General features: G+C 44.8%; 1 long non-coding RNA gene across 1 annotated transcript; it reads left to right on the top strand.

Moving 5' to 3' along the window:
- Window positions 1-24,103: 24,103 nt before the first annotated feature.
- LOC136619692 (uncharacterized) lies at window positions 24,104-53,950 on the top strand. The gene is made up of 3 exons (XR_010790995.1): window positions 24,104-24,354; window positions 32,730-32,812; window positions 53,675-53,950. It is a non-coding gene; the product is annotated as an uncharacterized lncRNA (long non-coding RNA).
- Window positions 53,951-72,089: the final 18,139 nt, after the last annotated feature.

Genomic DNA, 72,089 nt, shown 5'->3' with positions numbered 1-72,089 from the left:
ACATGATGACAGAATCCCTTTAAGAAGTTCCATTTTAGCAAAAACATTTTTAGGGAAGACAGTAGATTCAGACTTTCACTGATGTTTTAGGCATTAATATTGGACCATACAATGATCTTGTTCCATTGCTGGGGGTTGTAGACCCTAAGCGTGCATACAAATACCTCGAGAAAATGAGAAGTAGACACAGTATCTACTTAGCCTATGAGAAGTCAAAACTATTCCTATAATAAAGGTCTTAGGCAACAGAATTCTGCTGTGTATACCCCAAAATGTAATTGCTGCGAGTCGGTCCCTCATTGGCAGACAACAACCCGATGGGTTAGACTTTAAACTGCCCAATCTTATTGCCTCCTCCAGAAATAAGCTGTGCCAGAAAATTATAATGCCTATCTAAGTCAAGGGCTTTGCTAGAGGGGTACATACCTGGGCCCTAGTGTCTAAGGGGGGCCAGAAGCCTCTCTGCCACATATGGATGTACCAAGCACCACCTGAGTGTTTGGCATGCTACATATTCAAACACTTTCACTTCGGAGCGCTGCTGTTCCGTCTCCATCCGGAAACCTAAGACTGCCCCATATAGCACTTATACAGCGCTATATAGGGTCCTCTTCAGCTGCCGGAAAAAGCCGAAAATGGCCAATGGAGCAGGAATGCTTCGAAGTGAAAGTGCAGGTATTCTTTAACACCTGTTCAACAGGCTATGCTATTTCCATAGCCATCGCTTGAAAATAACTCATGCTATACAAACGGTGTCAGGCGTATACAATGTGATAAAGACGATAAGTGCTTCAAGCACCACATCAGTCTAGCCTGGCTTGTTACAACTGTAACGTACCAATGTTGTTAATGCTAGGTGAGGGCCCTATTACCAGATATCAACCTCTGACTTAAAGGGGCACTCCCTTTCACAATGCTGCACTCGGGATGATCCGTTGACCACCTTGAGCTCCACTCCCAGCACCCCAAAAAACAACTGATTTTGGGACGCCATGGCCAGCCAGGCATTTTCCCATCAGTGGCCATTGCAAGATGATGAACGCTCTAGTAATGCAAGGGTGACTCAAAATCTGCAAGAACGAGAGTGGCTCTTAAAGAACGGCTTTCTGTTACGGCTCCTGATCTGGGACCGCACTCTACAATGCCCCAATAGGACATATGAACACGTAGACATTGTATCATATTGATGTAACTTTTTTAGTTTCTTTTTGAAGCGTTGTATACCTTCCCCATATAGTGGAGATGAAGACATGTGGCCACAGTCCCGCTGACGATGAACAATTATGTCATACTCACTGGACAAAATCTACAAACACATCATAGATTTTTACGAGCCAGCTCCGAACCATCAAACTAAATGTATACATAACATTAAGGAGACGTTGGCCGGCGCGGTCTCAAGCTCTATTGGCAGATAGCTCGCAGGGCACATAAACGATTCCACTTATATATGCATATACATTCTCAGTAATGTCTCAAACCGTTAACTACTGAGCCAACCCTAAGTGCTCCATAAAAAGTCCTGTCTGTCAGGAGCCTAACAACTGTCAGGTTATTGGCAGATGAGATCATCTTACAGTTGTCTTTCCATCAACCCAACAATGGTCTCCAACATTCCTGAGGAGAGCCCTTCATCGGCATGCCTGGTCCACCAAGGAGTGTTCACATAGGACTGACCAAAGTCTGAAAATGATAAAGCCTTCACTACAAACAGTAAAAAGTCCAGTAGGACACACATTTTTGTATTTTTTTTTTTAATAGCAACTTACATCTAAAAGTAAGTAAAAAGCTGAAATTTACAGGAAATGATACCGGGTGTCTCAAAAGTGTGGAAATACCCATATAGAATAAATATGGTTCAGCAGTGATGCAATTTTCCAAAGATGCTTCAGGAAAAAAGGTGAACCCTGTTAGGCTATGTCACCATAATGACAGCCATTTGGAATGCCGCCATCTTGGATTCAACTCTAAGTTTTCCAATGGGAAGCTCGGTGTGTGATACATCCAACTGGCAGAGAATTTCACCAAAAAGACAATAGTGTGCTTCAGTTTAACATAACTGTATTCGTTTTCATGTTAACACAATGAATTTTGTACATTATAGGCAATGTAAATTGGAGTAAAGCATTGGGAATGTTAGATGTCCCGGAGCTCCAGTGCAGCCTCTCTAGTACTGGAACATCTTGGATTTAAACATATTGCCTTGGAAGATAGTCTGGTGGAAGTTTCTTCTCTTAGGCTGGCCTCACACGAACGGATTTGAACTGTGGATTCTGCGATTGCCGTCCGCGCAGACGATACACGGTAATATGAGGCATTGAAAGGCATGGACTTTCAAAGTTGCGCTCACACTTGCTTGTAGGGATTGCATATTCTGCAAGCGGGGGAAAAATAGCAACATGCTCTATTTTACCGGGTACTCCACGCGTATGGGATCCATTGATCTCTATGGATGAGTGCAATTCGAGCTACAGATACAATTAATATTGCATATGGGCTCAGATTCAATCACAAGTTGCTCGAAGACCAGATACAAAAGCAGGAATTTGGAAGAGAGAGATGGCCTGAGTGATGTGGGCTACTTTCTGATGTCATTCCCTGCTTGCAAATTTTTTTCCCGTGGACAATACACTGTCGACTTACATCCACGCAGAAAACCATACACATACGTGGCCATATGCAATCAGTGTCCGTGATCGTTCCCAGGCCTTCTGCTGCGGATATCAGCATGTGCAATCCGACCCGGTCATGTGAGCCTTATTCTTGTTGCTTAGTCCAAGTAGAGAATGTATACTTACAGGGGTGTTGGGATAGCTAGCTATTGGTGGACGACTGATCTAGTATATACGGTCATCTTGTATGGCCACCCACTCTAGATACCTGTAGCTGTTGGCCAAATGCTTCTTCAGCTGATAGCTATTCCTCTTGACATAAACATGCAGACTCAGCTTAGTCGATAGTGCCTGCTTGGTTCAATAGGGCAATAGGCATCTTACAGCCCGCAGAAATAAAGCATTGGGCATGAGTGATGAGTGGCAGGTAACCTCTGCAGGAGCTTCCAGGGCAGGAGCAGCGGTGACCAGAGCAGCTATGCAGGGACCTCTAATGGGTGAATACTGTACAGTTTATGATTGTATTTATAGAATCCTAGAATGGTAGAGTTGGAAGGGACCTCCAGGATCATCGGGTCCGACCACCTGCTCAGTGGAGCATTTACTAAATCATCCCAGACAGATATTTGTCCAGCCTTTGTTTGAACACTTCCATTGAAGGAGAACTCACCACCTCCAGTGGTAACCTGTTCCACTCATTGATCACCCTCACTGTCAGAAATATCTAATCTGTGTCTCCTCCCTTTCAGTCTCATCCCATTGCTTCTAGTCTTTCCTTGTGCAGATGAGAATATGGCTGATCCCTCTGCAGTGTGACAGCCCTTCAGATATTTGTAGACCGCTATTAAGTCTCCTCTCAGCCTTCTCTTCTGCTAAACATTCCCAGATCCTTTAACCGTTCCTCATAGGACATGATTTGCAGACCGCTCACCATCTTGGTAACTCTTCTCTGAACTTGCTCCAGTTTGGCTATGTCTTTTTTAAAGTGGGGTGCCCAGAACTGGACCCAGTAGTCCAGATGAGGTCTGACTAAGGAAGAGTAGAGGGGGATTAATGACCTCACGTGATCTAGACTCTATGCTTCTCTTAACCCTTTCCACTCCACTGTCTGATGTCTGAAGACATTATGATTTAAGGCTGTACAGCTCCGATGTTGGAAGACGTCCATCAGGGTTCTCTTACTGTATATTGCCAGCCTCTCTGCTGTTGGTGCCTATCTAATGTATCACCTCATGCAGTATTGGCTTTAGACAGCATATAGCGCCATAGGCGTAGCGTCAGGGGGTGCTGGGGTCGCCATGGCGACCCGGCCCCTGCGCTCAGGGGGCCCCGACGCCGCCCTCTGCATAACCAACATGCACATTTAGTGCATTAATCGCTGACCGTTCTGACTGCAGCAAAATTCTCATCATGCGGCAGCCGGAACGGCCAGCGTGAGAGGAAGGCTCGGCAGAGCAGAGGGCCGGCAGCATATTTGGGATTTCAGCCGCACTTAAGCAGCAGTGAGCGATTCCCGCGACCTGATTGGTTGTTGGGTACACACCCCCCTTTGGAGATATATTAAGCTGCTTAAGTGCGGCTGAAATACCTAATATGCGGGCCGGCAGGGGAGAAGGAGGAAGTCACATGGGACGGCAGGGGAGGAGGGAAGAAGTCACATGACAGGGATCATGTGCTCCCCTCCCCCTGCTTCCTGCTGAACGGGAAGCTTCTGAATTGCCGCCTTGCTGCTGCTGTTACATATAGGAGAAGTGGACCGGGCCCTGGGGTAAGTGCATATGTATGTGTCTGTCTGTCTCCCTCCTTTATCTATCTATCTATAGTATGTATGTATGTATGTATGTGTGTGTGTGTGTATATATATATACACACTATCTATCTATCCCATATCTATCTATATACTATCTATCTATTCATCCATCTATCTATATACTATCTTTCTGCTATCTATATACTATCTATTCATCTATCTATATACTATCTATCTGCTATCTATATACTATCTATCTATCTATCTATATACTATCTATCTATCCCATATCTATCTATATACTATCTATCTATATTCTATCTATCCCATATCTATCTATATACTATCTATCTATATTCTATCTATCCCATATCTATCTATATACTATCTATCTGCTATCTATATACTATCTATCTGCTATCTATATACTATCTATCTATCCCATATCTATATACTATCTATCTGCTATATATATACTATCTATCTATCTATCCCATATCTATCTATATACTATCTATCTATCTACTATCTATCTATCCCATATCTATCTATATATTATCTATCTATTCATCCATCTATCTATATACTATCTATCTGCTATCTATATGCTATCTATCTATCTCATATGAGATAGCTAGATAGTATATAGATAGATGAATAGATAGTATATAGATAGATAGTGTATAGATAGATGGATGAATAGATAGATGGTATATAGATAGCAGATAGATAGTATATAGATAAATATGAGATAGATAGATAGTGTATAGATAGATATGAGATAGATAATGTATATATAGATAGTGTAAAGATATAGTATATAGATAGATAGTGTATAGATAGTGTATAGATAGTGTATAGATAGTATATAGATAGTATATAGATAGTATATAGATAGTGTATAGATAGTATATAGATAGTATATAGATAGTAGATAGATATGAGATAGATAGATAGTATATAGATAGATGGATGATTAGATAGATAGTATATAGATAGCAGATAGTATATAGATAGATATGGGATACATAGATAGTATATAGATAGATATGGGATACATAGATAGTATATAGATAGATATGGGATACATAGATAGTATATAGATAGTATATAGATAGCAGATAGCTAGTATATATATAGATATGGGATAGATAGCTAGTATATAGATAGATATGGGATAGATAGATATTAGATAGATAGAGTATACATAGATAGTGTATAGATAGATAGTGTATACATAGTGTATAGATAGATAGTATACAGATAGATATGGGATAGATAGATAGTATATAGATAGATATGGGATAGATAGATAGATAGTATATAGATAGATATGGGATAGATAGATAGTATATAGATAGATATGGGATAGATAGATAGTATATAGATAGATATGGGATAGATAGTATATAGATAGATATGGGATAGATAGATAGTATATAGATAGATATGGGATAGATAGTATATAGATAGATATGGGATAGATAGTATATCGATAGATATGGGATAGATAGTATATCGATAGATATGGGATAGATAGTATATCGATAGATAGTATATCGATAGATATGGGATAGATAGTATATCGATAGATATGGGATAGATAGTATATAGATAGATATGGGATAGATAGTATATAGATAGATATGGGATAGATAGTATATAGATAGATATGGGATAGATAGTATATAGATAGATATGGGATAGATAGTATATAGATAGATATGGGATAGATAGATAGATAGATAGTATATAGATAGATATGGGATAGATATATAGTATATAGATAGATATGGGATAGATAGATAGTATATAGATAGATATGGGATAGATAGTATATAGATAGATATGGGATAGATAGATAGATAGTATATAGATAGATAGATAGTATATAGATAGATAGATAGGAGATAGATAGATATGGGATAGATAGAGAGATAGATAGATAGATATGAGATAGATAGATAGGAGATAGATAGATATGGGATAGATAGATAGTATATAGATAGATAGATAGACACGTGTTCAGAAAACGCAGCTTGAAATCGTGGCATTTTTACCAGGATTTTGAGCAGCATTTTTGAACACAGGTTACAGCGTCTGACGGCGCTTTTTAATGCACCCCATCGTTGTGAGGAGGTGTGTTAAAAACCACGACAACGCAAAAATAGAACAGACAGCTCTCTAAAATCACAGCGTTAGAAACACCGTGTTCGAGCGCAGGTTTAAGTAAGCTCATTAAAATCTCTGGGAGTGTTATACCGCGGTTAGTACGGCACTCGGGACACCGCGCTAATAGCGGTACAAAGCGGTGTGTGAGAGTGGCCTGCGGGGCTACAAACAAATGTTCATGTGCAGGAAATGCGTCATGTTTGGAAACATTACGCCAAGGGGGAGATCACGTATACAGCACGATCTAGGTATGGGTACGGGGGAGTGTGGGGTGGAGGCCCAGGGGGGGGGCCCCGAGCTGAACTTTTGCACCCGAGCCCCTGAGCCCTTAGGTACGCCCCTGTATAGCGCCATTGTATAACAGCAGAAAAAGAGTAAGCCCCCTAGGAAAACCAGGACACAAATTGGATTGGAAAAGGTTAATACTGCCCAGAATTGTGTTTGCCTTTTTTGTTGCTGCATCACACTGTTGACTCATGTTTCTTTATTTCCTGCTGTTTATATTGCCCCAATGTGTGATGGCCTGAAGCTGTAGTGCGTATGTATGTATGTATATGGATGGCTGCTGTGAGTTCTGTGTGTGTATCCCTTTAACTACGTGAGTGACGTGGTTGAGAGATGTGGAGATGGAGTTTTAGGAGGAAAGGTTGAGAAAATGTAGTCGGAGGAGGTGGACGCGCCTGCACTACGCTGAGCGTGGAGTAACGTCCTCCTGCCAGGAAAAGAGAAGGAAAGTCATTTAAGAAGTCTCAGAATAATGCTGCTAATAAGTCGGGAGCGCAGACCCCCCGGACGGGCTATCAGATAACTAGGACTTCGGAGTTCGGAGGGAAGAGTGTCTCCTAGTAAGAGGTAACGGTGAAGGTGTGGAAATGAAGAAAGAATCTGTACAGAAAATTGTTGTTTCTCCACCAGTAACTAGTTGATGAAGGTCTAAAGCTGCCAAGTTGTGAGTAAAAGGTACAACGGTGCAACTCTGGTCGTTTATCTGCAAAATTCATTATTGGACTGTGGACTCTTTATTTCGCACAGTGTGAATAGCGGCCATGAAGAGGCGCTGGCGTCACGTGACATTCACATTCTTCACTGCCACGTTTATGTACTGTGGGTGCCTGAGCTAGACCAAGCTGGTGCCGCTAGTGGGAGAGATTGCAGAGCCACCCGCGACATCCATCTTGGTTTCCCCATGGTCTTCCCCATCACGGCGGGCCTCCCGCTAAGGCTGATGCAAATGTTTTCTGCAGTGATTGCTATCACTCATCTCTGTGTCCCAAAGCTCACAATCTAATGTCGCTGTCTATGACAGACATTAGAGTCAATTTCCTAGAAAGCCAGTTGACCAAAAAGACACTGTGCTGTTATTCCATCTGTCAGTACCACCCATAGAGCATGTGTGTGCAACTGGTTTGCCTTTTAAAGGGTTACCGTGCGCACCCAAGTTTCCTGCTCTCGACCAGTCTGAGTGTCTCAAGGTACCTTTCCCCATTGAAAGGTGCCTGAGCAATAGGTTCCATTTGCTATTGCCAATGTGCTATTCACTCCTGTTTCTGACCTGTGCCTGTTCACCCAGCTTTCCTGTCTTCTCCTATCATGACCTTGGCTTTTTCTTTGACCACGTATTGTCTGATTGCTGCCTGCCCTGACCCTCTTCCTGTCTCTGCATTTTGAATGAACTCTGCCTATCCTGACCTTGGTCTGTTTTATGGACTACCCCTCTGCCTGTCCCTCCGGTACAGTGCTACAGTGCTTCCGACCTATCTGTGTTAGCTGCCACTACTTTTGGGGTAACGGCTTCGGGGCCTCTACAGCTAAGACCAGATCCCTCAAAAAGGGTTAAGTGCGTCCCACAGGAGTAGCCCAAAGCCCAACTGGTCAGTGACACAGAGGCTCCACACCCACGGCATGACGATTGTATACATAGTTTTCATGAGTATGAAGATACTACTACACATTAGTTGGACAACTGACTCTTTCATCATCAAACTAAGATTTATGAAATCTCCACCACGGCGCTGCCCATGAATAGAGCCACAATGTGGTTGGATCCGGGCGACTGTTTTTCCTGTTGTCATTGGTTTTTGTATAGCCACGTTACCCTCACAGATCGGAGCCCCCGTTTTCAGTAAATACAGAAAAGTATGTTGCATCTTCCAAGTCTCCAGGTTGTGGAACACAAACTTTACATTGATCTTGGAATTGAGCGTTGCTTGGCATAGCCTGGGATGCCCAAATTTCTGTGGGAGGTAATGGATCTCACGCACAAAGATCCTTAATCTCTTTAGTGAATTTGTTCCTGGATTTGGACTGAGAATAAAAGGCGATATTAGCATATCTCAGTCTGTAAAGACCCGTTTTGATCTATAGTACCCTTGAGTATGTGATAAATTTGTTTAAATATGACTTATTACATTGTGCCGGTTTTCCTCGCACATTTCTGCTTTCCCCACAAAGAACATTAGTTAAAAAATTTGATTTTTTTAAACAAAGATAACTGAATTGGGGGGGGGGGGGGATGCTTTAAAATATGTTACTATATACTGTATGTAAGGTGATGGGTAAGAAGCTCTACTGCTGCTGTAGGAGAGTCATCGGCAAATGGGGAACTTCATTGTTTGTGATGCTTTTGTGTATTCGGAATACTGGTGTTGTAACAGACGGTTGGGGTTGTGAAGGTCTCCACCCTTTTGTGATTCACTGCTTCTATGCCTGTTTTTCCTTTCGAGGATAGTGAAGACCACCCATGGTGTTGTGTGAACCCATCACCGATCTTCTTGAGACAGGCTGTGTTTTCCCTGATCCCATGCCCTGTGGGAGGCAGTTGAGTAGCTTCCCTAGATGGTGGTCAATACACCGGGTGTCCTAGGACTTCAGTGAGGGGGTTGTGTGATTTTTGGGTTAAAAAATGCTCAAAGATAGCTAAAGAAGGTGATGGATAGATCCGAGAGAGGAGATGCAAGAGCCAGTAGAATCTAATATATCGGTGTAGTTTAAGCGGTTTGGCAGAGAGGGCATTTTTTTCAACTAGTCCCAGATTAGTGGAATAAAACAAAGCCTACTGACCTCATCAATGCAAAGTCTTAAACTGGTCTTCACTTCCCGCTTCAGCAAGCGAAAGATGACATCAATGACTACAGGGCTTGGAGTCAGGTAGGAGCTTTTCAAATGTTGATCCAGGGATTATTCTGACTGCCATTATGGAGTTTGGAAGGAATGTTTCCCCCCAAAATGGAGTAAATTGGCTTCGGTTTTATTGTTTTTTTTTCCTTCTTCTGGATCAACATGGGGGGATGGAAACAGGCTGAACTGGATGGACATTTGTCTTTTTTCAGCCTAGCATACAATGTTACAGGGCCATGTGACCACCTGCAGACAATCACGAATCACTTTAGGTGGTGATTAGCTGTAACTCTCACATGGCTCATTGTTGGGATGTCATCACTCTACAGCCAAGTGTAGTGATCTACAGCCAGTAGGGATCGGGCATCATTGAGTTTAATATAGCTTTTTCCTATGCTGTTCCACCACTCTGTACCTATGTGAGAGAACGTTTCCTCTCTGGATAACCCCTTTAACCAGCTGATCCTGATTTGAGACCCTCACATGTTGAGGAGGTAAATATGGAGTATGTGTTATAAACGGAGGCTAATGATTGGTGAGGAATCATGGCAAACTTTAAGCTTGCTGGGCACACATTGACTTCGCCAGCGGACAAGGCAGAAATGTGGATGTACAGACGATCAGCCAGCATAAACAAGCAGAGCAGATGATGAAAGAGTGTTTGCTTGTTGGTTGATCTTTTTCACATTCAGATGGGTTGATTATCTTGCCAATGAACATTTGGGCAAACATTTGTGTCTGACAACTGGCCCGTGTAAATGAGCCTTTAGGCTACTGTAGATTTACACCTCAGTTTTCTTATGGAATATTTTTAGTTCAATCACCCATATGATAGAGAGGGGAACAGACAGAACTTGCCTTGAGTCAAACAGAGGACAACATTTCGGCCAGAATGCATGCACACACCAATAGCCATATGGATGGACAGGGGACTAAGGGTCCTTGCACATGGGATGACTATTGGACGCTTGCGTGCCGGACAGTTATCCCAACGGCCTTCACACAGGAGTGATCAGTGAATGGAGGCGGAGCGGGCCAGAGATCATTCCAGCCTGTCTGCCTTCAGGAATAGATGAGTGTCTGCCTGTTTACACGCCTGATCGTCATTCAGTTTAGGCGATTATACAGAGCGATTACCGTTCAGATTCCCGTGACCCAGTAAGAATCTGATCGATGATTAGCCCATATAAACAGGCCCTAAGACATCACTCATCTGATAGAGTACAACAAACAGAGGTACCGACAGCATCCATACACGCAGGAAAATGACCCACATCCAGCTTGGGGCGGGGCAGGAATTAATACACAACAGTAAAGGTTGATTGGCCAGCCAGCGGACACACCTTCCTGTCAACCAATCAATCCATTCATCATAGGAGATGTTACATTTCCCAATGAGGAATTCCCAACAAAAGACATCAAAGGGACCTTTTACAGCAAAAGGAGACTCAAAGGGATTTCCGACACCTAAAGGATCTCCTGCACTGACAGATGAGAGGCAAGCAAGGTGCGGCCAGATGGACCAGGCTGGGATAAAGATGTCACCTTGATTTCCACTACCTGAAACCGCAGCAAGACTGAAGTCACGACGCCAGGGTCTCAATTTATTTTCGATGATATAGTCCTCATTTTTTATTACATTTCCTGCATAAAACTCGAACACTTTGGTGTAAATAATAGAATCCGTTACTCGGGGTCTATTTAAAGGGATTGGACGCAACTAGGAGATTAGAGAGAGGATAAGAGACAACCGGTAAAGTAAGAAAACTGAATATTGAGGCTGAACGTATCCCATACGGGAGGTCAACGCGGCCACTAAAGATATTTATGTCATAGTTATGTTTTATCTCTTAATTTATGGTAAATGTTCTGCTTCTCCTGACTGGAAATTGGAACAAATAAAAATGCTGTTAAACCATGTAATCAAACGTCATGGCTGGAGGGGACGCGGGGAAGCGTTATTAATGTAGTATTTTTGTTTTGCAACATGCAGTAAATGTGACTCCGCTTTCACCTTCTACAAACTGGGATATTTTTATGTGCTGGTTAATATTACTAAAAGGGTGTAGGGAGTATGGCAATCAATATTTATGTATTGGGAAAATGAAAAGGGTTGTCTCACTCCTAATTATTGATGACCCATCCTTAGGATCGCTGCCCTGGATCCCTGGCGATCACTAGATCAGTGTCTTATTGTATGCAGCTGTTTTGCTGCTGGAAGCAAGCAGCTTCATACTTTGTGCAGTGGCCTGGGTTGATATTGTAGGCTAAGTCTCATCGACTTCAATGGGACTCAGCATGCAGTACTTACTCAGGCCACCGCACAATGTACAGAGCTGTTGCTTCAGCAACAAAAGAGTTCTGTACGCTTGGAGAGAGGCTCGTGGAAATAGTTGATGACTGGTGGCAAATGACCGCTGATCTGCTATTTAAGACTTATCCTGAGAATAGTTATATGGGGGAATACCCCTTTAAGCACCTTTGTGCACAGTATTGATGAAAGGGAAGCTGAGGTCTGTTGTTGGAGAATCCCCACACTCCGGAGGGGTTGGAGGGGCCTAAGGCTGAACTAGCAGAGCTAGACCCATCTCTCAGGGTCAACAGGCTACTCCTGGGAGTATAGCTCCTAGCTCGTGGACATGCAGCGTAGCTGCTTCAGACTGACCACTTCCCGTGCTCATGCAAAAACTGATTGATAGTGTTGCTCATCTTGATCGGACAGCCGATAAAATCATCCTGATTTTTGCAAACTTGAATTGAGTTAGTTCAAAATAATTTTTTTTTGGTGAAAATCTCGGTAAAACCAAATTTCCCATAACGACTGCTGCAGAGGTCAGTGTGCAGCCAATCAGCAGCCAGGGCACCTTGCTGATTTCACCAAATGTGTCCTACATCATGCACATGGGCAGCAGTTTCATTGGACGTCTGCATCACATGACCTAGAAATATCTCACATAGGCACAGTGTAACCAGTGGCCATTCTACAGTTGGGCACAGGACAGAGACGCTGCATCACGTTTATATGCCTATGTAACACGTGGTCTGTTGTTAGGGACAGATATTTTACAGAGGCTATATGGGTGCTGGTATGAAAGCTTGTAAACCAACAGAGAACTTAAAAGGGGTTTGATTGGAGAGAGAAGAGAAAGAATCTGCATTACGTTCACATGCCTATACGAAGCGTGGTCTGTACATTGGGAGAGGGGATATTTCTGCTGCTGTCACTGTATATAGCAGTAACGCCGTCAGACAAACTACGTCTTGCAGTTCTCTGTTTGTCGCCTCACTTGTCATTCAAAGTCGCCAGTCCGGCCACTACAAATTATTTGCAGACCTTACGCAGCTAGCAGTGCGGTTTGGGGAATTCAATTACTCTGCACCAACCAGGGACAACTCACAAATATGCCAGCTCCACTCTGTGGCCTCATGTTCTCACATATCGGGCCTCGCAGGGATTGTGGTTTATATGTTAATAGAAACAAAAAGAAAAACAAACAGTGAAACAGCAAATACACACAGTGCGTGCCAGCGGCCTCAGACGGCGTTCAAAGTCGCCAGTCTGGCCACTACGAATTGTTTGCAGGCCTTACGCAGTTAGCAGTGGGCTTCTGTAAACTGCAAAGTTAGCTGATAAGTTACATAAAACTACACTAAAAAGTGAACCCCCCAAAAATAAAATAAAAAATATAATGAATAAAAAGGAAAGATGAAGAAAGCAAGAGGTAGGGGACGTGTCGGTTGTGGAGGTGGTAGAGGACTTCAAGTGGCTCCCACTGGAGTAACGGCTCCACGTCCTGCTAGAGGAGAGGCAAGCGCACTGACATTCCTTAGAAGTGGTTCTGCCGGTGCGTTACATCCGCAGCACGCAGAACAGGCCGTAGATGACATAGCATGCCCCAAATACCACCACCTCCTGTTCCTCCCAGTCGCAGGCACACAGCAGTCTGCACAAGGCGGACACGAGCATTCCCCGCTCTACTTCACCCCATGCCAAATCCCCTGCACCCTCCAAAGCCATCCACACAGATCAGTCTGAGGAGCTGTTTGATCCTTCAGTGTCATGGATGTCAACGGTGCGTCCAAACAACCAGAGGGGGAAGACCAAAACATGGAATGCACTGATGCTCAACCATTTTTTCCCTCCAAAATGGAAGATGAGGGCGGTCAGCCATCCACAGGCAATGTGTACTCAGGGGGATATGGAAATGGATCTGCCAGACTTCTGTTGAACAGTGTGACATCGACTTCACTTAGGAGGAGAAGAACGAGGAAGAGGATGAAGTACGCAATTCTACATGGTGAAGCAGGGAGAGTCAATATAGCAGCTCGCAGAGGGAGAGGAAGAGGCGGATGTTGCAGGTCAAAACCATGCTAAGACAGGGAGTAGGGTGTCACAAAAAAACTAAATGGCAGTGCCACCACCCTCACCTACTACTAGCCATAGCAGCACCAACGGCCCATAGTTAACTCTGCTCACAGGACCTGTGCAGCCTGGGCATTCTTTGAAACCGCAGAAGAGCAGTCTTCTGGAAGATCTTTTGTAAATGTCCAAAACGCAACAAGGACATAAACAACCTCAACACAACATGTATGAACATGTTACATCTGCAAAGGATGTGCTGGGCCAGCACTTGTAGACGTGCACAATAATTGCTCACATTGGGGCGGCCAAAACAAACGGACAAATAATAAATGGGAAGTCTTTCCCTAAATATGTAACGTATGAGGGAGAGGGCCCTGCCTAACACTGCAGACTGATCGCGTCAATAGATACAGGCCTGCACTCGTTCCTGGGACCTAAGTAACCCTACTTGGCCAAACTGATAAAGGGCAAAACACAATAAAACACAGCACTTAGCCTTAGTAGAATAAGCCACAGCACCCAGAGCCGTCCAGAGTAAGGAACAGTGGACACCACGCTGACCACGGGAGCCACTAACTGCCAGCTCAGACAGCGAGCAACTGACAATTTACAGCACCTTAGCTTTCTATCCATCCCAGCTATATAGCCAGCTAATCACCCACAGATGTGAGCACATTGTGTCACACCTACTAAGCTAGAAGGTGCCGAACCATGTCTAAAACCCGCACCGGACTCCGTCAACCTGGCAGCGATCCCAGCACTGCTGTAACAGAACAGTTACATGAACTCCCACCACCCGCTGTCTTGGAGAACCCACCTTGACCAGAGGGCAAAGAGTGAGAAACAGAGAGCAGAGGTTGAGCCGCCACCATCACTATCACCTTCACCAACATTAACCTCTCTCCAATATCCCAGCACTCATATGTCTAGGGGAGTGCAGCCACACAGCCGAAGAGCTGTTGATCGCTCTGCAGGCCCACGCTGACAGATAACTGACTATGCACAATTTGAAGCCAGGCAGTTGTGACAAAGGGGCCAACCAAAGTGGTTAGTTGTGATGATGTGCAGATCAGATCTGACCCGGAAAAATGTAGAGCGTCACCCATTAAGACTTTAAGGCATACAAGGGCTTTAATGCGGCAGTGCTTGCAGAAGGACAATCGCATAGCCCACATCAGAGCTTCAGATTATTACTGGGTGGCAACACTCCCCACTATAAGGGCAAAATGACAAATCTCATTCTGGCAGTGTAGAGGACCTCAAAATGCAGCACGATGAGGAACGATTAATAAGCAGCTAGAATAAAGCATTTCCCCATGGTTACAGGAATGCATCTGCAATGTAACGCAGATCTGCGGCCCATGGCAGACGTGCAGGAAACCGCTGCAGCTGCACCACCACTTGTAGCAGGGGAAGTGTAACAGAGGTATAACATAATTTTTGGAGCCCATTGCAACCTGCTGCAAAAGCAAAGGGTAGGACTGACAGTCACAGGCAATGCCTATCCATGATGTTCCAAGAGTATGTCAGCTCTCACATGGATGTACTTAGACATGGCGTTAGCCTCTTTGACTTCTGGGTGTCTAAGCTGGATGAGCAGTTACAGCTTGCCGAACATGCTTTAGCGGTGCTCGCCTGCTCCGATGCCAGTGTGCTACCAGAAAGGATGTTGAGCACAGCTGGGGGGGGGGGGGGGGTGATAACTGACACATCTGCCTGTCCACAGACAATATAGATCGCCTGACGTTTATAAACATGAACCATGTATGCATTTCACCGGACTTCTGAACCTCCATGGCAGATTCCGCAGATCAGTTACACGGTGGAAATTTTAACTCACATATGACTGATCATAGATTTATATCAAAGACTGCACTGTACCCTCAAGGTGCTGCTGCGCTTCTTCTCCTACTTCCCTTAAATGAAAAATATATTTTTAAGATAGAAGGTTGGAGGTACATCCATCATGTTTCCATAAGGATCACATTCTGCTCTCATGGTGCTGCTGCTGGCGGTGGTGGTACTGCTGCTCTTCTCCTACTTCCATACTAATGAAAAATCTGAAAATACAGAGCTACAGGTCTACGAGGAGCATACCCTGCCCTCAAAGTGCTGCTGCTCTCCTCCTGCTTCCTCTATGTTTACTCCTCTTTCTTCCAAAACAAAAATTTTCTAAAGCACAAGAATGATCGATATCTCTCCAGCTTTCCTTGGAGGAGGTCCGTGCTTGGCTATTCTGTTCACCTGGTAGAATTCGTCCTTTGCAAACTTTATGACTTTGCTCTTAAAACAAGCAACATGCTGCTGTCTTGTGTAGCAAAAGTTTTGTTAGTTCTACAGCTTTTCCTTGTAGCAGGCCCGTGCTGGAGTGTTGTCTTCACCTGGCCGAATTTCTGTAAGAATTATGGCATTGCTTTTAAAACAAGCAGCACAGCTGCTTGACACAATTTTTGATCTAGGAGACCATATGTGGACCTTCCCTGTTTTCAGTGACGCTCATCGGCCACTATTGACCCTATACCACTGTACACTATTTTTACTAATTTTTGGGAGAAGCACAGTGTTCGTCAGATATGTGGCTGTATTCCCATGCAATTTGGGGAGCATTGGCCGCATTGGGGACCTTCTGGAGGGTAAATTAGTGAACCCAAATTTTACTCCTATTGACTTTAATGGGAGTCAGAAACAGGCGTCCCGATTCGTGATTTTTGTGAAATCGCCTTGACACTGACACAAATGAATTTTTCCATTAATCACTCATCAGTACTGTTTTACAACACTTTCGTCCCCACTTAAAGGTACAAGCATCCATATGCAAGATCCTACACTAAACAGTATGCAGGCCTTTCCAGAGTTACAGACTACAAGCAAACCCTGTATGTCTTATCCTGCAGTCATGTTAATATTCAGAGAGTAAAAGAAGGGGGTGTTGGATAGGGGGTCCAAAGGAGCTGATTCTGAGGCCCACCCTCCATCCATACAAACCATATATTCATCCACAAGTAAGAGCGTTGAATATAATCTGCTGGAGTCTGGGCTTACAGAAGGGTCTTCTGCTATCTTGTTACGCCAGTTCTTCAATGATTGCAAGATCAGACTTCACACCACTAATAGATCTGCATAGGAGCTGTATACACAAAACAGCAGGATTGGCAGAGTTGATTCTGTTTACAGTTTTAGCATCCGTATCATAGCCGCAAAGCCTAAAGCCCCAAGTTTGAATTTAGTTCACCATTGTTGTCTATGGAAGAGCAGTGTTGCAACCATGTGGAACTGACCTAAAGCTGCATAGGCATTGGATTGAGAACGGCAGAAGTGCTTTAACTTGACAGCAGTCACCTCACTTATTGCCTATCCCATCGTACAATATTATATGGAGTCCTCCAGACTTTAACATGGATTTTATAAGACGAGACGAAGCAGATAGACATTGTGCAAAATTCATCATAGTGCTGTGTGCTGTACAGTGCCAGCCTTATGTGAGATGGCACACTGTGCCCCATCAGAAGGAAAAACTGTATATATATTGCACTGATCAGCAATCTGCTTGTATTCTGCTTGCACAGAGAACAGCAAGATAGCAGCACACCCACACCACAACAGCTCATTGAATTAATACAGCACCAGAAACAAGCTCAGTACATAGATACAGCACTAGAATCAAGCTCATAATGTAAACCAACCTCAGTTCATAGATGCAACACCAAAAACAAGATGATAACATAAATACAATAGCAGAACTATTGTAGTGACTGCACTGCAGGTGCACCAATGGGCTGGCAGTGGCACCTCGGGATATCAGAGTAGAAACAGAGCCAGAAGGGAGAAGATTCCTGTAGCTCCACAAGACGCTGCCGCATGGAGGAAGAAGATCACCTTGCCGGGTGGACCTAAGGGAGGGCATTTGCCCACAGCCTACATCCGCCTGGTGTCCCCTCCTACAAGCTGGTGGGTGGTGCTCTGTGCAACCACATGGGTCGCATGTAGTTTAGGCTGGCTGTGTTTGTTCTTACATGAGAACTGACGCCTCACAAGTAGATTTTGCAGCGTCTTAGAAGATTTATATGCCGTACTTTCATCCTTTTGCTGGTGGCATTTATGGGATCTTGTTGGGTATAAATGTCTTTTGGCGGAAGTTGAGGACCGTCTGCGCAAATTAAGTTACAAACTGGGTAAAAACAAAAAAAAAAGTGAAGTTCCTAAGCTCAAAAAGATCTCTGAAGTTTTGTTCCCTTCATACATGAAGAATATTCCTATAAGTTACATTAAGGGCATAAAAAAAATACTTTAATAGACTTTCTCAAGCAATCAACTTTCTTATGAATATTTACACCAATCCCCAGGTTGCCAAATTATGTTTATTCTTAGATTTACGTAAGTTTGGTTTGTGTTTTTTTTGTTTTGTTTTGTTTGCGCTTTAGCAGCGTAATTTTGCCTGAGGTGCACCTCGAGGAAGAAAATAGCTACTGTGATGAACATCACTAGAGTTTACCTCTAACAGAATACAAAATAGGCCTTTTCTGTTATTATTCATATGTACCATGTTCATGTTTTCTTTGAGTTTGGTATTTTGACTTGCACATTGCAGAATATCTAAAGCATTCCAAAGTGTTCTAGAAAGAGGAGCCTCATCTCCGACCACGCATGGCAAACACTATGGAATACTTAGATCGGAATTAGCCTCGACCTATATTTCTAATGGGGGTATTCATGTAATGTATGTATGGTTGGCTTCACTAACGAAGATTTAATTAGAAGGCTGTCCAAGTCTTCTACGGCCAAATTCAAGATAGGCAAAATCGGCCACAGAGATTGCAGGAAAAGCTTGTGCTGACTTCAGTGCTGCAATGTCTCGATTCTTTCTCCAACACCTCTTGCCTTCGGGAACAATCCAGCGAGCGTTCTTAAAAACGAAGGCAGCTTGGCACGTGACGTGTCTCCAAGTCTGCAATCAGAAGCTTGAGTAGACCACTGCTTGTGATCAATACGGCAGGCTTCTTTAGAGAATCCTTATACCTCTTCTTTGGGGGCACTCTGTTTGGGTGACCAGTTCTGAACTCGCCATACAACACAACCTTGGACAGACGGTGATTCTCCACCCTGGAAATACGTCTTCCCCAGCATAATTGTATCTTCACAGCATGGCTTTGATTACAATGATTTCTGCCTGTTTGAGAACTTAAATGTTGTTAATGAAGTTGCACCAATGAACACTGAGAGTGGTGCTGAGGCAACGCTCAAGGAGTCGTAGATGAAAGCCACCTATGACCCATACACCTGAACCGCCTGCATGCAGGATGGGTACTACAGCTTCCAGTAGTGCCTACCACCCCATTTTGCTCCTTGCCCAGCATTACAGAGCTTTAAGGTTGGTTGTAGACGTGGGCATGCCATATATATATTTTTTAGGTGAAGTACAGTGTGCACAGTACTCACTGCACTCTTTACCTTCCAGGACTCATCTGACGTGGGTTAGGATGATGACAGGTGTTATTTTCCTAGGCTGGTTGCCAACCAAGGCGATTGAGCCCAGACTGCCCATCATCCTGGTAGATATGCTTAGTCTGGCTCCTCAGCCGAAATCTGTGCATGGGTGACTCTACCAGCAGAACACACTACCACCAGCATAGTTTTCAAGCTCAGTAGAGCAAGCAAGTGCCTCTCCTACAACAAGGGGGCATCCATAGAGGGATTTATTTAATAATGCCAGACAAAGTTTCAAAAATAGTTGGCTCTTTGTTTTGCTTAACTTTTACCGTACATCACACCAAGCCAAGAGAAGGTAGAATACTCTTAGATTGTCTTGAAGGAACACTCCAGAGAAAACCCATACACTTTTGGTATATCTTCGTCATTATATGGGATGTAAGAATAACAAAATGGGAATCCGGGTGTCATGCAGACCTGTCACTGGGCATAAAACAGTATGTTAGTTTTGCTCATTGTAATTCTCTAAAGGGTAGCTATACTTTCACGCTGGAGCAGCTGTTTTGGGCAGCTTAAGACTGCCCCATATAGCATTAAATAAGCACTATATGGGGCTATATGGGGGCGTCTTCAGCTGCCAAAAATGGCCAATGGAGCACGAGCGCACCTGCGTGAAAGTTCAGCAATTGCTTAAAAACCTTCCTCTAAATAAGGACCCATTAGTAGTCAGCTGATCGTCATGTAACAGGTAGATTGTACTATGGCACGGCGGTGACAGACGGAGGCGGAGGTAGCACTTTACTATAACAGAAACAACCCCACATGTCTTTCCATGAAAATGAGACAATCCAAAAATGAGATTACTCCAAAATCTGGGTAGTCACCCTGCTGTTGCAGCCAAAGTGTTGACTCTCTTGCACTGACCCCCTCCATGGTGCAGTACTCACAACGCAGTTGTTGCCAGGTCACCGGTCCCTGTTCTTGGATCACCACACTGCTGCTGGTTCTGTGATTCATTGAATGACAGCTGAGTGCTGCCTCTGATTGGTCACAGCGCTCAGCCAATCAGAGGCAGCGCTTTCTTCAATCCCCTGCCACCAGAATACAGAAGAAGACTGTCAAGGACTGGGGAGAAGAGCCGGACAGCACTTCTAGGTGAGTTCACTTTTTTTCTACAGCTAGGGATGCTTTTTGGGGTAGGGCTTATATTTCAAGCATCCCCCCCAACCCCCTGAAAATCATTGTTGCAGGGGTTGCTTTCAATTGGATGGCAGCAACGCCGGCCCCATTAAAAGCAGTAGGATAGAATCGCGGTCCTCTACCACAGCTGTGACAGCTGTGGCAGGGGATTCTTTCATCCCCACTGCAGTCCCATCATCACTGAACACTGTGACAGTGCTGTCACAGTGTTCAGTGATGAGGGGACTCCCTGTGGGGATTAACAGAACCCTCTGGGAGTCCCCTCATCCCCGCGGGGACTAAGAGGTAAACAGCGGGACATTTAAAAGGTGCTTCTAGCCAGAAGCACCTTTTAACTGTCTTACTGTAAGCACTGGGGAAGCTATTCTCTGTGCAGGAGTTTACATTACTTCCTGTTCCCATAGGAGTCAATGGAAACTCGTGCAAAATGCGCATCAAAGACAGTGCATGTCCTATCTTTTTTAGGTCCGCGCATATGAACACTTCTATAGGAACCCATTGGCTCTTTTAGAAGCCTGCATTATGCGCAAGCAAAACACACGCTCGTCTGACTGAACCTGAAGGAAGAATGGGTTTTTTTAACAGTAGATTCCACCTTATTCTCAGAGCAGAAAAATGACTGTACTAAAAAGTTACAAAAATAAGTCATTTAGATGTCTTTTATCGGGATTTTATCGCCCCACCTCAACTTTATATACAGCTCTTTAGTATCCAGATAGCCGAGTCTCCTGGTGGTGATACATATTAGTCTCCATCAATGACTGTACCAGCTTACATCTCGGGACGGAGCTTAGAGGTGGCTTATTGTACTTACAAGATGTGACCTTGATAATACTTATGTAAAACCATACATGTACCTGTCAGGGCAGTCAATAACCTAATCCACTCATCAATATGACACATTTTCTTGTTTATTAATATGTGATTAAAAATGTATATGATGAAAAGATATCGACTGCGAAGGAATTGTGCAACAAGAGCAATTACAGCTTCAGAGTCTAATCACTGCGTAAGCCGCTCAGAGCCGCCGTGTCAATAGTCCATTTGTCACCCACATTTTATATTAAGAAGTATTTGAATGTTGTTTGTCTTTTAAGGCTGTGACAAGTTCTTAACAAAGTCACACTGTATGTAAATCAGGAATTCTTCTTTACGTTGGTTGATGAACACGATTCGTCCCTAAAGAACTTTCTGAAAGTTATTTTGTTAGTCACAATGAATATAAATTGTAATAAAGTTCAGAAGCGCCCACCTTGATTTAAGGTAGCGAATAGAGATGAGCTAACGTACTCGTTTCGAGTAATTACTCGATCGAGTACCACCATTTTCGAGTACTTCAGTACTCGGGTGAAAAGATTCGGGGGGCGGGGAGAGGCGTGGCGGTGCGGGGGGTAGCAGCGGGGAACAGTGGGGAGCCCTCTCTCTCTCCCTCTCCCCCCCACTCCCCACTGCTACCCCCCGTGCCGCCACGGCGCCCCCCGAATTTTTTCGCCCGAGTACGGAAGTACTCGAAAATCGCGGTATTCGGGCGAAAAAGGGGCGTGGCCGAGCACGTTCGCTCATCTCTAGTAGCGAACTCTTTGGGGGCCATGGCCATCTTGTACCTGTAACAGGTTACCGGCCGCTCTGCATACCCTGCTGGCTGACGTATCTCTCCTTGTCTCATTGTTGTGCTTGCCAGCCACAGTGGTGCTTGAGATTGCTGTGCTATGACTTGAAGGGGCCGGCATATACATGGCTAGCCTCAGCTACATGTGACCCACATGGCCACCAGCTTGTAGAGGGGCGATCACCCCTTTTTAGATTCACCCATCCAGATGATCTTCTTATTCCGTGCCACAGTGCCTTGTGGAGCTACATGAAACCTCCTCCTCCTGGCTTCGTCTCTTGACCTCTGATGTTCTCAGGAACCCCTGCCCACCCATGAGAGATGCTGGAGGTCATTCACAATGGTGGCTGTGTTCTGATATGTTAAGTGGTATCAAGGAAGCCGTCATCCCTCTGTCTCTGGCTCTACTCTACTCTCTTTACAAGCTTCTCCTTTGCTACCAATGCTGCACCCACACACACTTGTACCCGCAGACTCACAGGAAAGTGTGCCAAAGACTAGATGTCTGGGCCTTCCTGAGCTCTTTCTAGGACTTCCCCCCAGGAACAAGTGTACTGGTAGTGTCCATTCCATCCCAGCCTCTCAGGTTAAGCTGCTGGGTCTCAAGCTGAGGGCTGACCATAGCTGCGGTAGTGGGAAGAAGAAGGTTAACCCAACAGATGTCCAGTTACAGTCCACAGGGAACAGTATCACTCTCCATCGCTGTCTGCTCCCTTGCCACCTGGCCTGAGCCGAGAAATGTAGAAATTCTTGTTTATTCCACATGCCGTTAACCAAACCTGCTTTATTCAAAAGAAAAAACACAGTCCAACTTCCCGAAAAAACATTAGGTACCGGTAAACAGGCAAACAAAGTTCTGTTAATATGTAGTGGCCCAGAGGGTCCTCCCGAATAGTCACAATCATTTGTCCTGTAACACTTAGCTATGGGCTCCTAGGACACATAGAAGGTGCTGTACGTCAGAAAACCCCAGTTTTTCCCTTTCTTCTCAAGCTCCAGCTAAACTGCTTGGCAACAGCTGTCTGCTTATTGGCTGCTTGTCATGCTGTCACTGATTGGTGGAGGGGGATGGTGTGATAGTCCAGGGTGGGAAAAGATCAGGTTGAGACAGGATATTAGGGGGAGAAGTAGATAGAAAGTGCAGGAGTTAGACAGAAAGAGAAGGCATTTGGAGAAGAGATCTGGAGGAGGCTGTCGTCATCATCGTCGTCGGATGTGCAGGAGGAGTTCTGCAGTGAGAGCAGAGATATCATGTTCTTGAGTGAGGAAGCCAGGATTCACCAGCTTCTTCATCAGCAGCAGTGTGGAGGAGAAGGTGTGGGACCCTTTCCACTAAAACAGTGATATGAAACAAAAGGTTTGGTACCGTGTCGCCAGCAGAGCAAAGTATGATTGTCCTCAGTAAGAGAAACCAGGTGATCTTGTAGACATGAGACCTTTTCATGGCCAACGTGATGAAGGGTCGATAAGAAGAACCCTGTGTTACTAGAGACAACATTTTGGCTAAAAAACGACTTTACTCAAAATCAGCCTTAGTAGATGTCAATGCTAGTAGAGGTTGTACTGTACTCTCAGAGTGTTATCCGGGGCTCCTAAGGCTTTTGGACAGTGTTATACACCAGTTTTAGGGGTTTTGGTGAATTTCCGGTTCAAACTAATTTGGACCAAACAGAACGATTTAAAAAAGTTTGGCAAACTAGCTAAACTGAACGTTTCAAAAGTTCTCGCATGACTTCTACTGTGCACTCTTATCTCCCCAGGCCTCGCCTACTGCTATCTGGAGGCCTGGACCGCCTGATTATGTGACCGCAGGTCCCTCAACGCTTCTGCTTACAGCTACAGGTTACAGACACATTGAGGTGATATATGTCTACAGCTCGGAAAGGAAGCAATCACTGTGAACTGTAACATGTACAGCGGGGTGAAATGACTAAAACATCAATGAGAAAAGGCCAAATATAATGTACAACACCGGAAAATCATAGACTGAGACTAAAGGGGCTTAGAAAGCAGAAGCTTGGAGCGCTGCTGTGAGGGGGACCAAACAACTGCACCTCCTCCATGGTAGAGGGGTACTGAGGCTGAGGGCTCCACTGGTAATATGGTAAGTATGTGTGCGTGCAAGTCTGTATGTACTGCATGCAACATGTCTGTATGTAGTGTATGTAAAAATATGCCTAAGTGTGTGTTCATGTGTGTGTGTAAAATCATCTCTGTGTATATGTTCTGGTACCATATCTATGCAGTAAACATCGTTCTGGTTCTTGTATCTAGAAAATAGACTTGATTCTGGTATCGTATCTATGCAATAAACTTGGTTCTGGTGCCATATCTATGTATTAAGCTCAGTTCTGGGAAATGATCTGTGTAGTAAGATTGGTTCTGTTACCGTATTCATGCAGTAAGCTTAGTTCTGGTACTGTATCTATGCAGTAAGCTTGGTTCTCACACAATTTCTCTGTAGTAAGATGAGTTTTTGCACCGTATCTATTTAGTAAGCATTGTCCTATTACCGTATCTATATAATAAGCTTGACTCCACTAGCACATCTATGCAGTAACTCTCTTCTGGTACTGTATTTCTATAGTAAGCTTAATTTTGGCGCTGTAACCCTGCTGTAAGTTTGGTTCTGTTACCATATCTATGAAGTAGCTCTCTTCTGGTACTATATTTATATAGTAAGCTTGGTTCTGGTGCCATATGTATGTAATGAGCTTGGTTCTGCTACCATCTATATGCAGTAACAACATACTGGCACTGTAATTATGTAGTAAGCTTGGTTCTCGTGCCGTATGTATGTAATGAGCTTGGTTCTGCTACCATATCTATGCAGTAGCAATATACAGGCACTGTATTTATGTAGTAAGCTTGGTTCTGGTATTGCATCTATGCAATAGGCTTGTCCAAGTGTGCATGTATATGGGGTAGTCAGGAGAGATAGCTGTCAGCCCAATGAGCATTTGGCCTACCTAAAGTGCATGTCAGCAGCTTTAACCTAACCTAATAGGGGGAGTGAGAACTAAAAGTGCGGAGGCTAGCATGAATTCTGAATATGACCCTGGATGCTACAACAATGCTCTGGACGGCCCCTCCGCTTTCTGCTGAGCCCTTGGAGCCCATCTCTCAGACAATCATTTACTGGCACTGGAAGTGAGCCGGACGATAGAAGTTGCATCCACACCAGAAGGACAAGAACTTGTCTGCCCGGCAAGAAAAAAAAATCCAAAGTGCTGACTCCCTGCGAGCAGAACGACTGAGGCTTGCATCTTAACCAGCAGCTAATCAAATGCAAGAGCAGCTAAGTCCAGCCAAGCCCGTCGCTCCCGCCATCAGGTGCGCCGCAGCGCCGCCTCACATTAACTTATGATCCTGCCATATTGCCCCCAGAGAAAACCTGAAGCCGGATGTTGCAGGGCCAATGAAGGCTTACATGTTTAAGACTAAGGGCCCCTCTTACTGTGCATGCGTCTGGCATCTACAAGGTAATTCCACATCTCAGGCGGAGGGCTGGACGCTGTATACTCTGCAGGGGGCGCTATTTAAGCACCAAGAGATCGGGAGATTTTAGCATTTTTGAGCACTTGAGATGAATTTCTACTGCTGTTATTTAACCTTTTTTGTTAGCAAATCAATACATAGAGAAGAGCAGATTAATATGCAGCTAATTTAACCATAGCTGGTGTCACTGCTCTTACCGTAAAGAACCCCCTTCTATGTTATGTAAAAACCTTCTTTCCTCTAGATATAGAGAGCGCCCCCTAATTACAGTCACAATCCTGGGTATAATAGATGATGGGAGAGATCTCTATACTGACCCCTGATATATTATACATAGTTATTAGAGCGCCCCCTTGTTACAGTCCTGGCTATAATAGATGATGGGAGAGATCTCTGTACTGTCCACTGATATATCTATACATAGTTATTAGAGCGCCCCCTTGTTACAGTCCTGGGTATAATAGATGATGGGAGAGATCTCTGTACTGAACCCTGATATATCTATACATAGTTATTAGAGCGCCCCCTTGTTACAGTCCTGGGTATAATAGATGATGGCAGAGATCTCTGTACTGACCCTTGATATATTATGCATAGTTATTAGAGCGCCCCCCTTTGTTACAGTCCTGGGTATAATAGATGATGGGAGAGATCTCTGTACTGACCCCTGATATATCTATACATAGTTATTAGAGCGCCCCCTTGTTACAGTCCTGGGTATAATAGATGATGGCAGAGATCTCTGTACTAACCCCTGATATATTATACATAGTTATTAGAGCACCCCCTTGTTACAGTCCTGTGTATAATAGATGATGGGAGAGATCTCTGTACTGACCCCTGATATATCTATACATAGTTATTAGAGCGCCCCCTTGTTACAGTCCTGGGTATAATAGATGATGGCAGAGATCTCTGTACTAACCCCTGATATATTATACATAGTTATTAGAGCACCCCCTTGTTACAGTCCTGGGTATAATAGATGATGGGAGAGATCTCTGTACTGTCCACTGATATATCTATACATAGTTATTAGAGCGCCCCCTTGTTACAGTCCTGGGTATAATAGATGATGGGAGAGATCTCTGTACTGAACCCTGATATATCTATACATAGTTATTAGAGCGCCCCCTTGTTACAGTCCTGGGTATAATAGATGATGGCAGAGATCTCTGTACTGACCCTTGATATATTATGCATAGTTATTAGAGCGCCCCCCTTTGTTACAGTCCTGGGTATAATAGATGATGGGAGAGATCTCTGTACTGACCCCTGATATATCTATACATAGTTATTAGAGCGCCCCCTTGTTACAGTCCTGGGTATAATAGATGATGGCAGAGATCTCTGTACTAACCCCTGATATATTATACATAGTTATTAGAGCACCCCCTTGTTACAGTCCTGTGTATAATAGATGATGGGAGAGATCTCTGTACTGACCCCTGATATATCTATACATAGTTATTAGAGCGCCCCCTTGTTACAGTCCTGGGTATAATAGATGATGGCAGAGATCTCTGTACTAACCCCTGATATATTATACATAGTTATTAGAGCACCCCCTTGTTACAGTCCTGGGTATAATAGATGATGGGAGAGATCTCTGTACTGACCCCTGATATATCTATATATAGTTATTAGAGCGCCCCCTTGTTACAGTCCTGGGTATAATAGATGATGGGAGAGATCTCTGTACTAACCCCTGATATATTAGAGTGCCCTCTTGTTACAGTCCTGGGTATAATAGATGATGGGAGAGATCTCTGTACTGACCCTTGATATATTATGCATAGTTATTAGAGCGCCCCCCTTTGTTACAGTCCTGGGTATAATAGATGATGGGAGAGATCTCTGTACTGACCCCTGATAGATCTATACATAGTTATTAGAGCGCCCCCTTGTTACAGTCCTGGGTATAAAAGATGATGGGAGAGATCTCTGTACTGTAACCCTGATATATTATATATAGTTATTAGAGCGCCGCCTTGTTACAGTCCTGGGTATAAAAGATGATGGGAGAGATCTCTGTACTAACCCTGATATATTATATATAGTTATTAGAGCGCCCCCTTGTTACAGTCCTGTGTATAATGGATGATGGGAGAGATCTCTGTACTGACCCCTGATATATCTATATATAGTTATTAGAGCGTCCCCTTGTTACAGTCCTGTGTATAATGGATGATGGGAGAGATCTCTGTACTGACCCCTGATATATCTATATATAGTTAATAGAGTGCCCCAAACTGTCCCCGATATTCCATGAGTTGTCTGACCAGTGACTTGTAAAGAGGAAGAACAATGTTCTCATCATGCGCCCCTACACCTTTTTTGATGCCCCCCATGATCCTATATGCCTTGGCAACAGTTGCCTGACACTGGCTGCACCAGTTAAGCTTACAGTTAACTAAAACCCCCAAGTCCTTCTCCCTGTCAGTGTTCCCCAGTGGTTTCCCATTTAGTGTGTAATGGTGACATGGATTTCAGCTGCCCGTGTGCAGAACCTTACATGTATCAGTGGTAAACCTCAGCTGCCGCTTTTCTGCCCCCAACTTATCCAGATCCTCCTGTACCCGCCTTGCATCCTCGCTTATATTAATTTCTTTACATAGTTTTGTGTCATCTGCAAATATTGATATTTTACTGCAACCGGGTCACTAATACATATATTGAGAAGAATTGGGCCCAAAACCGATCCCTGTGGTCCTCCACTAGTAACAGTCATCCCCCAATACTGCCCCCCATAGTAGCCCACTAGTAATGCCTCCAATACTGCCCCCTGTGGTAGCCCATTGGTAATGATAACCCCTCCAATACTACCACCTGTGGTCCCCCACGAGTAACTCCCCAAATAATCCTCTTGGAAGGCAGCTTACGACTTGGCATTTTCAACCCAAATCACAGGCTTCTCCCTCAACGAACCAGAACTCTACTGTGAACTGAAGGGCAAAAACCTCAAAAACAGCTGTCTGTGCATGAGTATCTTTTCTTTATGGAGAAGACTCTGGTTTGGTTTTTAGCCTTAGTCATGACTTAAGTCCAGTCTGAAGGTCAGACACTGACCTATAGGGAAGCTGACTCCCAATAGGTGGCGCTGCACAGGCATTACACCCTCTGCTTTGCATATCAAATCTCCCAGAGCATTGCATGGCCCATAAGTCTCCTTCCACCTGCTTGGCACTCTCGGCAGGGAGAAACAGTAGTCCTCCCGATGGGGCTTCCTTTGTACCACCAGAAAATATTTTAGTATCTTGTCTGTCATGCGGAAGCAGTAAAATGATTCTCTCTCCTCGACATTGGTGATATTGAAGAATGATTTTCTTTGTATCACTTTTTGTTCTATATGAAGCATTGGAATATGTCACAGGTGAGCCAGAACATGTCACAGGTAAGCCAGAACCTTTAAGGGGAGGTCTCATAAACACAACCTATATCATTCTGCCCTGTAGGGTATATGGACAACAGAGAGGTAGGTCCTCTGCTTGTGACTCCCACCAATGACCCATGAGTAAGCACCCACCTCTCTTATACATGGTTGGCATATAGCACTACATTTATAGACCAATGTATGGCCAATTAACCTTCCAGCAGCAATCAGATAATAGTTTAACTAGCTATCTTTAGAGAAGGGGTCTTCATCAGGAGGTACACCTCTGAGAGCGATGACTTATCTCCAAGCCAGATGATTACTTGGAAAGTGGATTCTACATGATTTTCCATAACCATACCCCCCTTACATCAACCAACAAGCTGCTACTGTCTCACCAGGACCTGTTCCTTTGTACATTTGCCCTCATAGGCAGCAGCCCCCTCTACTGATGAACGGGGATATGACAGATAGGCTTTTTTTCCTGCCATTTTCATTGTATTTCCAATTAAGATTTTTTTTTCCTCTCGCCCCTTCCTAACTTGTATTTGAACATAAAAATGTCATTGCGTGATGTCATTTCCCCTAGCAGAACGCTTTTATACATTTTCTTGGTCAATCCAAAACACCCAAGATCTGAAAAGAGAAAAGAGTTTTTGCAATTAGCCTCCCGGATCAGATTAAAACAAAATTGTGGCCCTGCACCTATTTTATTTACAGGATTGCAATCTTTTCTGGGTCAAAATGTTAATTAAAAGTTTGCAAAAGTTGCTTAGTTACCATAAAGTCCCCGATGCAATTAACATATGAGCCAATTTTATTTTTTTTTATTTTTTGTGTTTTTTCCTTCTGTGTGCAGCTGTTAACAAGTTCACTTCTGGATATAAGAAAATGGAAAAGAAAATTAAAAATAGTTAAATTCTGATCACAAAAAAAAAGAACTGATGGGAAGTCAGGTAAACAACGAGCAAAATGTAATGCGAATAGCAACGTCCTCCCTGTAAACAAACCGCATCTTCACTTAAAAGAAGGTCCTAATTAACTTTCTTGTAACTTTGCATCTGATTCTAATATTTCTAAATGTTCAGAAAAGAACTGGAACTAAAGTAGAAATTAGAAAAGCAGAGAGGTAAATGGAAGCTCCGGGGCCCCAAAAACAGGAACGTTAGAGGGTGATCTAAGAGTCTATTCTAGAGTCTTAATGCAGCACAAGAGAAGTCTAATCACAGATGGTCACCCAAGGGCACGTGCCCCACGTTACCAAGTCTTCAGATGCCAAATACCAGTTCTAGTGCCACCAGGAAGCGTGGCGGTGTGCTGAAAATGTGAGGGACAAATATGTTAGCACTGTAAAATATGTAGAGGCATTTGATAAATGGAAGAAGTCATCATGGTGGCCTGGTCCACAGGAGGATAAAGCCAATGATTAGAGTGAATTATTGGGTTTAAAAGGTTTGTCCAGTTTTTAAAAGGGATCTTGTCACCTCTCTCCAGTACCATAAATTACATTGTGGTGCTGTTAGGGAAGGTGACAAGGAGCCGAGTGCTGCATTTTTTATACTCAACCTCTCCTGATTCTTGTGGTGCCCGCCTATGAAGATCCCGTGGCACTTGAAAATCTGGCTCTTTTCAGAGTTGTGTGTGCACATCCTCCCATACACATCTATGGGAGAGCACAAGATTCTGAAAAGCGTTAGATTTTGGTGTGCCGCGCAGACTTCAGTGTCGGGCACTGCAGGAACCAGAGAGCGGGCGAGTCTACAAAATACCCTGGTGATATCCTGATGATAGACCATCAATAAATTAAAGCTGGACAACCCCTTTAATTGTTCTCATGCTCAGTATTATATTTCTTTAGCTAGCTGTGGGATGATGCCATGCAAAGTGCCTGCCTGGTGATATCATCTAGTTACAAGATGGCGGTGATATTCTGTCACTCTATATTCATATTATTTAGTCACTCCGTGATTGTAATATCTGGTAACTCTGTGGGGGTGGCATTCAGTGTCTGTCACTATATGGTGGAATTATTCTATTGTGTTATGGCGGTATTATTTGGTCGCGTTATGGTGAAGCTACTCTTTGGTCACAATATGGTGGTATTATTCCGCTAGACTATGATGGTATAACTCAGTCAAAGCAATATGATTCTGTCATGGGATGGTAATATAATATATCACAGTATGAACAGTGTGTTTTTAACATTGTATGGTAGTATTTTTCATTCACTGTATGAGGGTACTATCCAGTCACAGTATGGTGGTATTATTCCGCCTGTGTGTGGTAGTATTATTCGGTCACTGTATTGTGGTATTAGTCAGTTAATGTATGCTGGTATTATTTATTCAGGTTGGGTGGTAAGTGTTGAACACTGTATGGCGGTATTGTTCAAGTCATTGTATGATGGTATTATTCCAACACTGAATGGTTTTATTAGTCAGTTACAGCAGGTAACTGGTATTATTTATTCACAGTATGGTGGTAAGTTTTGATAATTGGGTCGTGGTTCAGACAATAGTGGTATTAATTAGTCACTGCATGATGGTACTGTTCAGACACTGTATGGTTGTATTAGTCCTTAGTTGCATGGTGGTATTATTTATTCACAGTATGGCAGTTGGTTGTGTTATTCAGTCACTGTATGATGATACTCAGTTATGGTATGACTATATTATTCATTTAGTGTATGGTGGTATTATTCCATCACCATATGGTGGTATATTTCAGTCACTGTTTGGTATTATTATTCGGTAACTGTATGGTAGCATTAGGCCGGTCTCACATGACTGGATTTGAAATACGGATTCCAAGATCGCTGTTAACACGGATGATCCGCGGTAATATGCGGGAACTGAAAGGCGTGTAGTTTCGAATTTTCCTTCACACCTGCAGGTCCGAACTGCACATTCTGCGAACAGAAGGGAAATCATAGCATGTTCTAATTTACCACGGAATCTGCGACATAGGGCCCATTGTGGTCTACGGTCTCGGATATACCCGCGGTCTGTAGGCAATTACATTGCATATAAGCTGCGGATACCTGTGTCATCGCTAAGCGACGGTGCGGGAAAGACAAACAAAAAAAACTGTACTGTGCATGAGCGCCTGCGTGCCTCTGAGGTCATACGCAATACGATTATGTCACCAGCTGGAATCCGCTGCGGGCCTCACGGTGGTGTGAGCCCAACCCTATTCAGTTACAGTGTGACGGTATTATTTAGTCACTATATGGTGGTATTATGCAGTAACTGCACGGTCCGTACGGTGATCTCAGTCCTTCGCAGTACGATTATTCAGTCAGTATACGGAAGTATCACTTTATGGTGGGATGTTTGATCCCTGTCCGCCGGTGTTACTTGTTCTCTTCATGACACGATTAGTAATTCCCTGCGCTGTAGGACTGGATGCTATAAGGCAGGGTAATAGGCCATCTCCTTCCTAATTCTAGCTGGTAAATGATTAATAAGGCGCCAAACACTCCTGTAAAAGCCTTTTTACAACGTAGACTTCTGTGTTTAATCGTCACATTTTTCATGAAGATGTAACTAATTAGTGATATTTTCTTAAGAAGAATAGAAACACAACAAATGTATCTTTTTTGTTTGTAGCCCTTTATTTGTCCACATTGTGCCGCCGTTGTCACCGGGGGAATGAAGGAACCAAATGAAGCCCTTTAGCCGGGATGCGTCCGGTAAGTAATGACGCGTCGCCGCAGACACAGATCTACTATAACAAATCGTCCTGCATTACCCCAGATTTACACGACACAAAGACTCCTGATTACATTCTGCCGATTCCATATCACCCATTGTATTTTTTTTTAACCTCCATGATGCACAAAGTGAATAATGGGTCCTTTTTGCTAATAGTTTATGATCCATGAGATTGGAAATGTCTATAGAAGCCGGGACTCCACGGTGTAGGGTAAAAGGGTTCCTCGTATTTTCATCCATCCACATCGGCGAAAAGCCATCCTACCTCCGGACTGGATGAAATTGCTTTGTGTTTGAAATAGAAGAGGTAAAATGTGTCTGGAAAGAATTCCACTCATTATCTTAAGTATGATGATAAATGAACGGCGGCCGTCGTCTTATTCCAAACATCATTTAAAGGGACAGCGTAATGGCAGGTTATTTATTCGTAGAATTAACGCCTGCACCTGCTTTCCACGGATGAATCGAGGTTCAGGGATGCCGAGTGGAACGGTTATTACATAGTAATTATTGACAAGGGTTCTATATACTTTTCATTATGATTTGACCACTAGGGGCAGCGTTCTAGTATAGATAATAGAAACAAGCAGATGTTACAGTCTGATGACAGAAGTATTGGGATGCGCATGGAAAGTGAGGACATTTGATTGAATTCTTGCTTCTCAATCTAGTGTTGGCCACCTTTGGCCTCAGTGACTGAAGTAACCTTCCTCAGCAGTTTTCAACCTAACGCTCATGGAGGTGTGAAGGGATTTGCATCCTTTCCTCCAGGAGAGCTTCAGATAGTGAGGCGGGGATGATGGGCGTGTTGGGCGCACGAATACAACGGTATAGTTCATCTCAAAGATGCTCGATGGGATTCAGATCTGAACTTTGGGATGAACAATAAACTTTCTGCTCCTCTACACTGGTGCCGTATGGCATAGTGGTCGGTCATGTTGGTGGAGACACTGAGCTGTACCCAAGTATTGCCACATTGTCTGGGATGTCTCTATATTAGAGATGAGCGAGCACCAAAATGCTCGGGTGCTCGTTACTCGGGACGAAATTATCGCGATGCTCGAGGGTTCGTTACGAGTAACGAACCCCATTGAAGTCAATGGGCGACCCGAGCATTTTTGTATATCGCTGATGCTCGCTAATGTTTCCTTGTGTGAAAATCTGGGCAATTCAAGAAAGTGATGGGAACGACACAGCAACGGATAGGGCAGGCGGGGGGCTACATGTTGGGCTGCATCTCAAGTTCACAGGTCCCACTATTAAGCCACAATAGCGGCAAGAGTGCCCCCCCCCCCCGCACTGTCAGCATAAAGATCGTTCTCCTCTGCCATAGCTGTAACAGCTGCGGCAGAGAAGAACGATGTTAGCCCATTGAATTCAATGGAGCCGGCAATACAGCAGGTTCCACTGAAAGCAATGGGCTGCCGGCGATCGCAGGATGAATTGTCGGGAAGGGCTTAAATATAGAAGCCCTTCCCTGCAATTCATCCAGAAATGTGTAAAAATAAAAAAAAATATACCGTATATACCGGCGTATAAGGCGACGGGGCGTATAAGACGACCCCCCAACTGTCACCTTATATGCCGGCAATACAGTGGAGCAAAGAATAAAAATCATTACTCACCTCCCCTGGCGTTCTGCGGCGCTGCTGCAGGATGTCGCTCCCTCCTGGTCCCCGGCAGAGCATTGCTTTCTGGATGCAGGGCTTGAAATCCCCGCCTCCAGAAAACACACGTGCCTTCAGCCAATCACAGCCAATGACAATGATGTCATTGAATGGCTGTGATTGGCTGACGGCGTGTGTTAGCTAATCACAGTAGCTTTCTGGAGGCGGGGATTTCAATTTCTGGATGAATTGCAGGGAAGGGCTTATATATTTAACCCCTTCCCGACAATTCATCCCCGCGCACGCCGGCAGCCCATTGCTTTCAGTGGAACCTGCTGTATTGCCGGCTCCATTGAATTCAATGGGCAAACATCGTTCTTCTCTGCCACAGCTGTTACAGCTGTGGCAGAGAAGAATGATTTGTCTTCTATATGTTCTCAATGGGGTCGGCGCTGCTGCCGCCGGCCCCATTGAGCGCATATAGAGAAGAGAACAGGAATCGCAGATCGCAGATAGGTGCGATCTGCGATTTCTATGGCCTAAGAAGGACCGCTGGGGTTCTTGAAGCCTAAAATACTCCTAACACTCTCCCTATAGCAGCTCCACCAAGATACCACTTTCCCTGATCTCTGTCAGAACGCATCTGTGGTGAGCCGCGGGCGGGCAGATTTTAATACTCGGGTGACACCTGATCTCGCCAGCCACTCACTGCAGGGGGTAGTATAGGGCTTGAACGTCGCAGGGGGAAGTTGTAATGCCTTCCCTGTCTTTCTATTGGCCAGAAAAGCGCGCTAACGTCTCAGAGATGAAAGTGAAAGTAACTCAAACATCGCGTGGTGCTCGCCTCTAGTAACAAGCATCTCGAACACCCTAATACTCGAACGAGTATCAAGCTCGGACGAGTACACTCGCTCATCTCTACTCTATATCCATTGGTGTTGAGGGTGGACTTCACTATAACCAATAGCCCTAGTCCTTCCCAGCAGAAACCCTCCACCATAACAGAACCTCCTCCAAACTTCGCTGTTGGGATGATGCAGTCATGTAGAAACAGCTCTTCAGGCAACCACCACACCCAACTGTGGCCATCCGATCGGAAGAGGGTGTACTGTGCTTCAGCTGACCACAATACTTGCTTGCACTCACAGTCTGTCACTGCAAGCCCCATCGCAGGTGCCACTATGCTTTCACTGCTGTGATGCTGTGTGCAGCCACTCATCCGTGGTAACCCTTCACATGCCATTCCCTACAGAAGGTTCTGGTGCTAATGGATATTCCAACGGCCTGTGACCCCCCCACTAGATCCCTTTGTAAGCTCTACACCTGGAGACATCCCCACACCAGACCCCATTGTCAGCTCTACACCTGGTGACATCCCCCAGCCAGACCCATTGTCAGCTCTACACCTGGTGACATCCTACCACCAGACCCCTTTGTCAGCTCTACACCAGGTGACATCCCACCACCAGACCCCGTTGTCAGCTCTACACTTGGTGACATCCCCACACAAGACCCCGTTGTCAGCTCTACACCTGGTGACATCCCCCCGCCAGACCCTGTTGTCAGCTCTACACCTGGTAACATCCCCCACCAGACCCCATTGTCAGCTCTACACCTGGTGGCATCCCACCACCAGACCCTGTTGTAAGCTCTACACTTGGTGACATCCCACCACCAGACCCCATTGTCAGCTCTACACCTGGTGACATCCCCAAACCAGACCCTGTTGTCAGTTCTACACCTGGTGACATCCCCTTGCCAGACCCTGTTGTCAGCTCTACACCTGATAACATCCCACCACCAGATCCCTTTGTCAGCTCTACACCTGGTTACATTCCCACGCCAGACCCTGTTGTCAGCTCTACACCTGGTGACATCCCCCCACCAGACCCTGTTGTCAGCTCTACACCTGGTGACATCCCCCCGCCAGACCCTGTTGTCAGCTCTACACTTGGTAACATCCCCCCACCAGATCCATTTCTCAGCTCTACACCTGGTGACATCCCCCCACCAGACCCCATTGTTAGCTCTTAACCTGGTGACCTTCCCCACACCAGACCCTGTTCTCAGCTTTACACCTGGTGACATCCCACCACCAGACCCCATTGTCGGCGCTACACCTGGTGACATCCCCCCGCTAGACCCTGACGTCAGCTCTACACCTGGTAACATCTTCCCACCAGATCCCTTTGTCAGCTCTACGCCTGGTGACATCCCCCCGCCAGAATGTGTTGTCAGCTCTACACCTGGTAACATCCCCCACCAGATCCCTTTGTCAGCTCTACACCTGGTGACATCCCCCCGCCAGACCCTGTTGTCAGCTCTACACCTAGTAACATCCCCCCAACAGATCCCATTGTCAGCTCTATACCTGGTGGCATCCCACCATGAAACCCGATTGTCAGCTGTACACCTAGTAACATCCCCCCAACAGATCCCATTGTTAGCTCTACACCTGGTGACCTTCCCCACACCAGACCCTGTTCTCAGCTTTACACCTGGTGACATCCCACCACCAGACCCCATTGTCAGCGCTACACCTGGTGACATCCCCCCGCTAGACCCTGACGTCAGCTCTACACCTGGTAACATCTTCCCACCAGATCCCTTTGTCAGCTCTACGCCTGGTGACATTCCACCACCAGACCCCGTTGTCAACTCTACACCTGTTAACATTCTCCCACCAGACCGCGTTGTTAGCTCTTCACCCAGTGACATCCCACCACCAGACCCCATTGTCAGCTCTACACCTGGTGACATCCCACCACCAGACCCTGTTGTCAGCTCTACACTGGTGACATCCCCACACCAGACCCTGTTGTCAGCTCTACACCTGGTGACATCCCCCCACCAGATCCCATTGTCAGCTCTACACCTGGTGACATCCCCCCACCAGATCCCATTGTCAGCTCTACACCTGGTGGCATCCCACCACGAAACCCTGTTGTCAGCTCTACACCTGGTAACATCCCCCCACCAGATCCATTTGTCAGCTCTACACCTGGTGACATTCCCCCGCTAGACCCTGTTGTCAGCTCTACACCTAGTACCATCCCCCCACCAGATCCCATTGTCAGCTCTACACCGGGTGGCATCCCACCACCAAACCCCATTGTCAGCTCTACACCTGGTGACATCTCACCACCAAACCCCATTGTCAGCTCTACACCTGGTAACATGCTCCCACCAGACCCCATTATTAGCTCTACACCTAGTGACATCCCACCACCAGAGCCCGTTGTCAGCTCTACACCTGGTAACATCCCACCACCAGACCCTGTTGTAAGCTCTACACCTGGTGGCATCCCACCACCAGACCCCGTTGTCAGCTCTACACCTGGTGATATTCCCCCGCCAGACCCTGTTGTCAGCTGTACACCTGGTAACATCCCCCCACCAGACCCCGTTGTTAGCTTTACACCTGGTGACATTCCCCTGCCAGATCCCGTTGTCAGCTCTACACCTAGTGACATCCCACTGCCAAACCCCATTGTCAGTTCTACACGTGGTGACTTCCCACCACCAGACCCCGTTGTCAGCTCTACACCTGTTAACATCCCCCCCACCAGACCTCGTTGTTAGCTCTACACCTGGTGATATTCCCCTGCCAGATCCCGTTGTCAGCTCTACACCTAGTGCATCCCACTGCCAAACCCTGTTGTTAGCGCTACACCTGGTGGCATCCCACCACCAGACCCCGTTGTCAGCTCTACACCTGGTGACATCCCACCACCAGACCCTGTTGTAAGCTCTACACCTGGTGACATCCCACCACCAGATCCCTTTGTCAGCTCTACAGCTGGTGACATCACCTCACCAGACCCCGTTGTGAGCTCTTCACCTGGTGACATCCCCCTGCCAGACCCTGTTGTCAGCTCTACACCTGGTAACATCCCCCCACCAGATTCCTTTGTCAGCTCTACACCTGGTGACATCCCCCTGCCAGACCCTGTTGTCAGCTCTACACCTAGTAACATCCCCCCACCAGATCCTATTGTCAGCTCTACACCTGGTGGCATCCCACCACCAAACCCCATTGTCAGCTCTATACCTGGTGACATCCCACCACCAAACGCCGTTGTTAGCTCTACACCTGATGACATCCCACCACCAGACCCTGTTGTCAGCTCTACACCTGGTGATATTCCCCTGCCAGACCCCGTTGTCAGCTCTACACCTGTTGACATCCTTCCACCAGACCCCGTTGTCAGCTCTACACCTGGTAACATCCCCCCACCAGACCCCGTTGTCAGCTCTACACCTGGTGACATCCCACTACCAGACCCCATTGTCAGCTCTACACCTGGTGACATCCCACTACCAGACCCCGTTGTCAGCTCTACACCTGGTGACATCCCCCCGCCAGAGCCCGTTGTCAGCTCTACACCTGGTGACATCCCACCACCAGACCTCATATCTATCTTCTATCTATCTATCTTCTATCTATCTATCTCCTATCTATCTATCTATCTATCTATCTCCTATCTATCTATCTATCTATCTATCTATCTATCTATCTATCTATCTATCTATCTATCTCCTATCTATCTATCTATCTATCTATCTATCTATCTCCTATCTATCTATCTATCTATCTATCTATCTATCTATCTATCTATCTATCTATCTCATATCTATCTATCTCCTCTCTATCTCCTATCTATCTATCTATCTATCTATCTATCTATCTATCTATCTATCTATCTATCTATCTATCTATCTATCTATCTCCTATCTATCTATCTATCTATCTATCTATCTCCTATCTATCTATCTATCTATCTATCTATCTATCTATCTATCTATCTATCTATCATCTTTCTCTGCTAGTAAACCTTACCAGCCCAAGTTACATTTCTCTTCCCAGTATAAGTGGTAACGGGGACCGTCTTGTTGGGGTCGGTGGTGGGATGCATCATTAGTCCTCCCCTCATACAACTCCCACCTGCAGCTTCCTTGTCACTTTCGACTCGCAGCTCTTATTAAATCCAGCAAACTTTCTTTTCCGCTAGACAGGTAGACAATTCTTCTGCGGACAGGTTGTGTGATCCGATGAGGAAAAACTCTTCAGACTGCAGGTTTAGAGACACTCAGGATGCTTATCAGCTGACAAGGCTCCATCCTGGAACATCCAAAAAAATCAATGCGTCCGGGAGACAGGGAGCTGTCAGTGCGAGGACATACCCGAACTGCCAATACTCATAAACCGCGGAGCAAACATTGGTGTGAAGGCTTTCACCGCGCCGCCTGACATGACTGAGATGGACTTGTTTTCAAAATAGGCAGCTAAAGTTGGAGGAGGATTTAACCCTCCATGCTGTCACCTGTCCGGGAGACACTTACCTGTGGCTGTCACTGATGATATCTAACGGATGCCCTCTATGTCTTTGAGGTGTGTGTCCTCCACCCCTGGTGCAGGGGGCGCCACAGAGAGCCTGGCACCAAGCCATGTGACCACCACACATCTACGTATTGATTAGATAGCAGTTTGGTTCAGATGTTGTGATTGTTATTATCTGGTCACTATATGTTGCTTTTATTTCAAGCTCTGCATGTTGGTATTATTTAGTTTGGTATATGTTGGTATTATTTGATCACTGTTTGGCCCGGCTCACACTGGTGGATCAGATCCCGCATGCCGGTGGCCCACAGCAGATTCCGGCTGTGAGTCTGGCCTGCAACCCTATGTATTTGACTGAGGCGGCTCCCCATCGGTCGTACTCAGTACCGTTTTGTGTTTCTGAATGTTTGTATTTCCCGCGCCGTCGCTTAGTGATGACGCGGGTGTCCACAGCCAATACACAATGTAACTGCACATGGGCTGCGGGTCGGACGGCCTCCATTCACTTCAATAGAAGCTGTCTGCGCGAAATCCGTGGCAAATAGAGCATACTGAGAGGTTTCCTCTGCTTGCAGAATACATCATTTGTATCCACAGTGTGAAATAAAAGTGTTACTACTTGCTTTTCGATGCCCGCCTTTTTCCACGGATCCTCCGCACAGACGCCAATCGCAGATTCCGCAATTGGAATCCGCCATGTGAGCCCGGCCTATGTTGGTATGATTTTGAGCACCGTGGAGGATATTTGGCGCTGCTTGCTGCTCTTAAAGCGGTTATCCGGCGATTTAAATTTAATGGAACGCATAGAGCCGGACCCCCCACTTCCGGTTGCATTCCAACAAGAGGTCATTTGGTATGGCAGCCTCCATTTTTGGTGACATTAGGGGAGAGCGATGGGCTGTGGGCTCATTAGAATAAATAGGCACGGCCCTCTTTCCATCACGGCATCGGCAGTATTAGGCTAGACTTACGCGGCAGTATATGTTTGGCGTTCATTCTATCGTCGGACTGGTTATAAACCAGCTGCACTGAAAAGCATAAACTCCTGTCCATTTTCCCTGGATAAGAGACATCCCACTAAGAAACGACTACCATGTAACACGTTTCATCTGCATGGGATGCTACGGCCAATGGACAATACTTTTGTTATACAGTTGCATAAAGTATGTCAACACTTCTTGCTTTCCAGGTGATTGCACCTGCATGCTGTGTGGATAGCGCCTGCATGCTGTGTGGATGGTGCCTACATGCTGTGTGGATAGTGCCTGCAGGCTGTGTGGATAGTGCCTGCATGATGTGTGGATAGCGCCTGCATGCTATATGGATAGTGCCTACATGCTGTGTGGATAGCGCCTGCATGCTGTGTGGATAGCACCTGCATGCTGTGTGGATAGCGCCTACATGATGTGTGGATAGCGCCTGCATGCTATATGGATAGCGCCTGCATGCTGTGTGGATAGAGACTACATGCTGTGTGGATAGCGCCTACATGCTGTGTGGATAGCTCCTACATGCTGTGTGGATAGCGCCTGCATGCTGTGTGGCTAGCGCCTGCATGCTGCATGGATAGCGCCTCATGCTGTGTGGATAGAGACTACATGCTGTGTGGATAGCCCCTGCATGCTATATGGATAGCGCCTGCATGCTGTGTGGATAGCGCCTGCATGCTGCGTGGATAGCGCCTACATGCTGTGTGGATAGCGCCTGCATGCTGTGTGGATAACGCCTGCATGCTGCGTGGATAGCGCCTGCATGCTGTGTGGATAGCGCCTGCATGCTGTATGGATAGCGCCTGCATGCTGTGTGGATAGCGCCTGCATGCTATATGGATAGCGCCTGCATGCTGTGTAAATAGCGCCTGCATGCTGTGTAAATAGCGCCTGCATGCTGTATGGATAGCGCCTGCATGCTGTGTGGATAACGCCTACATGCTGTGTGGATAGCGCCTGCATGCTGCGTGGATAGCGGCTGCATGCTGCGTGGATAGCACCTGCATGCTATGTGGATAGCGCCTGCATGCTGTATGGATAGCGCCTGCATGCTGTGTGGATAGCGCCTGCATGCTATATGGATAGCGCCTGCATGCTGTGTAAATAGCGCCTGCATGCTGTGTAAATAGCGCCTGCATGCTGTGTGGATAACGCCTGCATGCTGTGTAAATAGCGCCTGCATACTGTATGGATAGCGCCTGCATGCTGTGTGGATAACGCCTGCATGCTGTGTAAATAGTGCCTGCATACTGTATGGATAGCGCCTGCATGCTGTATGGATAGCGCCTGCATGCTGTGTGGATATCGCCTGCATGCTGTATGGATAGCGCCTGCATGCTGTGTGGATAGCCCCTGCATGCTGTGTGGATAGTGCCTGCATGCTGTATGGATAGCGCCTGCATGCTGTGTGGATAGCGCCTACATGCTATATGGATAGCGCCTACATGATTTATGGATAGCCCCTGCATGCCTACATGTTACATTGTTATTTGTGCAACATTTTGTCATTAATATCTATACAATTTTGTGTTTCAGTTTTGTCCAATTTTTCAAGTCTCTGCTTGCTGTCAGTGAATTTAGACATTCTTGCATAGATTCCACACATTTCACATTCGCCCTGTTTCAGTCGGACATAATAATTCGCCCAGCAGATGTTAGTGAAATAGTGATGTCTTGTTTCAGTCCTAAAACTCGGCCATCCGACGGACTTCACTGATTGCTCCCGCATCGTGCCCAACTATGCGGCATCCAGGGGCCTAATAGCTTACCTCCAGGTAATGGAGTGTTAGTTCTGTTCACATGCAGCAGATGTGTTGCAGAACTCTCTGACCGTCCCGTTCAAATAAATGGGGCTTGGAAGAATCTACAGACAGACGGCAGAAATAGCCACATCCAGATGCTGGGAGCCGAGGCTCAATAGCGGGAATGTCTGCGACAAATCTACGGTGTGGCCCTTCCTGGAGCCGCGTGCATCTGCCGGGCTCTGTGCTTATACTGCTTGTAGTCTTCTTTTCAGGACATTATCTGGTTAACCCTCTTCCTGCCATAGGGGGCAGCAATGCATTACAACACACAGCAGAGTGACCAGGAAAGAAGGCAAGATGCATCTCAGATAGAAGGATTCAGCTGTGTGTATAATGAAATTGTTACATTGTATAAATCTCATCATACATTACTGTAAACCACATGTAGGACTCCAACTACCCATCTATCCATCTATCTCATATCTATCTATCTATATCATATCATATCATATCTATCTATCTATCTATCTATCTCATATTTATCTATCTCATATCTATCTATCTATCTATCTATCTATCTATCTATCTATCTATCTATCTATCTATCTATCTCCTATCTCTCTATCTCCTATCTATCTATTTCATATCTATCTATCTATCCATCTATCTCATATCTATCTATCTATCTCATATCTATCTATCTCATATTATTATCTCATATCTATCTATCTATCTATCTATCTATCTATCTATCTATCTATCTATCTATCTATCTATCTATCTATCTATCTATCTATCCCATATCTATCTTTCTCATATCTATCATCTATCTATCTATCCATCTATCTCCTATCTATCTATCTATCTATCTATCTATCTATCTATCTATCTATCTATCTACCTATCTATACCATATCTATCTATCTGATATCTATCTATCTATCTATCTCATATCTATCTCATATTTATCTATCTCATATCTATCTATCTATCTCATATCTATCTATGAACTGTCTATCTACCTGTCTATGTCATATCTATCTATTTATCTCATATCTATCTATCTCATATTTATCTATCTCATATCTATTTATCTATCTCATATATATCTATCTATCTATCTCTCTCATATCTTTCTATCTACCTATCTATCTCATATCTATCTATCTATCTATCCATCTATCTCATATCTATCTATCTATCTATCTATCTATCTATCTATCTCCTATCTATCTATCTCATATCTATATATCTCCTATCTATCTATCTATCTCATATCTATCATCTATCTATCTCATATCTATCTATCCATCTATCTATCTTCTATCTATCTATCTCATATCTATCTACCTATCTCATATCTATCTATCTCATATCTATCTATCTATCTATCTATCTATCTATCTATCTCATATCTATCTATCTATCTATCAATCATCTATCTATCTATCTATCTATCTATCTATCTATTATCTCATATCTAGCTATCTAGCTATCATCTATCTCATATCTATCTCCTATCTATCTTCTATCTATCTATCTATCTATCTATCTATCTCATATCTATCTATCTCATATCTATCTATCTATCTATCTCATATCTATCTATCTATTTATCTCATATCTATCTATCTATTTATCTCATATCTATCTATCTATCTATCTCCTATCTATCTATCTATCTATCTATCTATCTATCTATCTATCTATCTATCTCATGTCTGTTTGTCTGTATGTGCATAGAGACCTAATTCCTCTCAAGTCATGTACTCAAAATAGTGGGAATAATGATCAGAGCTTTGTTTCTGAATACAACTACAGATGGGGCTCATGTCCTGCACTTGGCATATACTGTTCTGGAGCGGGACTAAGCTTCTTATCAGTTTCTGATCTAGATTAAAGAGGTTACCTAGCTGAATGTAGCAGGCGGGCAGTTAAGGTAAACCTGCTGGTGTAGATAGAGAGATATGAGATGGATAGATAGGAGATAGATAGATAAATAGATAGATAGGAGATAGATAGATAAATAGATAGATAGGAGATAGATAGATGATAGATAGATAGATAGATAGATAGATAGATAGCTATGCGATAGAAAGATAGATATGAGATAGATAGATATGAGATAGATAGATAGATAGATAGATGATAGATAGATAGATAGATAGATAGATAGATATGAGATAGATAGATAGATATGAGATAGATAGATATAATAGATAGATATGAAATAGATAGATAGATACGGTAGATAGATAGATAGATAGATATGAGATCGATAGATAGATAGATATGAGATAGATAGATAGAAATAATAGATAGATAGGAAATAGATAGATAGATACGGTAGATAGATAGATAGATAGATATGAGATAGATAGACAGATAGATAGATATTATATAGATAGGAGATAGATAGATAGATAGATAGATATGAGATAGATAGATAGATATGAGATAGATAGATAGATATGAGATAGATAGATCGACAGATATGAGATATAGATAGATAGATAGGAGATAGATATCAGATAGATAGATAGGAGCTAGATAGATATGAGATATATATGAGATAGATAGATATGAGATAGATAGATATTAGATAGATATGAGATAGATGATAGATATGAGATAGATAGATAGATAGGAGATAGATATGAGATAGATAGATAGATATGAGATAGATAGATGATAGATAGATAGATATGAGATAGATAGATAGATAGATAGATATAAGATAGATAGATAGATATGAGATAGATAGATATGAGATAAATAGATAGATAGATGGATATGAGATAGATAGATAGATATGAGATAGATAGATAGATACGGTAGATAGATAGATAGATATGAGATAAATAGATAGATAGATAGATAGATAGATAGATAGATAGATAGATATGAGATAGATAGATATGAGATAAATAGATAAATACGGTAGATAGATAGATATTAGATAGATAGGAGATAGATAGATAGATAGATATGAGATAGATAGACAGATAGATAGATATTAGATAGATAGGAGATAGATAGATAGATAGATATGAGATAGATAGATATGAGATAAATAGATAGATAGATAGATATGAGATAGATAGATATGAGATATAGATAGATAGATAGGAGATAGATAGATAGATATGGGTTAGATAGATAGATAGATAGACAGATAGATAGATAGATAGATAGATAGATAGATAGATAGATAGATATGAGATAGATAGATATAGATAGATAGATAGGAGATAGATAGGATATAGATAGATAGATAGATAGATATGAGATAGATAGATAGATAGATAGATAGATAGGAGATAGATAGGAGATAGATAGATAGATAGATAGATAGATATAGATAGATAGATAGGAGATAGATAGGATATAGATAGATAGATAGATATGAGATATACATGAGATAGATAGATATGAGATAGATAGATAGATAGATAGATATTGGATAGATAGATATGAGATATACATGAGATAGACAATCTGTTTTGTACTTTCTGCTTTTGCTCCCTTACTCTACCGCTGCCCAATGTTTAATACACATTATAATAACCGCCCGGATCCCTACACAACAATCCTGATGATATGCAAGGGTTAATATGAAAATAATAAGAGGTTTTTTTTTTCAAGGGGATGCAAAGTGTCCGTTATTAGTGAATCATTTAATCTCCTTGGTGTTATCATTTGTCAGCGGTGCGGCTCAGGATATATCAGATGACGCTTTCCATGTATCTCGCTAATAATTTCTTCTGCTGGAAGCAAGCGTTTTCCGCTCCGGGGAATCAATCATCAGCGTCATTAGCACCCGGCTACTCTGTCTGCTGCCTGAGGTTCCCCAAATACAGATCAGCCCTGAAGAAAACCTGAAATTTGTCGGTTTTGCCATCATGTAAATATTCTTTCAAGAAAAATACTGTAAAATTCCATTTTTGGTGTCAGGAAATCTTTTTTTAATTTAAAATGATCAAAATGAGTCAAATAAAGTGGATTTCCTTAGAAAACGTGATAATTGCCCTCTCTGAGTGAATCAAATGCATAGAGCAATGGCCAAAATTCAGTAGTTTTGCCCCATTTACTAACAGATATTGGCATTTTTCTTTTGGTCGTGGTTGGCCATTATTTAAAGAGACAACAGGAAGTGCCACCGTAATGGTTGTCCCTCTGGATGAAGAATGGCGGCTGACCGACAGTCGTGTTGTCAGGATATTCCATCCACAACAAGGTCACTCTTTTGCTTTTACTTCCTGAAAAGCTAGTTATAAAATTTGAAGCAATATGGCTGCACTTCCTGTTGACACTTTGAAGGAAATGGGCACCAAAACTGAACAGAGGAATGCCCATGACTCTGTAAGTAAAGGAAGTAGAATTAACAAACTGGCGCTCAGGTCCCAACTGACTTCTGTATGGCCAACTTTATACTTTTTGGTTAAAATTCACATTATATAATGTTGGAGTGTAATATAGTAGTTGTGAGAGACTCCCGGAAAGGTAGGAGAATCTCCTGAGCATTGCTCCCTCTTTACATTATTCTTACCTCTTGCCCTTCCTGTAGTCCTCATCACCCCCGCAGACACTGATCCATACACTAGGACTAGGGCCTATATTGTTTGTTGGGGCACCTGGGAATGAGGAAGAGGTGAGTATCTTCATGTCTTCTCTGAGGTCTGTTTATTGTATAGGAGCTGGGGTTCATTTAATTATTGGGTCTGGTGACTATATTCAGGGGTTTGGTCAGTGGAGGGGGGTCTGTTTACATTAGAGGATCTGGTCTGAGGGGGTCTGCATTTATTTAGAGGGTCTGGTCTGGACCATATATATTTAGGAAGTATAGGGTTTCTATTATTTTAGAAGGTGCGGTCTGGGAAGTCTGCACTTACTTTGCTCTGGGGTCTGTATTCATGTAGGAGCCCTGCTCTGGAGTCTGTATTACTCTGAGGGCAGAGAGTCTGGAATGAGGTCTTTATTGCTTTAGTGGGTCTAGTTTGGGTTCAGTATTAGTACAGAGGAGTCGATTTGTGTAGGCGGTCTGGTCTGAGGTCTGTAGTACTTTACGTGGCCTGGCTTTGGTTGTGTATTAGTTTACACGGTTTGGTCGGGTGGTCTATATTTAATTAGGAGTTTTGGTCTGTTTTTATATATTTAGGAAGTCTGGGGTGTGAATTACGTTAGGGGTACTGGTCTTGGAGGACTACACTTATTTAGGAGGTCTGATCTAGATTCTGCATTCCATTACTTTGGGGCAGGGAGTCTGGTGTGGTCTCTTTATTACTTTAGGGGGTCTAGTTTGAGTTCTGTATTAATATAGAGGGTCTTGTTGGGAGCCTAATTGTGTAGGCTGTCTGGTCAGAGGTCTGGTGGAGGGACTATAATTAGGAGGTTTGGTTTGGGGGCTGTATTTAATTAGGGGTCTGGTCAAGGGTCTATATTTGATTAGAAGGTCTGGTCGAGGGTCTAGGAGGGTCTATGTATGATTGGAGGGTCTTGTTGATGGTCTATATTTAATTAGAAGGACTGGTCGAGGGTCTATGCATTATTAGAGGGTCTGGTTGAGAGTCTATATTCGATTGTGGGGTCTGGTTTGGAGTCTGTATTAGTTTAAGTGGTCTGTTCTGGATTTGCTATGTTTCAGGGAGGGGTTGGTTCTTAGGCCTTTATTTGTTTAAGGGGGATTTATTAAGACCAACCTTTCAAACATTATGCCTAATATATGAAGAGGCGCAATTTAGCTTCACAGAGAAACCAGCTAGCAGCTCGCGTAGATTTCTGGTTTAATGTACACCTGGTTCTGCCATAAATAATACATTTTTGTGTAAGATGAAAAAAATTGCACATTTTTTGTGTAAGCGGGTCTTGTGCCAAATTTAGCAATTATTTTACGCCAAAAAGGTGGATAGATCGCCTGCAGGAAGTTTATTCTGGAGCCTGTATTCATTTTGGGGTGTAATGAAGGGGTCGTATACGCAATTTGTGATTCAAATACCGTAGGTGGAGGGGGTGTCTTATATAAGTGGGTATAAGGTAAAACATTTTGGGCGGGGCTTCGTGGGCCGCCATGTTCAGAATGTCTCTATTCTCAAAAGTTAGAAAGTTCGTGTATATCTGGCGAGTCTCGTTTAACCCTTTGTCTGCAACATATCAATCAATCCAGAGATCCCTGCGTAGCCTGGGTTTTTCACTATTTTTCTGCAGTTGTTCTTTAACCCTTTCCCTTCTATAAATTCTGACTGGCATCCAATATTGAGCAGCATTACTGGACGGCTCTGGTCTCATGAGCGCGGTACAAGGAATGATATAGCCCGTCGCTGACAGTTCCATTTACTTAACAGAGAATGACAGATTTGCAGCCTGAAACAAAACTCGCTGGTGTTTCTAGGTGGCAGTAAAGCATCCTAGGAGAAATGCAGGCAGAATGTAATGTGATTTGTAAGGGACACTCACCGTGGATGCCGGCGCTGGAGATCCTTTAATGCTGCATGAAAATCTTCATAATTCTACCCTGGTAATTTACGATCAGTTGTTTCTGTAGCTCTGCTCTGTATTCAATGCTGGACGGATGTAGCAGAGTGGAATCAGTCATTTCATCGGCAACTGCATCATCTGTGCGTTATGGTAACTATTGACTCAATGACTAATATTTATTACATATCCACCAGAAATGTCATAAATGCCTTATAAATTGGGTCTTTAGCGCCCCTATTAGGAGCAGTCCTGGCTTTATGTTAGATGGTACCAGAGGTGTAGCTTGAAGCTCCTGGACCCCAACGCAAAACCTGTAACAGGGCCCCCAACTAAAATGCTTTATTCATAGTACTGGGCTCCCTAAATGGAGAAGAGAGGCCTTATGGGCCCCCTAAGGCTCCTGGACCCGGGTGACACCGCAACCCCTATAGTTACACCCCTGGATGGCAGCCTTGGTGGAATTTTTTTGTGCCCCTTCAACAGAAAAAGTAATAATTTGCACTGATAGGCAGTATACATGAAACAGAAAGCAGCAGGATAACAGGGCATCCACACAAAAACAGCTTAAAGCATAATACAGCACCAGAGCCAAGCTCAGTACATAAATACAGCACCAGAATCCATCTCATAACATTTATGTAGCGCCAGAACTAATCTAAGTACATAAATGCAGCAGCACCAGAAGCAAGTTAATAACGTAAATACAGCACAAGAACCAAACTCAGTATATACAGTACCAGAATCAACTTCAGTGCATAAATAAAGCACCAGAACCAAACTAATAAATACAGAACCAGAACCAAGGTTATTACATACATAGAGCATCAGAACCAAATAGATAAAAGAAATGTCAGAACCAACCTCAATACATAAATACAGCACCAAACTAAGCTCAATGCTTAACTACAGTCCCAAAGCCAAGTTCATAACATAAATACAGCACCAAACTAAGCTCATGACATAAATATAGCACCAGACCTAATCTCAGTACATAAGTACACTACCAGAACCAATCTTCGAACATAAATGCAGCACCTAGTTTATAATATAAATACAGCACCAGAGCTAAGCTCATAACATAAATGCAGTACCAAAGTCAAGCTCAGTACATGAATGCAACACCAGGACCAAGTGCATAAGATAAATACAGCACTAGAACCCAGCTCATAGCATAAAAGATACCAGAACAAATAAGGTACATAAATACAGCACCAGAACCAAGCTCAATGCTTAACTACAGTACCAAAGCCAAGTTCATAACATAAATGCAGCACCAGAACCGAGCTTAGTACATAAATACAGCACCAAAACTATGCCCATAAGATCAATACAGCACCAGAACCAAGCCCATAACTTAAATACAGCACTAGAACCAAGCTCAGTACATAAATACAGCACCAGAACTAATGTCAGTACTTAAGTACAGCATTAGCAATGCAAACTGCAGCTCTCTGGACCTCTTTCTCCGGGATCAATGGCTGAGGTGGATACCAGGTGGTGCTCAGCAAGCAGAGGCATAGATACAAGTGGCACTCACCCCAAATCTAGAGATTCAGAGATATTCCATATTCAAGAACATGTAAACAGGAGGGAACACAGGGTAACAGAAGGACGGCTGCTTTGTGTCGACTGACGCTTGAGAAAGGTAACCCATTGGGGGAACAAACCTCACATGACCCATCCGATCCTTTCCTCCCCCTTGCACATCCACCAGGACATAGCTTGCTCTTGCACAATATACTCTCAGGAACCAACTTAAGCAACCTTTCTTATGATCAATGTGGTGGCAACTTTCTTGACCCTTTCTTTTAGGAGGATTGGGATGAGGGCAAATACTGTTGGGGCGTTCATTCACGGGGCGTTCATTCACGGGGGGCACTTAGCTAGACAAGAGTCTCCTCAACCAGAAATATTTCCAGAAACCCAGTCTACAAGCGGGTTATGAACTTCCTGGGCATTCCTAGGATACCAGCAGTAGGCAGACCCTTGTACAAGATATAGCGTCTTCATGACACCACCCAACTCTTAATTGTACCTCCGGAACTATTAACTTGAGGTGTAACGGAGACGAATCAATAGTGCGAATAGAATTCCGATTAGTGCGCTTTCCATGTTTTCACCCAAATTTAAGGGCGAACTGAAAATCTATCAGATTAATGACCGACCCACTATCCAAACATTCATCAGTAGACATGCAGCCACTATCTGTAGTTAACTCCACTGAACATGGCACTTTAGAAGTAGCCAACCAAGTGTGGTCCAAACCGGTTCACCGACTGCTTGAATTTAGGGCTGCAAACTAAGTGGCTATTTTGACCGCAATGGAAGCACAAAGCTTCTTCAAATCATTTCTCCGCATGGTTTTCATTGGTAGAAACCACGCATAATTGAATGGGCTCCTCCCAAACGCCTTCAGGTATGGTTGCCACCTGGCCGGTAATTCACCAACCTGTCCGGTATTTTGCCCGCCAGGCTGGTGCCGGTATTTTTTTTCTACTGGCCATATTACAGGCTGGTATTTTTGAATACCAGCCCCAACCGCCCGTCTGACACCGAGGCTGGTATTCTCAGTGATTCCCAACTGGGGTGCCGCAGCTCCCAACTGGTAATCACGCTGGGGAAGGGGGTCTAATATTCACCTACCGCTGGCATTCCGGTGCGCTTGTGGGTCCCCATCGCTCCTGCAGGCTGCCGCAATGTCCTCCATGCCAACAGAGCATTTCTTTCTGGAAGTGGGGATTGAATTCCCCGCCTCCAGCAAAGATAATGCTCTGATTGGCTAGCCAGCACTGGCGTCAGCCAATTAGAAGCCGGTGCTGGCTTAACCATTTACAGCCATTCAATGACGTTATTAAATGGCTGTGATTGGTTAACCGAGCGCCGGCTTTCATTGGCTGACCACGTTGCTGGCTAGCCAATCAGAGCATCATCTTTGCTGGAGGTGTAAAATTCAAGCCCTGTGACATCACCTACCTTGTGCTAATAGTTTGGCACCGCTCCATGTCTGAACTAACATGACCGACCACCATGTCATACGGCATGCAGCCTTGAAGCTTGATTTGAGGAACAGAATATCTGCAAACTTCATTGGCCGGCCCAAAGTCCGGATCTCAATCCCCTCAAAAATTTTTGGGTCAAACGAGAACTCCATATCTGTGCATGCCCAACATGCCCATCATTCTTACATCACTCTCTGAAGCTTTCCTTAAAGGGGTTGTCCCGTGATAGCAAGTGGGGTTAAGCACTTCTGTATGGCCATATTAATGCATGCGCAGAAGACCTCCGCAGCGTGAGCGTCCGAGCCGGACAGAAGAGGGGAGACAGCGCAAGCGCGTCTAATCCAGGAAGAAGACAGCTTTAGTCGGCGCCATGGAGAAGGGGACGCCAGCACCGGAGGGGGTAAGTGAATAACCTCTGTATGGCTCATATTTAATGCACAATGTATATTACAAAGTGCATTAATATGGCCATACAGAAGTGTATAACCCCACTTGCTGCCGCGAGACAACCCCTTTAAGGAATAGAGTCAAATCTTTTCACACATCTATGCGAATTTGGTGTAAAGCATGTCTAGGAGGGTTACTGCAGTCATTGGGGCCAAAGGTGGCCACCACGGAGGGGAAAATGGGATTGAAATCAAATTTCATCATCTTTTATGTGCGTCTCAATACTTCTGTGGACAAAGTGTATAGAGTGTACAGTCAAATAATGGTGGACGTTAATAAAAAAGTAGGACATTTGGTGGAGCACTCATAGGCATTAAGACACATCCTGAGATTTACAATATATAAAAATTGTTGGAATGTAAGGCTTCGCCTACAGCACATCTAATACAGTAGGTTCTGATCAGGGCCTAAAAGGGATCTTCTGGTACATTAATATTGAAGATCTATGTTCAGGATCAGTGGGGATCTACCACTTGGAACACCTACCAATCAGCTGGTAGAAGAGGCCGCAGCACTTAGCTGGCTTCTGTGGCCTCTTCACAGTACATTAGTCACAGTGACATACATTTCATAGTGGCGATGCCTGGTATAGCAGCTCATCCCATTCACTTGAACGGGACTAAGTTGCTCTCAGACAAACAAATTGCTTTGAGACGAGGCCGTGGCACTTACCTGAGTGCAGTGGCCTCTTCAGCTGATCGCAGGGATCCTGAGTGTCGGACTCTGTCGATCAACTACTGATGACCTGTGCTTAAGATAAGTCAATGTATCAGTCCTGGAAACCCCTCTAAACTTTCATTCATGCCTTTATGGACCTCACTTATCCAATCGTCGGATGTATCCATATTAGAGCACCAAGCTGACTTCATGTTTCATGTTTCTAATACAAAGTCTATCTGGCCCCCTTTGGTGCGATGGCACTGAGGTCACGTGAGAACCGACCTGCCGGTAGTTGTAGCGGGCGCTGGAGCCGCTGCCTACGCTGAATACAGTAACCTGGCGAGAAGCTTCTTCCCATTGAAGCTTTGTTGCTGTGTTTAATTTATTAGACTTCGGATTACAGAAATAGGACAAAGCATTTCCAATGCGTTTAATGCTCTGAGGATGCAGCGGGCGGCAGATATAATTTGAGTAAAAGCACTGTACCTTATAGACGGACTCCTAATGTATATCAATCTGCTTTTAGGCTTCTGCCTCTAATTCCTCGTGTGCCCAATTGTATTTTCTGTCTATTGCAGGAAGGATCCGGACGTGGAACCTGCGCCACTTTATTAAGAAGACTTACAAAAGCCGAGGAGATTATTAAGGAATGATACAGATTCTTTATGTTATAAATAAAACTAATAATCCAAAGGGCCATTCACTGCGGTGGCAGATAGGGACAGGGTTAACCCCTTCCCATCCCCGAGCATGAATGCACGCCCGGGGTGGGAAGCAGATCCTGCGAATGGGAATGCAGTTATGCCCTTTGGAAGGCACAGGCTCAGAAGCTGAGCCCGCACTATCTGTAGCGGGAGATGGCTGTGACTGACCCCTGCTGTTAACCCCTTACATGCTGCGATCAATGTTGATTGTGGCATGTAAGGGGTTCACGAAGCGAGGACATTAACTCTGCGATGTCAACGCACCTCCACCATGTAATCGTGGAGGACTGATAGGTTTCCAGGGCAACTAGAGAACAGACTTTGATGTCTGGGTCTGCCATAGACTGTGATTGCAATGATTAGTGATATATTGCGGTATTGAGGTACTGCAGTGTATTATCAGAGCGATCATAGCACCGCAGGTTCAAGTCCTCTACAGTGACATAAAATAAAAAAAGAGTTTAAAAACAGCTACAAAAATAGTTTAAAAAAAATCACTTTTTTTTACACTTTCTCCTCTTTGCTAAAATTATTTTTTAAAACAAACTTCTGGTATCATCGCGTCAATATTGACCCAGACAGTAAATGAAACACACTTTTTATATTGCACAGAAAACGCTATAAGGGCTCCGGCACGCGTGTTTTTCTTGCAAGTTTTTTTCGCACGATATTGCTGCGTTTTTTTCACGCAATTGTCAAAGGGACTTTCTAATGTTAAAAACGCATCGCACAAAAAAAACTATGTGTTTTTAACATTAGAAAGTCCCGCTGACAATTGAGTGAAAAAAAAACGTGCAAGAAAAATGCAAGTGTGCCGGAGCCCTAAAGGGAACAAAAAAACACAGAAAGGCAGAATGCTTTTCTTTTAATTTATTTTACCTCCCAAAAAACACAATTAAAGTGTTCAAAAAAAGTCATATGTACCCCCAAAATGGTAAAAAAAACGATTAGCTCGTCATGCGAAAAACAAGCCCTCAAAGAGCTCCGCCCATGGAAAAAACAAAAAATTATGGGACTTTGAATGCAGATAAAAGATTTTCCCAAAAGATTTTTTATTGTGCAAATATGTAAAAAACCTTAAACAGTTATAATTTTGATATTGTTGTAATCGTTATTTATGCTGCATGATTAACGCTGAACCCCCTCACCAAAAAAAAAACAACCTATGGCAGAATTGATGTGTTTTTTCTCCCTACCCCCCAAAGATTGATAAAACTACAGCTTGCTCTGCAAAAAACAAGCCCTCATACGGCCATGTGGACAGAGAAATAAAAAAGTTATGGCTTCTTAAAAGTGGAGATGAAAATTCCTAAAAAAGCCTTGCGCCCTTAGGCGCATCACCAAGGGGTTAAAGGGGTTGTCTCACGCTTTGTAGGTAGCCTATGACAGGAGGGGGTACTCACTCAAGGCTCCTTCTGTTAGCTTGAGAGATGGTAACAAGCTACCCCTCTGCTCTGGTGGACCAGCTCACCCACCTAGATTTCTTTAAATGTCCCTCTTAGCTTTACGGAAATTGTAATTGATGCCCAAAAAGATGGCTTAATATTGGCTTAAAAGGGTTTTCTAGGACATGAAAATAAATTTCAGACTTAAATTGATAAAATATAGAAAAATAAAATATTAAATGTATAAAAATGCATGCTGACTGAATCCAGCAGCTTCCTGTCGAGTGCTGGAGACCTGATGCCCACTGCTCGAACTTAGAAGACGTAGTAGGCCGTCATGTGCCGTATATTCTGCATAAGGTCGCTCAGCCAATCACGAGCTTCAGCGGCCATCACCACTAAAGCCTGCGGTTGGCTGAGCAGTCACATGCGCATTGAATGGCTCAGGAACACCTGCTGCTTCCGGGTACGAGCGGTGTGGTGGGCTTCAGGTATCCACACTAGACGGGGAGCCACTGGGGCAGCTGAGTAATCATTTGTTCTTTATTTACACCATTTTAAGTCCTGGAAAACCTTAAAGTAAAAATTCTGGGCAATTATATAATTCCTAAAATAGAGCTACAAGGGGCATATAACAGACCAGGGCCGCTAGTTCTTTCCTAAAATGCCAGGTCTGAGGAATCACAACAGCGTGAAAAGTTTCCAAGTAGAGATTTTATTTGGCCGGAACTATTAAAGCAAAAACAATATTAAATAACATTACCAGGACAGGAAATAACAACTACCGCTACATGTTATTGGACTGTGGAGCAGATGTTAGCACAACCACGCCCCCTTCTATTACATTACTTCCTGCTCTGTAGCTATTGGCTGAAGTTGCCCCTCAAAGACTTCCTGCTCTGCCCGCCCCCTGCATTCACTGCTCATTACACTGGCAATACTAAGAGCTCTCTGCCCCATTTTAGCCGCCTTATTTCTGGGTTTGTACCAGAAAGCAGGGCAAAGTAGCTGAAAGGGTGCTGAGGAGTTAAGGACAGCAGATGATTTGCATTTTGAGGACCGGAATGTGCTGACAGCCTTGGTACGGTATGTTACGTGACCCTAGTAGATCCATTTTGCTAATCATGTAAGTTTGCCTAGAGTTGCCCTAATAAGTCCTTGTTGACATGACGGACACACTGTGAGGGCTGTTGTTTCCAATCACTTTCCAACCACCTGAATAAGTCACCTTCTTAAAGGGATTTTCCTCCTCTAAAATTATTGTCTCAAATTTTCCAATAAATGTTCCCAAGTACCTTTTTTCTCTTTTCCTTCACATCTTCCTCCTCGTTCACCTCTGAGCTCCCAGGTTGTTTATGTCTCACACTTCTTCAAGCGTCACTTCCACTTCTCGGTGGCCATTACTAATGTTTACTAGCGCTGGCTGAGGAGCTAACACTCGTTCCACCCTGCTCTCCGGCCCATTACCCTGTAGAGGGGGCGCTCTCTTACACAGGTATTGGTGTGTCTGCACTAAGCAGTATTAGTGAGGACATTTGCACCATCAAATGGCATCATGTTGTGTTTGCAACTGGTTAGTTGAAGGGGTTTTTCATGGTCATTGGTGGCAGTGGGGGGATGCTGCCTACAGAGATAAAATGCTCATCTCTTTTTGCCACGATGCTCCCCTGACAGTCTTCTATTTACAAGTACTGTAGCTGGTACATGGGTTCTTAGTCCACGTGCCCACTGCAGCTAATAGAAGGCCCAACATTGACGTCACTGCTGATGCCCTGTAAACCTGCCGGGGGCTTATACATTTGAAGGCCACATGACAGGATTATGGAACATCACCAGGTCTTCTGGCCATGGGTCTGTTACCTGCCAGATGCCACAATGCCAGACCGCATGGGGGACCTTAGACAATATAAAATAGAAAACCATTTTTGGTGTGCTGGCTAATTGGAGGGACAATGTCAGGTAGTTTGGAAGAACATAGTCACGTAATGTGCATCCCATCTATGAGGGGCAGTGCAGCAATGGGCCAGACCACAGAGAGGGTGATGGTGAGGGTAATGAATGATGGTAGTCACAGTGTAGCCGCTGCTCCTCTCCGATAAAAATGCAACCTGGCGTGGCGTTACACCAGTGATAGATAGATGTTACAATTTGTCAGTTCTTTCTAAGGTGCTACCTGTGGAGTCGGGTAGGGTAATATGGTAATTCCCGGTGGGGTTCTAATAATTATAAAAATTGGAAAAATAAAGCAAAAAATTGAGGTAGTAGTCCATTTCCCTGGAGGGTGTAGTGTGCGACCTCAGTGAAGATGTTGGGTTGGTGGCGAGGAACTCCACGAGTCAGGTTTCAAGGTGCAAACAGATGAACATTTTATTGGAGGGAGAGTTCTTCCATAGGGGCACATCATACAAATTTTTTCACTTGATTTTGAGATAGTAATATAAATTCCCTTTGCTTAACTTTAGGAAGACTATAGACAATGACTTGACTTTTACTTTGTTCTGTTACCTGATATTATCTGAACGGGGACATAGGTTACTCTTTCTTTCCTTGTCTTTACTTTCTGACCCATTTAGCTTAGTCCTTGGCCCTGACTCTTCTCCCTTCCAATGGTGCTGATCCTTCACTGCTGTAGTCCTACAACTTCTTGCTGTCTCTCCTTCTCTGACATAGAAGTGATGTTAGTACTCACACTTCCTTCCTCTTCCCACCGCACTGGCTGTTCTTGATGTTCTTTCGGTCTTGACTCTCCTCGACTCCCGTAACTCCCACCCCTCCTCCTTTTATCTGCCTTCTCTCAGTCAACCCATGTGAAGGGCTCAACCTCCAATCCCAGGGTGCCTAACAACTAGTTATCTAACTAGCCAATCACTGAGCTAGCTAGGAGTGATTGAGAGGCACAGCAGAGGGTTAGGTTGAATTTTGCAGAGTCATGTGGGGTTAGGTTGCAGGAGAACACAAATTTAATGCATAACGCCTTATTATAGGAAGTGGCCATAAAGTCCTGTAGTACCCAACTCTGAGGTACTACAGATGGAAAATAGTGTGGATGCAGTCTGGAGGTCTCCACTAGCCAAGGACTTGTGCAGCGCCCTACAGAGGACAGGAGAGATGCTGCTGAAATATATCACACACTAAAAGCACTCCCAACAGCTAGGAAGTAAGAAGGACTGATTTAGGTTCAAACCTTCTCATGTGTGTTGATATAGAGTTGTTCAAGCAGCAGTCAAGATGTCTCGTGGTGGATCTTCTCATTCGACCCTGATGACATGACTGCGATCTCACCACCCTGGTTAGACCCTGATCAAGCCCTGTTCTTCAACCCCGCCCGTTATACCCAAAGCTGTCATCTTGAAACACCAGTGTAGTCTCTATTACTGTTTTCCCATCCACCTTACATCAATATTGTGCACATGATTTTATTAATCGACTCTTTACTTCCGGCCAGGCACTCTACATGAGGTCACCAGTGGTCCACCGTACATTACCCTGGCCGGAAGTAAAGAGCAAAGCTAATGTACAGGACATTAGCAGAAGTCATGAAAACACCTGGGCACAGAGTCATGGGACTGTCACTCTATAAAGCTTTGGGTGAGAGATCTTAGAAAAATAACAGCTTTAACAGATCTGGATTAATGGGGAAAACTTTTTAGAACTGGGACAACTCCCCCTCTTCCTTGTTGAAACTCCAAAAATGAACAACGGTGTGAAAAGTTTCCAGGTGGAGATTTTATTTGGCCGGAACGATTAAAGCAAAAACCAATATTAATTGTTGAATAACATTTCAAACCTTACATGTGAGTTTCAGGAGATAAACGTGGATCATGCGGTTGCGGCGGCCCGGCGCCACTCTCAGGTGCTGGGGCCAGATGGCGGAGTAAAGAACTTACTCTGTCATGGGTGGCTCTACCATCTTCTCCCTCTAGGCCCTAGGCGCAGCTATCCCAGTTGCGCACGGACACCTGTGCAAGGAACCGCTTCATACCTGTTTGTCTTTGTGATGCCAGTGCCCCTTTCCAATGATCGGTGCAAATAATTGAGTCCACAGAGGAACCATGTACACGCCACCGCCAACTCCAGGAAGACAGAACTTACTCCCCAAACTCTCCCACAGCCAGGCATTCCATCATTGCAGGAGGATGCTTGGGACATGTCTGCGAACCTCCTGTCTCCTTACATGGTTCTTGCTCTCCATTGTATCTCCACTCTACAACCTCCTCCTCTCACGTCTCACTCCCGACTACCACTACTACCTCCTTCTACGACTTCTCCCCCTATCATGTGACTCACTCCACATCACAGGCGCAGACAGGTAAGGAAGGACAAGACACATAACCAGACTGAGCTGATACAATACCAGACATTAACTGTTTAGTGACCCGTCTGAGCCAATACACATAACATCACACCGTCTACAATGCTCGACAATAACATGACACAAACACATACACAGCTTTCACACTTCACTCCGGGCCACTACACGGTAAGTAAGAAGAAGCCATATATTGCAAACCACCACTAGGGGGAGCTTAAGACCTTAATGTTTACATATTAAAGAGGTGATTGGGTGAAGCAGTCATGTGTTGTGGACGTGATGTCACTGCTGTAGCTGTCAACAAAGGCCAGCAGAGGAGTTCTGTGAAACAGCTATGTGGTCAGAGCGTGCGGTCACACAAATGTCCAAGATCCTGAGAGGGGCATGAAGTCTCTTTTCCCCATATGGAGGGGGGAGGGTCAGTTCTTTTAATTATGCATTACAATTGGAGGCCCTGTTACAGATTTTGCATTGGGGCCCAAAAGCGCCGCCCTTAGGTTAGATAGTGCCCTGTGTACAATTTGTTTTGTACTCCTTCCCCCATTATAAAAACAAAGACATATATTGCATGGATAGGTAGTCTACCTGTATTCTGCTTGTGCAGATAGCAGCATACCCACACCAGAACAGCTCAGTCAAGAAATACTATTCCAGAATCAAGCTCATAGCATAAATACACAAACCAACCTGAGTACATAAATACAGCACAAGAACCAAGCTCAGAACATAAATGCTGAATGAACTAATCTCAGTTGATAAATATAGAACCACAACCAAGGTCAGTATATAAATACAGCACCAGAACCAAGTTCATAGCATAAATACACAAACCCACCTCAGTACATAGATACAATACCAGAGTCAAGCTCATAAGAATAAATACAGTAGCAGAACTAAGCGATTGTGTTGATAGGCTGACAGTGTTGCCTCGGAATATCAGTTGGCTGGAGATAGAGCCAGGAGGAGGATGATTCATGTTGCATATTGGAAGAAGATCATCTGGCCGTGCACACCTAGTGGGGGGCGATCGCCTCTAGCATGCATCCCCCTGATGCCACCCTTACAAGCTGGTGGCCATTGCCCTGTGCAACCACACATAGCTAAGGCCGGCCACGGGGCCCGACAGTTTTTAGTTAAGCCCCTGCATATGCTTAGACCATAGCTATTTGAAAGCGCACACAGCTAAGGCGATAACTGCGCTAGTAAATGGCAAGAAAGAGCTGCAGAAACTAGCGGGGAAAACTTTAAGCTGTAAGTGCGCTTGGAAGCAGCAGGAGACAAGGTCACGGTACATATGTGTCCACCTGCTATACTCTTCATTAATCCCTGCACCTCTCTGATGGATGAGATCCTACAAAATGGTGCAAAGCTATTAGCCCTATTAACTTTAGCTGATTTTATTTTTATAAATGTACAGTTCCATTGCTTTCTTATATTAATATCTGCGTTAAAGACATCTAAATATATTTCCAGACTTATTACAGATTACGAGCTACCGGTAGAGACGGCGAAAGTGCATTTTATTGCAAGACGGATATCACAGAATGGAAAGGAAAACGCTGTAGTTTTCTAATTATCTGCCAGGGCATTTATGTTCTCTTTTTCGCTTTTAAATGGCCGCATATTTCACTTACCTGTGTGCGCCATGCAGGAAAAATCAATTAACATACTGAGAAAAGTACCAGTGTAATAATGACTTACTCCCATCTAGAAGATGCTGTAAAGCACCATTAAAATGCATGATTAATATGCAGGGTGATCAGAACGCTGTATAAATACCAAGGAGATGGAATACACGGACCACCTTATATAGACGGACCACCACCAGCCACATGCACTGAGCGCCCCTTTATTACCCCCCATCCAGCAGCGTTGGACTCCTTTGGTCTTCAGAACTGCAGCAGTTCGTCGCGGCGTAGATTCCACTCAATGATGGAATGATTCTGCAGGAATATCGGCCCCTGCGGACAGGAAGCTTCTTGTAGTTGCTGCAGATCAGATGGCTGACATCTTCTGACTGGCTGACAGGAAGGGGTCAGCGATTCATGCTGCTTGCGCCAAATTCTGACCTCCCATCAGCAAAAGAAATCTGGCTCCATCTGACCAGGAGATGTTTTTCTGCTGCTCAATGATACAAGTTTTGTGCTCTTTTGCCCGCTGGAGTTTTTCTGTTCCTCTTAGACACAATGGCGCTGGAACTGGTCGCCCGCTGTTATACCATCCGTGTGGAGGAACGGCGAGTTGTGCGTTCGGACACGTTAGTTGGAGCTCCAGCGTTGGATTCAGCTGACTGTGCAGCCTGTTGGTCAGAACGATTCCTGACATCCTCCTCCGACCCCTTTCACTGATGAGTTGTTTCCATCCATAGGATCCCCTCTCGCTGGATGCTTTCTTCGATCGCGCCATTCTCTGTATACTCTCCACACCATTACATGAGAAACCCCCCATGGTTGGCAGTGAGACCCCGGCTAGTCTAACACTGATGACCAAAAAAAACCTTGAAAAACTGCATCCATATGCTGTCCTTGGTCAGATTAGAAGCTAGATCTCCAGCACTGCAAGCCAGCAGCACTAACAGCTGAGCCACCGCTCAGGAGAAGAAGGAGAAAAATAAACACAAAGAGAATATAAAAACCCCATTCAGATACAGTCAGAGGGGAACTTCCCGTTTCACAAATGCGCATGTGTGGTTGATTGCTCGTCTGAGCGACAGCATATGGGATGAAGCAAATCCCCACAGAATGGGACGAGGCTTTGGGATGTGACTGCTCTTCTCTGCGATCAGAAGGTGGAAGGAAGGCATAGTTGGTAGGCTGCTGTATCGCTGCTCCCCCCCAAGGGCCAAGAGCGTAGACTCTGCCCTATGGCTGTTTGAGGCTGTCCCTGCTGGCACGCATTCTAAAGGGGACATCAATGGCCTCCCCTGAAAGAACCCGTTCTGTAGCTTTGGTTGGGACTACAGCTGGTGTGCAGCCTATACGTAAGCGGGAAATGGAGGACCGCTTCTTCTGGATAATACGAACCGTAGGTTGGGCGGCTGCGCTGAGATACTGATTACTACCGTCCTACGGACTTTGTGCACCAATTCCAAGTGCTGAGGATTTTATGGTCACAAATGACCTTAATGACCTTGCTCTGTTTATTGTTCCTGAGACGAGAGACTTGTTGTTTTTCGTATATTTTGGGGGATTGGTCCACGTTAAACTGTTATTAATAACCTTCATCCATAAAGCCCTCCACAGCGCCCCCTATATCGCCTCCCTTATCTCAATCCATCACCCAGCCCGGGCTCTCCGCTCTGCTAACGAAACTAGACTGAGCGCCCCTTTAATTTGAACTTCTCATTCCCGCCTCCAAGACTTCTCCAGAGCAGCAGCGGTCCTCTGGAACGCACTACCAAAGGCTACCCGAGCAATCCAGGACTCGCAGAACTTCAGGCGTGCTCTAAAAACGCACCTCTTCAGGGAGGCATACCGCATTCTCTAAACAAACCTCTCTGTACTCCGCCTGATAACATGCTCCCTGACCTACTGACTGCAATCCCTGCTAGCCATCATAAACCGCTCCTGCAGTCATAACGTTTCTGCCCTCACACAGCAAAATGTCTGACCGTTGTCTATGTGTACAGCATCCCTCACTCTCCACCTCACCATACCGTGCACATCTCCACCTCACCATACCGTGCACATCTCCCCCCCCCCCGCCATACTGCGTACATCTCCAGCCCCTTTACCTTCTGTATCACCCCATTACTTGTAGTATGTAAGCTCGTTGGAGCAGGACCCTCACCCCTATTGTTTCCATCAGCTGATTACTATGTAACCGTGGTTCTGTAATGTTTGTACTTTTGTCTTTCTGTATCCCCCCCGTCTATGTAAGCGCTGCGGAATATGATGGCGCTATACAAATAAAGTTTATTATTATCATACAATGTCCGACTAAATGAGCTTTCCTCAGCAGTTCCTCTCTATCCAGGGTGTTCTATAATGAGACCAAACACCATCCTGTACCCCGACCTTAAGTGGCCCAAGCCGGGACATGAGAGCCTAATATCCCTCCTGCATGAAAGGTGGGGAACTAAATACTATGGCTCCCATCTGTAATTATAGGCACATGCAAACAGAACTAAGTGAGTCTGTGGCTCCCTCCACATCAGGAGTGCAGACTCCATCCCAGCCAGGGAACTGCTACACTTTCTCTCAGGTCCTCCACATCTTCAACATTTGAAAAGATCAGCAGACTAGTGCTCCAATCTAGAGGATTCCTTCAAGAAGGTGACTATGAGATAATATATAAGTGTGTAGAGATGCAAAAGGTGGGACTTACCTGGTGTGGGGCACCCGTCCGATGACAGGCGTCCACACTGGCAGTCCAAAGAGGCTTTGTGAATATATCTAGAAGAGCAGAATCCCCAATCTTTGGGGAGAGCATCTGGGGAGCCTGCCGCTGGAGGGACCTCGCAGTCAAGAACACACTATGCATTACAAGCAGCTTAGACTACCAGATTTGTACTTGAAGGAGCAAGAAAGATGAGCTCCGAAACGCGTTGCACTCCATTGGTCTTTCCTTTACCATTGCCTGTGTCTACATATGTTTGTTTGCTTCCAGTAAACCTGTTGGAATTGAAGTCTCCCAGGACTCTCTTGGGCTCACTAAGGACGTACCCGGATCTAGAGGAGTCCTGTGTGTCCACAGGGCTCCTCTACGAAGGAAGTTATTCCAACCAATAGACCTATATTTCTTGCAATATCCAAATTGCAAAGGAGCGTGGGGTTCTTTTCTGCCTTGTTAACTGCTATCTTCAACATTGTCTTTGGACATAGTTGAGCCTAGTACAACAAGGTAACAGTGCTAATGACTGAGCCACCACACCTCTTAATCCTTCTTCCTTCTCCAGAGGAAGAAAAGGAGAAATAAAGAAAGAACAAACACAATAAGAACATATCTTGTCCATATTCAGATGTGAACCTAGAACCCCAGCGCTACACGACAACCGTGAGTCACATTCATTTAAGAGTCCTCCTCCTCCTCTTCCCTCCCTCACCACAACACCTTCATCTCTTCTATCATCTGATTGGTAGGATCCCAAGCAGCGGACCCCCTATCATCAATGGCTTATTCCTGGATACCCCTTTAAGAGTTGTTTTTCACTCCACGAATACAAGAATTGATTCCTTTAAGCGTATATCTCTATATCTCATATATCAATGCCGAGGAGTATTCAAGAGTCAATCTATGGAATATTTAGTCTTGATGTCATTCTCTCGTGTAATAATCTGGACTTTTACCTCAGATCTATTACGGTCTGTTGTATGGAGCGGAATAATATATGACTTATTGATAGTCATAAATCTGGATCCTGTCGCTGCAGCGCGTCATTATTCTTTACCATCTTTATCTGAGAAAACGGCTGGTAGAGGCGTAAAATCAGGTCCAGCAGGTAGGAAGTCACAGGAGATGGAAAGTATGGCAGCCGGGGATGAAATCTGATAAACATTTAGTCATAAACACACAATGTCAAAACCAATCCCTCCCCGAGAAGTTGTCGGAAGGCAATTAAACTTTCTCTGTGTGATATGTAAGTAATTACCATATCAGAGCAAAAGCATCATTTATTGTGGAGAACTGACCTCTTGTAGGGAGGCTCTAGTACCCCGTTGTACCCCCTCTAGCTTGGATACAAGATGTGATACTGTTGGGCATGGAGGCTCTAGTACCCTGTTGTACCACCTCTAGCTTGGATACAAGATGGGATACAGGTGGGCATGGAGGCTCTAGTACCCTGTTGTACTGCCTCTAGCTTGGACACAAGATGTGATATGGGGGGAGGCATGGAGGCTCTAGTACCCTGTTGTACCATCTCTAGCTTGGATACGAGATGTGATACAGGTGGGCATGGAGGCTCTAGTACCCTGTTGTACCATCTCTAGCTTCGATACAAGATGTGATACAGGCGGGCTTGGAGGCTCTAGTACCCTGTTGTACCATCTCTAGCTTGGATGCAAGATGTGATACGGAGGGCATGGAGGCTCTAGTACCCTGTTGGACCGCCTGTAGCTTGGATACAAGATGTGACACGGGCAGCATGGAGGCTCTAGTACTCTGTTGTACTGCCTCTAGCTTGGATACAAGATGTGATCCAGGTGGGCATGGAGGCTCTAGTACCCTGTTGTACTGCCTCTAGCTTGGACACAAGATGTGATATGGGGGGAGGCATGGAGGCTCTAGTACCCTGTTGTACCGCCTCTAGCTTGGATACAAAATTTGATATGGCTAGACATGGAGGCTCTAGTACCCTGTTGGGTCACCTCTAGCTTGGATACAAGATGTGATATGGGCAGATGTAAAGGCTCTAGTACCCTGTTGTACTGCCTCTAGCTAGGATACAAGATACGATACAGGCCGGTGTGGAGGCTCTAGTATCCTGTTGTACCGCCTCTAGCTAGGATACAAGATGTGATACGGGGGGGAGGCATGGAGGCTCTAGTACTCTTTTGGGTCACCTCTAGTTTGGATACAAGAGGTTATACGGGTGGGCATGGAGGCATACAGGTTCTGTATGGTATCTTGTGGCATATACCTCCACATTTGTTGTAACTGCACCTCTAGATCATGCAAACTCGTAGGCTGTGGAAGTTGGCATCCCAGATGGTCCCCTACATGTTCTATTGGGAATAAATCTAGTGACCGGGTAGGTCACAGAAGTGTGACAATGTTGTGGGGGCTTCCTGGGACCCCCTTGTGTGTGCAGCCAAGCATTATCCTGCTGGAAGCCGCCATGAGAGGAACACATGTGGCTGCAGGATGTCCTGAACGTATCGCTGGGCTGTCATTGTCCCTCGTGCCTCTCTGCTGAACCTATCCAACATGTCACTCCATGCAATACTGGCTTTAGCCAGCATATAGCGCCATTGTATAACGGCAGAAAAAGAGTAATTCCCCTAGGAAAACCAGGATACAAATTGGATTGGGAAGGGTTAATACTGCCCAGGCCCACGGGTTGTCTAAAATTGGCCCTGGGGAATTTTTTTCTATTGATGACCTATTCTCAGGAAAGGTCATTAATAGATGATTAGCAGGGGTCAGGCGCTCAGGATTCCTGATGATCAGCTGATTCCTGGCACTGCTGTCAGTATGGACATTGCAGGGAGGAGATCACACTGTTCATAGTGCAACGACTTGGATTAGTATTACAGGTGCAACTCCCATTGAATTTAATGCAATAGCAACCTAGACTGTGCACTATGGACTTAGCTGTCTGGTTCCTGCGCTGTCCCTACTGATGGAAGGGGGTTATGGTTTATTGCTGTTTAATGATAGTATGATGTTGTTTTCTTTGTAGCGGTATTGTCTCTTTCAGAGAGGGCAGGAACAGAGCTGAGCCCGGAGAAGATACAGGAAGTAGTTGAGAGAGGTGCTTGGCACAGGATAGAGGTTGAAGCGGGAGTCTCTCCAGATGTGCTGCAGTGTTGCAGGTACAGTCCTGAGGATGGTTCCCTCCTAGAGAAGAAGAAGCCATTGGAAAGCTTGCAGAGTCCAGACAGCAGCTAAGGCCTGGACAGAGGAAGGGAGTCGCTCCTGGTTTGTGTACAGGGCTTTAGCAATACATTTCCTCTGGGAAGCAGGGAAAGGAGTGCTTAATTGTGTAGTCAGTGCCAAGTGGCTCCTCTGTTCCTTTCCCTCTGATGACGCTGAACAAGCACCAGCGGGCATGGAAGAGAATCATCCCCGGTCATCCGGGTGTAGAGCTGTTCCAGGCATCTCACACTAACAGACCCGAAGACGGTTTAGTAAAACAATTATCATTTATTGCTTATCCCGGTCAGCCGGCCAAGACATTACGTGCAATTGGTCCAATTGGCGTGCCAGACTGATCGTGGTGCGCTGTCCGAACCGTCTCTGGAGACTTGAGTAACTCCTCCAATGCTGCCCCTCTCTCTGCAAGCAATATGGAGACGTCCTCCATGTCATCACAGCCATGTTTCAGGTTTTCTGTGTGCACCGTGACCTCCGAGACCAGCGCATGCGCAGTTGAAAGTGATCTATCTACCCACAGCAGGGACAGATGTACTGTGCATCTGCCAGTCTCGGAGGTCACAGCGCACACGTAAGACTTGGACCGCGGCTGCGGTGAAATGGAGACCGTCTCCACATCGCTTGCGGAGAGCGGCATTGTTGGGGAAGTTACTCGATGTTGTTTGTTCAGCAATAGCAACTCCAGCAAGGGCCATAACATAGGCTCAGGGGGCTGTGGGTGGAGGCCCACATGACGGGGTTAGCAGGGAGTGGTAGAAAAGGGTTAACAGTTATGAGGAAGGGAGAAGGTAGGAGAGGGATAGGAGGAGCTATAAAAGTGCGCAGAAATTGTGGGTGGGGAGTGAAAGCTGATAAGGAAACAAGCTGGAAGATAAGGAAGTCCCCCCTTCCCCTGCCTATTAATGTTGTTATTAAATGGGGGGGATTAAATGATAAGTTTATGCTTTTTGGGGGGGCAAGGATTGGGGTTGGGAATGTTAATTGTTGTCGCAGCGGTAGGCATATGGAGGGGTCCTTGGAGTCGGTTACAAAATTGATCGAGGGGTGGAGGCAGGGTTTGAATAGCCACCTCCCCCCCCCTTTCATTGGATGGTGTGTGTTGGTGTCTGGTGCTTCTTGCTTCTCACAGGAGGGCGTCTTTGTAGAGATGTTGGTGTGTCTAGCCTTGTAAAGCCTAGTGGTGTCTTCAAGTCAGTTGGAGTGCGGCTGGAAGCAATTGGGATATTTCCCTTTAAATGGTGAAGCATCAGATTTTGGGTCTCCAATGACCTCCCCTCTTTGGTGAAGGGTTAAATTAATTTAGCGATTTTGGTTAAAGCATTCATATATGTTAAATTGTTTGTAATAAAATGGCTGCTGTGGCCAAATTATCCAAAAGTTAAGAAGCGTTTGTCATCATTGGAAAAGTAGTGGGTGCGGGGATGGTAAATGGGAGCTTGTGAAGGTCATGGGGGGTCTACAGCAGGTAACGACTCTGGTATACCCAAGTCATACGCCTCATGTCTGTCAGGTTAACATCAATCCGGAAAACTGGACAAAGCCTCGAACTTGTTTCCTGCAGTCCCTTACACTGACGGCGGTGTTGGGAATCAGCGGAACGACAGGGATCCTGAGCGATGGATCCCTACTGATCATCCATCGATGACCTTTCCTGAGGATAGCTCAACAAGAGAAAAAATCCCTAACATCTCAGACAACCTCTTAAAGGTCCGGGAGATTTCTTAGTGTCCCACCCCAGTCTAGCCAGTGCCAAACCAACTGCGGCTTGGAGACTCCACTTCGTAATCATGGCACCTATAGGGCCGTAATGCCCCCTGTGCATCTGCGATACATCAGCTAAACACAATCTATGGAGAAAGAGCGCTCAGGATTCTCCCCTGATCGACGGTTCTGCGCGTCGTTTGCCACAATTTCCAGGTTAAGACATCTGAAGATGGAAAGCACGGAATAATGCTTCATTTTAATTTAACTTGTTTGTTTACCCCTCAGTTACCATAAAGCTTCTGGTTATGAGCCGAGTTAATGATAAGTGATTACCAGGGAACCATTCAAGTCGAAAAAGTATTCCCACTTGTTTTCGCCTGTGCGCCAGACACATTAGCTAATAGAAGCTGTAGAGTGCTTAAAGCCCAGACAATATGGCACCGCACCGTTACGAAGCTGCGATCGCGGATCAGCACGACAGGCTTATGCTAAAAGAAGTTTAAAGTCCATCAGACCGCGACTTTTATACTATGTAACAGCAGATTTAGTGTATAACGGCGGATATACGGGAAGAATATACCGGTACGTACGGATTATAATCACTAAAATGTGCTGCGCCATTGCTCGGTATTCGATAGGGAGAGTAAGCATAACGCTAGTTGTGCCAGAGGTATATAAGGGATAAGAATTGACACTGCTATTTTATGGGTATGTATGTCTCTTTAACTGTTTTTTGTTTTGGGTGAGTCTGATGGGACTGGAATAGGAAGTAGCTCACCTCCTCCCCCTCCAAGCGCAATGCACAGAAAAGGCTCTCAACACTCTCCCATAGGAGTCTATAGGTGATGGTCACAGCTCACCTCCTCCACCTCCAAGCACAATGCACAGAGAAGGCCCACAACACTCTCCCATAGGAGTCTGAAGGTGATGGCTACAGCTCCCCTCCTATAGCAGTCCTGCACATCACTATGCTGTTTACTGTGGGCTAGCTGTACCCACCCACAGTGACTTGTGGATTGACTGGGGTGGAGGTCGTTCCGCTATCTCTGGCTGTCCTATTGAAGATTAATGGAGCAGTACTGCGCATGCGCTTCACTCAAACTCCTCCTCACCGCGCAGGTGCAGTGAGCCCAAAGTGAGGAGGAGTGGGGACATGGGGTAAAAGTCGATTGTAGTACAACCCCTTTAAGTGCTCGGCTGTTATCCCCCCGTGGTCTACGAACTTCATGGAAGCTCCATAGAGCCTGTAAACTGCAACAAGCAGGGAAGAAAGTAGCCAAATCAGCACAGAGCTCGGCCAAGTACTTCTGCCTGTTCATTATAGCAATCGGTTAAGGTCTCAGCAGCCGGACTCCACCAATCAATACGTCTGACACGTCACTATGGCACACAGGGGCACCCCTACCATGAGACCACCTGAGCCTGCCACCTCAGGTATGGGGCAGCGGCGGGTTACCACCCAAGCCAGTATTTATTTTTTACCGGCCCTATTAATGGCTGGTAAAAAAATTACTGCCATCTGCGAGCCGGCCGGGCAGCGAGCCCACAGGCATCGCACTCTGTTAACCGGAGGCTCTAGTCGGGCAGCCGCCGTGCTGCCATTATTCTGTGGCCCTGAGAGAGAGAAATGCTCTTTGTAGACAGTGGACTAATTTGAAGCTCTTTACCCTGAAATATCTCTTATATTATCTTCTCCAATCTTATTTCTGTATTTGTGGACTTTTTTATCGTTTTTCCAGTAGAGGGTCGGTTGGTTCTATAAATATGGGGGGGGGGGGGGTCACTTAAGAAGGCTGGACACCAGTGTCTGGGATAGAAAGCTCTCAACATTTTGAACAAGGGCTGCCCACAAAAAAATTGCAACTTTTCAATCAACACCTGTACTGAGCCCAACTCTTTTTTGAAAAGTAAATGGAGCTTTCTCAGGAGGGGGGCGTGGGTGGGACTTGTCAGGAGGGGCGGGGCCACGGGTATCAACAAATCTATAAATATTTCACCCCACCAACTGGCATAAATTATGCCAGAAGTGTTTGCCTGAGGGGGACATAGAGCAGTGATTCCCAGCTCCGGCCCATAAGGCACCCCAACAGGTTATGTTTTCAGGATTTCCTCTATATTGCACAGGTGATATAATTATTGTAAATGCCTCAGACTTTGCCATAGGGGTTCTTTCCATAGGATATCCTGAAAACATGACCTGTTGGGGTGCCTTGAGGACCGGAGCTGGGAAACATTAACATAGAGGAATGCCTGGTAAAGGTGCAGAGAGGTCCCAGGGATGCGCTGAATGTTAGGCAATTGCTAGGTGGATTCACAACTGGCTCAGTGGTCATAAATGGCTGCACATCCAAGTGGAAGAATGAATCAAGTGGGGACCACAAGGCTCTGTCCTGGGCCCAGTGTTGGTCAACATTGTTATAAATGATCTGGAGGAGGAAATTGATGGGAAACTGATCCTGTATATAGTGATATGGATCATACTGGTATAACCTGGGGATCTCCTGTATATAATTATATATGTACAGCTAGTATAAGTTATACATCTCCTGTATATAGTGATATGGAGCATACTGGTATAACCTGGGAATCTCCTGTATATAATGTGAGGGATTAGCGTTTCGGATCAGTAGCAACCTGGGCATAAGCAGTCAGAGACAGTGACACATAGGATAAAGTCTTTAGTCCAGGCTTTGCCTGGGTTTATTTCCAAGCAAACAAAGCAAAATACAGGCCTTTACTTCAGGCCAACATAAAGTAAATCCTGCTCGTCTGAGCACTTACTAAACAAGGAGCATCCCTGTCTACACACGGGTAACCAAATGGTATCTGCGCATAGCCAGCCAGGCTCTTAGACCTGCAAAGGTCTCAGCTCTCCCTCTTAGGAGCTGTAGGCCCAGGCTTTATAAGGCCTGGTACCAGCCTCACCTGGTACGTGGGAGTGGCCATCCCACCCTTCGCTTTGACCACTCCAGGAAAAGCCGGCCCGGACTATGCGGCTTGGAGCCACTTACACACTACAACGTGTCAGTAACTTAATTGCCGGCTTCCTCCACCGAGCCCAGGCTACTCGGTGGCACGTATCTGCCCAAGTGCTCCCTAAAGCCGCATAGGAGAGCATCCTAGGCGAAATGTAACGGCCCTCCAGCACTTTGCCGGTCACTGTCTCACATACCCTCCCCCTCTGTTCGAGCCTGTGGGGTCGGACACCTTTAGCCGCCATGCAATGCGTCCTTGACAAGGCATCGGCATTGCCCTGTAGCTTTCCTGCCCTGTGTTCAACAGAGAAACTAAAGTTTTGAAGTGTCAGGAACCACCTAGTGACTCTGGCGTTTCTCTCTTTTGCCTGTGACAT

The sequence above is a fragment of the Eleutherodactylus coqui genome, chromosome 3, assembly GCF_035609145.1.
Source record: "Eleutherodactylus coqui strain aEleCoq1 chromosome 3, aEleCoq1.hap1, whole genome shotgun sequence".
Taxonomy (NCBI): domain Eukaryota; kingdom Metazoa; phylum Chordata; class Amphibia; order Anura; family Eleutherodactylidae; genus Eleutherodactylus; species Eleutherodactylus coqui.
Note: the sequence above shows the minus strand (reverse complement) of the source record. Positions and strands in the feature narration are given on the sequence as shown.